We start from the raw sequence: 71,138 nt of genomic DNA on the forward strand, positions 1-71,138 counted from the left end.
GCCACAGGGGGATTTCATATTGACCTCTGAATGCAGCCAAAATATGCAAAGAAAGAACCTCCCTGGCAGTCCAGTGGTTAAGACTATGCGTTTCCACTGCAGGGGGCTTGGCTTCAATCCCTGGTCGGGGAACTAAGATCCCACAGGCCGTGTGGTGTGGCCAAAAAAACGCGAAAAAAACAAAAAACAAACAAACAAAAAAACCACCACAAACACCAAAATATGCAAAGAAAGATGTATGAAATCTGCATCCAAGGCCTAGGACCCAAACTTAGTCCTTTGTGGATTTTCCGTTTAGATCTTCAAAGATTCACACCTGAAGAATCTCTTACTGAACAATTATAACACGAGTGCCTGGTACAAGGCCGACTGGTCTGGAAGGAGCAGATGTGCTGAGACAGGGCAGGAGTTCCTGCCTAGGTTTGTGATTTAAGATGGGACAGTAGCAGGTGAAAAGCAGTATCGCATCACTATTTTCATCCATTGGCCACCGTTTTTCTAGTGCGTTGGCTCCTTATAAGTGCTCCACAGTTTTTGTTGCCCCATGTGATATACGTTCCCCAGTTCAGGAACACAAGACAGCCAAGGACAATGAAAGTCCACTAAAGTAATTGTCTCATTAGAACCTAGCTCTTCGTGTTTGTTCTGTGTCTTCCCTCGGGTACGTTTTTTTCTGGCTGTGTCGGGTCTCAGTTGCAGCACGCGGGATCTTCCGTTGTGGCGCGTGGGCTCCAGAGCACATGGGCTCTGTAGTTGCGGCACGCAGGCTCTATAATTAAAGCACGCACGCTCAGTAGTTGTGGCGCGTGGCTCAGCTGGTCCGTGGCATGTGGGATCTTAGTTCCCCGACTGGGGATCAAACCCAGGTCCCCTGCATTGGAAGGCGGATTCTTTACCACTGGACCACCGGGGAACTCCCCTCTCAGGTAGGTTTTCTATTTGAAATTGTAGAGTTTATTCTTATTCATCCATCAGACCTCAGCTAAAGTGTCATCTTCTCACTTTCCTCATCACATCAAGCCTCCCCAAAGTTCCTAAGGCAACAGGGTCCTGTCGCCTGGCCGTTCTGGCCGTGTCTGGGCTCTGGTCCTCCGTCCAGCTGTGTGCCCATGAGGGGAGAAGTGCCTCTCTGTCAGTCATCCTGTTCTGCCCTGAACCTCAGGGTCTGACTCCTCATTATTATTCAGGAAGAACACTAAATAAATCATCCACTCATCCATTTATCAGCCATTCAGCAAACATTTTCCGATAGGAGGGCAGGCACTCTGCCCACTGCCATTCTGCTGCCCAGCCCTCAGGCCCCTCCAATCTGCTGTGAAACTAAAGTTGTCAGGACCACTCACGAAATGAGAGACCTGGGAAGGGATGGGAGGAGGGCTCCTCCAAGCAGAGTTCAGTGCAGGCGTTGTTTCCAACAACAGCGCTGGTTTGCTTTCCTCACCGCCCCCTAACGAGGGTCTTACTGCCCTGGGTTATTGTGTCACCGGTGCCCCAGCTCGGGGAGGTGACCCAGGCATAGGGTCAGACTGCATTGGGTCCTCCATGCCCTCAGCCTCGCTGCCAACCCTGGGTAGCACCCACTGCTGCCAACTCAGAGGCTGTCACTAGGGCCTGGGGCCGCCCCCCAGCTGCTTGCTCGTCTTTCTCATGTGCACACTGACGCCCTCAGAATTTGTCTTTTCACTGCAGAATGCTGTGTACTTTGACAGGTGACTGACATCCTGCCGCCCATCAGATTGTCTCATTTGCCACCCGATGGCTCTCAGACCCATCCTAACTCTCCTGATGACCCATGCCAGTGTGAACAGCTGGCATCACCCTTTCCCCTAATTTTGCATCAATCACATTAGTTGCCAAGACTCAGCTAGGGCAAGGGCAGCGCGAGCAGATAAGCTCTGAAAAAGAGCCCAGGGTGAGGAGGAGGCTTGACAGGAGCCCCTCAGTCAAGTCAGCTCCTAATGAATTGCTTCCTGCAGCCCCAGAGGCGTGAGGGCCTGACGGGGCTGATCAATAGCCCTCCACGTGACCGACTTGTCGGGCCAGTTCTGGGGAAGCCCGCTGAAAAAAGGTCAACATGCCAACAAATCACTGGAAAGATCATTTCAAAGTTTCCCAGGTCCGAGGAGGGAGAGTCTGCACTTTCCTCCACCTCACAGGATCAGAAACGGCCTTCGGGTCCTCTTGGAAATCTGGGCACACGGGAAAGCCCTGTCGGGGCTTCTCATAAAGGAAACTGTTGTGTTTCCTGAGATCCACAGACAGCTCTTTGCATTTGTTTAAACGGTCATTGAAAAGCATAGAAAAAATGTTACCGAAAAACGTAACTCGATGTAAAAAATGTTACTCGATGTGTGCCAGAAATTATGCTGTGTGCACTGGGAGCCACAAAGATTCCTGCTCTGATGCTGGAGTCCACCTGTTCACCAAGGAGATATAGTTTACGCTTCCGAAGACATACAGCTCTTTGTGGACCCTGTTTCTGTTTCATCTTAGTAACCCCAATCCTCCTCTGTAACAAGTATTTGAAAGGAATTTAGGAAGGAGGAAGATGGGTAGGTAGGTAGGTTGTCAAACACTGAGTTGCCGGGCATTATGAAACCAATTTTTAACTTAAAAGAGCCTATAGTTTTAAATCTAGCACCTGGACTTAATACTTGGTTGTCAGTTAAAAGCACCAGGTAAGGGCTTCCCTGGTGGCGCAGTGGTTGGGAGTCCGCCTGCCGATGCAGGGGACACGGGTTCGTGCTCCGGTCCAGGAAGATCCCACATGCCGCGGAGCGGCTGGGCCCGTGAGCCATGGCCGCTGGGCCTGCGCGTCCGGAGCCTGTGCTCCACAACGGGAGAGGCCACAACAGTGAGAGGCCCGCATAGAGGGGAAAAAAAAAAGCACCAGGTAATTACTACCTGAGAACCTTGGCTCTCCAAGAAGGAAGAAGAAAAGTTGGGAAAGCTTCCTTTTTCCAAATAGTGTTGCCTCCTGTTTTTAATCCAAAGGCTCCTTCCTAATGGACTTGTTTCTCTAGGGATCTCATTGTCCTTCAGCCTGTGTTATGGGCTGCACTGTGTCCCCACAAAGAAGATAAGTGGAAGGCCTACCCGCAACACCTCAGAATGTGACCTTATTTGGAAAGAGTCTTTGAAGATTTAACCAAGTTAAGATGAGGTCACAAGGGTGGGCCCTGATGCAATAGGATTAGTGTCCTCCTCATAAGGGGAACCGTGGGGGAATTCCCAGGCATTCCAGTGGTTAGGACACGGAGCTTTTACTGCCAGGGCCTGGGTTCAATCCTTGGTCAGGGAACTAAGATCCTGCACACACACACACACACAACACCCCCCAAAAGGGAGAACCATGGACGCAGACAAAGTGAAGGCAGTGGGGAGGACTCCAGTAAGGACAGAGGGTTGGCCCCAAGGATGAGAGCCCTCGGGGGCCTTCAGAGGGAGTGTGGTCCTGCACACCCTGACTTGAGACCTGGCCTCCAGAACCGTAGACAATAAATCTCTCTCGCTTTGTTTCCTACGATTTTTCCTTCTCCAGGAGCACAAAAGGATGTTCTATGTATTCACCCATTTCGTCTGAACTTCTTGAGTTTCTTTTCCTGTACAGTATATTGAAATCTAATCCAAATTATCCATGCCATCCTAAGGTGGGATACCCATGCTGTATTACAGATAGTTGAAAATGACAGTAAATATTCACCATTGAATTCACTATGCTAGATTTCTGTTGTTTGTAAAATGCTCTTGTATGGACCCACTTTATTTCTCAGGGAGCCGGGGAGATGGGTGGAGGAATGCTGCTGGGCAAATCAAGTGGGAAACTAAGAGGCTCTGCTTAGTCAACAAGGAAAAGTGTGGTGGGTCTTTGTAAGCATAACTGGCTTAGATTAAAACCAGCACTAACCAGGTACAACTTCAACACCCAGTGTCAGGTTTTCCTGCTGAGAAGCCCAGTTAATCTCCTCTCTGCAACTGGCCCTTAGGGCAACTGACAGGCAAACAAATAAAATAGGGAAAGCAGAGACGCCCTCCCCTGGGGGCACCTCACCCCATGCTCCACCCAGGCTTGGCAGCCAAATCCCCTGTCCTACTGCCCTATAGTTCTCCCTTCCCGGGGCCCAAAGACACCCCAGCCGTAGAAATACATGGCTGGAATGCTCTTCTATTATTGGGAATATGATCACATTATAGAGGAATGTCTCAGGGATCGTCCACACCCTCCGCTTTCCCACCTCCCCTTCACAACTGAGGAGCTGACCGCCCAAGAGGAGACTGGACGAGCAGAGTCTGTGGGCACTGCAGCCCTGTGTCCAAGCCCAAGGTCATGGTAGCCCCATGTCCACCTCTCTGCTAACTCCCGGCTCCTGCATTCAGTCCAAGCAGCCCCATGTGCCCAAGCTGCTCCCCCTGCTGGTGAGCCCCAGCCCTGACCCCTGGGCCGGGCACTGCTCCTAGTGATCCCTGGCAGGCAGTGCAGCCAAGGGTGCAGGTGCTGCACTGTCTCTCCTTCCCCTGCACTGGGGCACCCTGTTGCCATAAAAGAGGTGGTGGGTATGCTTCCGTGCTCCCCTTGGGAGCACTGTGTGACCCAGTTCACATCACTGGGCCTCCCCCGGCAGCCCACGCCTCGTCCCAGACATGACCCCAGGGGCCGAAGCACTGACCTTACTGATGGCAGAAGCCTGTGCTTCTGGGGAGGCCCATGCACTTCCTGCCGCCCTCCTGGGCTCTGATAGGAGTCCCCCTAGTAAGTGTGAGCTGACATCTCACCATGGTTTTGATGTGCATTTCTCTGATTTTAGTGATGTTGAGCATATTTCCATATCCTTACTGGCTATTTGTATACCATCTTTAGAGAAATGTCTATTCAAGGCCTTTGCCCGTTTTTTAATCCAGTTAATTTTGTTGTCGAATTCTAGGAGTTCTTTATATACTCTGGGTATTATCCCCTTATCTGATATATTATTTGCAAGTATTTTTCCCATTCTTAGCTTGCCTTTTCACTCTTTTGATTGTGTTCTTTCATGTACAAAAGTTTTTAAGTTTGAGGTAGTCCTATCTGTCTGTTTTTTCTTTTGTTGCTGGTGTGTTTACCGTTGTGTTCGAGAAATCACTGCCAAGTCCAAAGCCATGAAGATTTTCCCCTGTGTTTTCTTCTAGAAGTTTTATAGTTTTGGGTCTTATGTTCAGGGCTGTAATCCATTCTGAGTTAATTTTTGTACATGGTGCTAAGATAATGGCCCAGCTTCATTCTTTTGCACGTGGATATCCAGTTTTCCCAGCACCATTTGTTGAAGAGCGAGTCCTTTCCCCATTGAGAGGTCTTAGCACCCTTGTTGGAGATCATTGACCATATACACAAGGGTTTATTTCTGGGCTCTCTAGTCTCTTCCATTTTCAATCTCTCTATCTTTATGCCATTACCACACTGTTTTGATTACTATAGCTTTGTAATATGTTTTGAAATCATAAAGTGTGAGTCCTCCAACTTTGTTCTTGTTTTTAAAAATTGTTTTGGCTATTTGGGGGTCCCTTGAGATTCCATTTGAATTTTAGGATTTTTTTTTCAATTTCTGTGAAAAAATGCCATTGGGATTTTGATAGAGATTGGGTTGAATCTGTAGATGACTGGATAGGATTGAGATCTTAACAATGTTAAGTCTTCCAATCTACGAACACAGGATGTTGAAAACTATGCTTTTTACTCAACAATGTATCATGAATATCTCTTCATGTCAACAACACAAATTCATTCATCTATTTATTCAATGAGTGTTTTTTTTTTTTAAGTCCCATGTTCTAGGCATTTTGATATACTGGTGAACAAAACAAAGATTCCTGCCTTCTTGAAGCCTCTTTTCTAGCCAGAGGACATGGACACTAAACACTAAAGAAATAAATGATGTAGTATTTTAGGAGATGACAAGTGCTGTGGGGGAAAACAGTAGAGCAGAGTCAGAAGAATCAGGAGGGAGGGTGGGCAGGTGGGTTGCAATTTTAAATAGGTTGGTTGAAGTGAAAACCTCACTAAGAAGGGGGCTCAGTCCCTGTTCCCTGGAAAACACAGCCTGAAGTGAGGTGTGGTGCTGATGCTTCTTCCTGGGCAGGAGCAATCCCAGGGCAACAAGGGTGAGGATGGGAAGTGAGGTGGGAAGGGCACAAAGCCAGGGGAGCTCAACAAGCTGACTCGGGGCTGACGCCGCTTTGTTTCAGACCGGGGAGCTGCACGTGGGGCTCCAGCCACGTGGGACACCTCCAGGCAGGTTGTATGGAAAAGCCATGCTTGGGGACAGTCCACTGGAGAGGGAGGGAGGAATCTAGCTGCCTGCTCTCTGCTACCTCTTTGAGCTGCAGTTGGCTCCATGGAGTTCTGTCCCCCATCTCCGTACTGTGTCACTTGGACGCTTTGGCAGCTTCCGTAGGAAGCCGACCCCTTGCCTCGGACTTGGTGCTTCATCTGGGACCCGAGAGGGTGGGAGGGACCAGAGACTCCCGGCGTGGCTGGCCAGCCTCAGACAGGGCCCCCTGGCCACACAGGTCGGTCTCCAAGTGGCAGAAACCAGGCAGGTGGGCTCAGGTCGAGATCAGGTGAGATGTGTCTGACTCAGACCATTTACTGCATTACTCTCAGGGCGATCGCTTCCTTTTAGTAGCCACACACTCTCTTACAGAGTAAATTTTAGACTATTTAAGTGGCCCCTGCTAGGGAGCAGCTGGGTCATCTCCGGTGATTCACCATCACTACCAACAGTCAGGCAGGCACACGTGTCTGCGCTCCCTCGCCACCTTGCCTGACTGCTTCAACTGCCAGCGCTCTAGAAGCAACACTTCTGGGTTTATAGCATATGCACGTCTGATTTTTGAATAGATACTGTGAATGTTCCCTTCAATGTGCTGTCCCTGTTTACACTCCCACGACTGGGAATCTCCCACCTGTGTTGACATGCGGAACCACTTTACCTTCAGTGTTTGCCAATCTACAGGTGAAAATGGTTCCTCCTTTTTACCTTGCAGTTCGCTGATCACTAGTAGACTGAGAATCTTTGAGTCTGTTTATTAACCATTTGTATTTCTCCTGCAAATTTTTTGATCAGCTTCTGGCCCATTTTTCTACAAGGTTGTTTGTTCTTTAGTTGTTACTGTTTCTCACTTCTAGGGCCTATTTGCGTATTAGGAGCGTTCACTCTGTCTTTCTGCACAGTGGACCGTATGTCCTGGCTTCCTGGGCCTGTTCCAGCTCCTGCCTGTTTTCTTAGCATAATTACTAATAGCTCTGCCTTTACACTCCAAAGTGCCTGAGCTGGAGTGATAAACAATATCTAACGTAACACCTTGGTTCCGTATGGCTCTCTCTAGGTTCCCGAGTCTTATTTACAAAGACCAAGTATAAGAACACATTAATAGACTGTCTATAAGTTGAGGAAGCTGCCACTGGAGGTAAACATTTCAATTCTCCTTTGGAGGAGCTCTTAGTTTTAAGAAAAATCACCAGATAGACCCTTCAGCCATCTATATACAATACATTGTTATATTACTTAGCATGGATAATCAGTAAACGTTTGCTGAATCGATGAACAAATGGATGGAGGAACCAAGCAATAGGATGTTTCTGTTGATTAAGTCTTTAGTTGAAGGTGAAATGGTGGGAACGGACCAAAGAAAAATCAGATCTGAATCAAGGGCTTGAACTAAGCAGAACGAAGCACCCCCTGACCTCCCCTCCTCCTACGTGTTCTGAAGAACAGAACCTTCTGCCGTGTACTGTACCAGCCACACGCTCTGTTACGCAATCAACAATCTCAGAGAACACGGAGAAGCAGCCACAGAGACATGAAAGGTTCGGTGGATGGGGAGCCAGGGCCTCCTCACCACTTAGCGCCCAGGAACACAGCGGTATTTGTTCTGGAGCCTGACGGATGGGCACGCTGAAGGTACTGATGATGAAGCCCTTGTTGAAAGCCACGGGTCACTCCAAGTGACCATGGAGTGGCCAGCACAGAGGCCACAGCACTGGAGCTGATCATGACCAGCATGCCCACAGAAGATCTACTGGGGCCTTGATGTGCACTGGCTCCTGCGTCAGGACTTTGTCTATATCATCTCGCTTAATCCTCATAATAACCTGGTGAAGTAGAGACTACTCCCAGTTTAAGATTAGGAAACAGGGCACAGAGAGGTCACATAACTTGTCCAAGGAAACACAGCAAACGGCAGAGCTGGGGTTAGTCGTAACTACAGGTCAGAATAAGAGTAGCTTGTGCACCTCAACAGTTTTTCAACACAGATGAAAACCTGGGGGCCAAGAACAAGTAGAGCAAAGAAGACAAACGAGTGCCTGGTCTAAAGGCTTTAAAGGACTGACTCACAGTCCAGTTTCATGGAAATGCCTCTACAGACTGCATCTTCTAAGTCATATTAACCTTAAAAACACCCTTTCAGGACCTACGCCAACCCAAGTAAAGGCATCCCTATGCCCTGGAGCTCAGGGACCAGTAATCAAGATCAACTTAACACTTATGTTAACAGAGAAAAGGTGTGTAACATGCAAGAACAAACCCTCATCAGCTGCCTGTGCCAGATTTGGGAGGACAGCTCAAGTTGTGCCCCCTGGCCGCCTAGGCCGGGAATTTCCAGCTACTTGGCTACAGTCAAGGAACTGAAGTCGACTGCATAATCCTTGATTCACTCAGAATTATATCCAGGGGTGGGTTTCGTTGCTTTTTTTTTTTTTAAGGTACATTATAGCAAGGTGAATTCTGTTCTTGTCTTGAAAACCTTGAAGGCCAAGTTCCTGAGAACTGGTATTGATGGAGCTGCATCTGTAACCGGGTTATGGGATTGGGGCTGTGACCACATGACCCTAATGACACAACATGCCATTCTCTCCCCTGGGTGCTGGCACCTGACTTCGAGCTCTGCTCAGGCCCGCAGACCATTAGACCAAATCTAAGCAAAGGCCTCCAAGCTACCAGGGAACAAATTCAAGATCAGGCCCTATGGAGGAGGGTTTTCCAAGGAAGGTGCCCACAGTCACTTGGATCTTAGCAACTCCTTAGACAAAACCGTCAAACACAGGCGCCTGCATAAGCCACCTTGGGGCATTCCTGAGGGGTGTCTGTGCCCCGCTCCCGCCTACACCCACCCACTTCTGTCCCACTTGTGGGGTGGGTGCAGAAACTTCACAGCAGACGTGAGCAGACACCCGGAACAGGGCCCCGTGATACCAAATTGTGAGAGAATAAACTTCTCTTGTTTTAAGCCACCAAGCTTTTGGCAAGTGGTTACAGCACCCACAAGACACTGACCTATTCCATGGTGACGCTGAGCCCCCAACCCGTTCCAGAACATCAGAATGCTTGTTACTGAGCCGAAAACAAAGCCACTGGGGAAAAATCGTAGAGAGAGAGAGAGCGCACATTTTATTTAACCAAAATACCTGATTTTGAGTCCAATCTCTGATTCTCACTACATTATGACCCATCATCTAATTCCTGAGATAAGTTTCTTCGTTTGTAAAATTGGGAGAAAAAAAAATATTCATGCTACTGTTACGAGATCAGTTAAGGTAACAGATTTTAGATTATTAAACAAACTGCAAATACTAACTAACGCACAGAGACAGTAAGCCATTAGCTGACATTAAATTTCAAAGACGATAATAACAGACTTACTCACTTTTTGAACCTCTAATGTATAATCATGAATATCAGTAGCAGTAGTATATCTTTTATCTCTAAAGTAGCACCAAAAGGAAAAGAAAAAAGATTCAATAGCTCTGCATAAAAATAACAGAAATGTGGGCATTCCCTGGTGGCCTAGTGGTTAGGATTCCGGGCTTTCACTGCCGTGGCCCGGCTTCAATCCCTGGTCGGGGAACTGAGATCCCACAAGCTGCTCGGCGCGGCAAAACAACAACAGAAATGTATTGAAGAAATAATTTCCGCACAGAAAATAAACTTTTTTAGAGGCCAAAGGTTCAAAATCATAAGGCACGAACTTCTGACTCTGAAGCTCTGCGCATCCTCACCCTGCCCCACTCCACAGCACACTCCACAGCACTCACCACGTGAGCGCTGCAAATAACTGCCCCGTTAAATTCTTCTGGCTACAAATTAACTTTGTTATACCGATGATCTTCATGAAAAGTCAGACTCTCATGAATCCCGGTGGACAACTGAAAAAACTAATTCCACCGTAAAGACGACGGTGACCCAGGGAGGGCACAGAGCAGGGACGCGGCCCACTGTGACGCCTCAGCTCTCAGCTTGAGAGCTGGTACCCAGGGGTGCACTCTTTGTGTTTTATTACTTATATGTTACATATATTTTTATGTACTAAAAGAGCTGAAATAAGTAGAAAAAGAAAACAAAGCTTCGTGTCAGGCACGTTTCTCGCGAGGCTCAAGATACTCCAGCAGTAGCCCTGTCACACGTTTCCTGTCTGGTGCTCTCCGGCCGGTGGGCTGACTTCCAAGATCACTGACCTCGGCCCCAAGAGATGGCTGGGGCGTCACTGCCCTCCCAGCGCACACAGCGGAGCAGGTAGTAGACTCAGTGCCCCTGAGCTGCACTTCCCCCGACGGCGTTTTCCCCCTTTTAATCTGCACCTTGTGTCCTCACTCGGCAAGAGGAGCCCCTCCAACAGGAGATCCAACAAAACGCGCATCACAGGACAAAGAAGGCACTTCTCGCCCAGGCACCGGGCAGAGGCGCTGGACAGCGCAGCTCGTGTGGTCACTCAGGGGCCGGCGCACAGGGCCTCTGCCATCTTGACCACGTGGCTTCTGAGGCTGCCTGAGTCGCTGCCGTTCCACCCGGTGGGAAGAGGCCACAGGGCACACTACTGTTACGAGATCAGTTAAGGTAACAGATCTTAGGCAAGGGAACAGAAGTTGGACCTATCTCGGTTGTGGGCTGAATTGTGGCTCCGCGAAAATTCATGTGTTGACGTTTTAACCCCCAGAGTCTCAGCATGGGGCTGTATTTGGAGATGGGGCCTTAAACAAAGTGATTAAGGTAAAGTGAGGTCATATGGTCATACCTCCTAAGAAAAGGAGATCAGGACACAGACACTCTCAGAGGGACGACCATGCGAGGACACAGTGAGAAGGTGCCTGTCTGCAAAACCAGGAGAGAAGCCTCAGGAGGAACCAGCCCTGCCAACACCTGGATTTTGGATTTCCAGCCTCTAGAACCGTGAGAAAATAAATTTCCGTTATTTCAGCCACCAGTCTGCAGTCCTTTGTTATGGCCACCCAAGCAGAGTTCTACCTACATTCCCAGGGAGAACTCAGCCATGTGCCACAATTAGCTACAAGTGAGGCTGGGAAATGCTGCAGCCATGACTCAGCTGCATTCCTGATGTTACAGAAGGAGAGAAGATGGATTTTAGTGGATAGCTACCCACCCTTGCCTCACCTAGAGACAGGTCCGGAACACTGGTCTGTTCAACTAAGGTGGCTACAACCACACCGTCACAGTCTGGCTGAGGAATCTCTTTAACAGGGGCGGTAGCAGCAGGAGCATCTGCCTGGCGTGGTGGTAAGAATATGAGAAAGTGTAGGACGTTTCTTAAGAAACTGGTGCCTTATGTAAAGAAACAACTAGGCAGTCAGTGAACACTCAACGGATCTGAATGCAGATGCGACGGGAACCAGAGAAGGAGACAGAGGCTGAGGTCAGAAGGCAGGATGGGCTGGACCCCAGTGACCCCGACAACTGGGGCAGAAAGGTGAATAGGAACGCAAGCCGGTGAAGGCATGCTGGTGGGAATGGGTGATGTGCCGCAGACGGACCCCCTTCTGTGTTCTGGGGTCTGGCGCTGACTCCCTGGCCTGGGTCTCTAGTCCTCCTGACGCCCCGCCCTGCCAGTACAGTCATTTTCTGCCTAAGCTAAGCAGAAGGGTTTCACTCCTGGCTACAAAACAGATCTGCTGACCTGGCCTGGGGCGGGGATGGATCTTCGAGATGAGCTGAGTCCAAGGCACTGCACTGGGCTTCAGGCGGCAGAAAGTGCACAGAGCTCTACAAGAACAGACTTCACACGCAGCATGACTCAAAACTCCAACTATACGTACCAAACATTTTTCTAAGTTTCAGCCTGAAAGGCAGGGAGAAGGCAGTCCACGGCCAGCAGTGCTGGTTTTAGAGTAGAAATAGGGGCTCAGGAGCAGGCGGGTTGAGGGATGGTGATGGGGGGATGAGACGGAGAGCGAGGTCTGGGCGGGGCTGCCGCCCTGGGACAGCGAGGCCTCGGGGACCAGACAAAGGAGGTCTTGGGAAGACCCTCAGCAGATGGAGGGGATGGGGAAGGCCGTCCGAGGAGACAGAGAAACAGCAATGAAGCAAGGAGAGATCCAGAGGGCACGACGTGCAAGCTCGGAGGTGATCACCTTGTACTGGAACCACTGGAACACCACATCAAACGTTCGCCACCACGCCGTACACGGACATCGGCTTTCAGGGAAAGACATTCACGACGGCGTTAGGTGCCCGGGCAAGAGTCGGGGGGGTCACACTGAGGACACAGAGCAGGACAGCGGCCGAGGAGGGCACGCGGGCTGGCGCTGGCAGCTGGAGCGGGACCCAGCCTTCCTCACCGGGGGCCTCCGGAGCAGCAGCCCGTGACGGGCCAGATGCCGCAGCAGGGGTGGGGGGCCCTGAGAGCGGGTGCCACGGCAGGGTCCGGGGGTCAAGGGAGAACGAGAAACCCTCCCACGTGGACCACTGCTGACCCCGCGTGCCCATGGGGTGTCACCTTGACGTGAGGCTGTGACACGCCCCCTCCAAGAGCCCTGCCCTCAGTGCCTACAGCCACGCGGCCCTCCCAGTCTACCCAGTCTGCACTGGTCTCTGAGGGTCAGTGAGCAGCGTGACTGTTCACCGTGCGGTTGGTTGATAAGTAATGACAGCAGCAAACGAGTTCGTATTTTGTTGAGAGACAAAGGGTCCCCGTAGAGGAAGGATCCAGGTCCCCCTCTGGTCCTCGGCGACCACAGACAAGGATAAAGGCTGGTACCCCGGCTGCCGCTCCCGCTGTCAGTGATGCACTGTCCTTTGTCTCTGACCAGATGTGGCTTCTGCCTGCGTCCCTGAAACTGGGGCAGGTGACTTGCTACCTTGCAAGAAGAAAACGATCTCAGAGCCTTCACAGTTCTGGGCACATTTATAGAAGTAAAAAAACGCAGAAAATGATACAAGCAAGAGTTACAATGTAACTAAAGGAGCTAGTGCCCCAGGGTTCCTACAAATGGACGCTGTCCTGTGCGACCCCCCTCCCTGTCCATCGCCCACCACAGAGCTGGGCAGGCCGTGGGTGCCCTGTGCAGCCTGGGGTGGACGGGGCTCCTGCCGCCCGTCTCCAAGGCGGCGGGGGTTGTCGAGGCAGCAGCTGTGTCAGTGGGAGTCCCGCCCTCCCAAGCCCTTTGGCCGCTGCACGTCCAGCACAGGCAGCAAGGCCGGCTCGGTGTTACTCTGACGGGGCGGTGGAGGCAGTCAGGCTGCGGAGAGCCGGCGCGTGTCACACACAGCCTGGGGCTTCGTCTTCTTTCCCAGATCGAGGTCACTTTGCTAGAAAGTGGCACGACTGGGTCTAAACTGAGCAGGACATCTGACCAGCGAGGGCCTGAGAACATCCTGTGCCCGAGGGGCGTGCTTGGGAGGGGACCGCAGAGGGTCCTGCTGCTGGGAGCTCCTGGCCGTCACGCCATGACCTGTTTGGACAAGACAGTCACTCGTGCGGCCTCGGGGCCACCTGGCTCCTGTTTGTTTGTGGCAAAGGTGACAATAAGGGTGCGGGGCTGTGTTTAGACGCACATGTGGCTCCCAGGGGCCACAGGTGGGGTCAGGGCAGCCGTGCCCCCTGCCCATCCTGCTCAGCCACATGGTGGGGGTGGGCGCCCCCCACAGGGTGGGACCCTAGAGCCGGACGTCTCCCCAGTCAGCCCAGAAAGCCCTTCACTGAGGTCTCACCCCCAGGGCATCCCTCTTCGCTCCCTGTCTCTTCCTTCCCTCTTCTCGCTCCTTCTCTTCTTTTCCTCCCTCTGCTGTGGGATGAATTACCCCCTAAACGATATGCTGGAGTCCTGACCTCGGGAACCACACAAAGTGAGCTAGTGTGGAAGCAGGGTCCTGCAGACACGGTTAGTTAAGACGAGGGCATCCTGGGGCAGGTGGGTCCTTCTGCGTGATGACTGGGGACCTTACGGGAAGAGAAGACCCACAGAGAGGGAGATGGCCACGCGGCAGTGGACGTGCCGCTGGAGGGATGCCGCTGCCGGCACGAACACCAAGGACCGTGAGCCACACCGGAAGCTGGCGGAAAAGATGCCACAGGCCCTCCCTGTGAGCCCCAACCCTGCTGGCGGCTTGATTTTTGGCTCCTGGCCTCCAGAACTGTGAGCTAACGCATTTCTGCTGTTTTGGCCACCCGGTGGGTGGTGGTGATTCACGATGACGGCCCTGGGAAACCGATCCTCCTTCCAATCCTTTCTTCTTTCTGCTGCTTTTTAACATCTTCTCTCTTCTCCCTTCTTCTTGCTCCTCTCTCCCTCTTCTCTCCACCTCTCTGTCTCCCTTGCTCTCGATCTCCAGGAAGTATATTATTTGTTGCTAAATCACAGCATCCAGGGGAATGTCCAGTTTGGGCCGCCCAGCTCGCTTTCCATTTCTGGGGACTCAGTGGTCCCCAAGCAGGGTCACGTGGTCCCTGCCATGCAGCCCTGCTGGCTGTGGCTTTGTTGGCTCAGTGACGGGGTGTCATGTGTTCAGCGTGGCCTGTGACCTCCCAGTGGCTGTCAAGGAAACGCTTACTTTACTAAAAGAAAACAGAACTTACTGAGGTCATGCTTTGGAAATCCCAGTGCTCGGTCAGATATGCGCAGCTGTTTTATCCATGTAAGCTTTTAAAATTTACATTTCAGAGGTAGAGCTTAAAGCAAGTTCTTTTTCCTCTCCTGAGTAGGCCTTGCTTTGTGCACATATCCATATGGAAAAGAGCACATGAACTTCAGCATCACCCCCAGCCTCCCAAGCTGTAGGAAGGGAGGGGCCGAGTTTGTAGAGAGGAGGTGAAGGCTGCTCTCTCCCACAGCAGGAGAGATGTGCATGGTTCCAATGCGCTTCAGGTCCTCGAGAAAAGGGGGCTTCTTCCAAAGGGGGAGACCTTGAGTGAGACCCCCTTCTGCCCCGCTGACCCCGGGAGGCCCTCTTCAGCCCCCACTCCCAGTGGGAGCCGCTGGTCCAGCCCTAACTCACACGGAGCGTGGCCGGCAACGGGGCCAGCCGGCCTGTGCCATCGGTGGCCAGGCATTCAGGGCCAGGCTGCCCAAGCTGGAGAGAGCGCCCATCCTGCCTTTCAGGACCTACAGCTGAGACCCTACACGCTGTGCTGGAGGCGACGCACAGACCCCTCTGTCCTGGTCGCTGCACTAGCCAGCTTTAGATTGACGGCCCAATAACTTCAACCTGTTTAGGGACAACATGGGGGGCCAGAGAAGGACCACCCCAAAGATGTGGTGTCTGCCGGGCATCCTCGTCCCAAGAGATGAGCGTTGGGGTTGAGCAGAGGACGGGACCTGGTGGGAGGGGGCAGTGGAGCAAGCGTGGGACAAGGGGAGGGACAGGCATGCTGACCACGAGGTTCTGACCCCTGGTTTCCAGGTCACGGGGACAGAGGCTCAGCCAGACCTTGTCCCAAACCCACACCCTGGGCTCCAACTTGAAACCCTGTCCACTTCCAGGGACCCTGGAGAGCTCCGAGACAAAGAGGCCAGTACAAGGCCGCAGGCCTTCTCTCCCCAGCCAGATGGCCACAGAGACAGGCCCAGGCCTGTGGCTGATTTGTCTGACTAGCCTGGCTTGAGGCCCTGCATGAGGACCCAGGAGTACGGACCCAGCAAAGTTCAGAGTCAGAGGCACCTTGGGAGGTCTGTGTCCAACAGCTCAACTGTGCAGAATCCCCTGAGTTTCTGATAGGGACAGGGACCCACTGCCCTTCTCACTGCCCCTCTGTCTTCAGACACTGGCGAGTAACACCCTCTCACCAGCACTTTCTTTACTGTTTTTTTTTTAATTGTAGTAGAATAGAGGTAACATCAAAATTTACCAGTTTAACCACCTTGAAGTGCACGGTTTAGTGATAGCCGGTACATCCGTACTGTTGAGCGACCATCACTGCCATCCTCTCCAGAACTTTCTCATCTTCCCCAACCGAAACTCTGTCCCCATTAAACACCAACTCCCCATCCCCAGTCCCCAGGACCCCAGCACCCACCCTTCTCCTTTCTGTGTCTGTAAATTTGATTATGTAAGTGGAATTCCATGTAAGTGGAATCACACAGATTTGTCCTTCTGTGTCTCACTTATTTCACTGAGCATAACATCCTCAAGGTTCATCCACGTCGTAGGATGTGTCAGGATCTGCTTCCTTTTCCGGGCTGCATAATATTCCAGTGTAGGGCTGGATCACACTTATCTCACCAGTAACTAGGCTCTTGCTGTCTATTTGCAGCCTATGAATATGTTCAAGTCTCTCCCATTCATCCACACACACAAATCCACAAAATAAAACAAAAGCCCAAGACAACCCCCCTCTGACTTGTGAATCATTCACTAGGGCTGTTGTAACAAAGCACCACAGACTGGGCAGCTTAAGCTACAGAAACGGATAGTCTCATGGTTCCGGGGGTCAGATGTGGTTCTGGGAGTCAGATGTCCGAGATCAAGGTGCGGGCAGGGTGGATTCCTCCCAAGGGATCTCTCCGTGGCTCCCAGATGGCCATCTTCATCTTCACATGGGGTCTCCCTGTGTGTGTGTCCACGTCTAAGCTTCCCCTTTACACAAGGACAACAGAAACAGTGGACGAGACCCAAGCCAATGACCTCACTTTATCTCCATGACCTCTGTACACACCCTACCTCCAAATCAGATGACATTCTGAGCTACTGGGGGTCAGGACTCGAACAAATGAATGTGGAGGGTCCGGATCAACCCTAACGTCTCAGAACCCCCCTCCCACCCAAGTCAGTCATCTCTCTTCCTTCTCTGGAAGTTCAGTTTTGTTTTTAATGTTTATTTGTAATGCAGTTTAAAAATACAAAGATGTCTCTGAATAGGCAAATTCTAACACAAATGCAAACAAACCGTTTACATGGATGTTCGCTTCCCACCGTCTTGCCCACACTGTCTCTGCTTCATGCAGGTTCCTTTGCATGAGGCCTGCTGCCCTGAGGGCTCGTTATGGACAGATGTCTGTGTCCCCAAATTCATACGTCGAAGCCCTGCCCCCAGCGCAGCTGTATCTGGAGACGGGCGCTCTCGGGAAGTAATTAGGGTTAAATGAGGTCATGGGGGGGTCAGACCCGGGAGGATCACTGGGAGAGGCTGTCCCCAAAACCCACCCCAGCCGGCACCGGACCTCGGACCTGGGAGAGACTCATGCCCATCTGCCGCGTATGTTATGGCCCCGAGGGGCTAATGCAGCTGTGGCTACCAAGGGCAAGAAAGAATCACACTGGAGGCCCCACGCAGACAGTGCACGTGCCCTCGCTCCCACTCCCGATTTCCTGGTGCGGTGAAGAGTTTACGAAATCACATGTCTTCTCTCCTGGAATACTTCTTACCTTCTGCACTCGGTGCACACGCTTCTCCCCATTGCTACTCCCTTGTCTTCGAACAATGGTAACTGTCCAGGCCCCATACTGGTCACCAACTCAGCACAGTCGTGGGCAGCTTTGGGGTCCTCCCCCTGCGTAACTCCCCTGCCGGGAGAGACACCCCATCTCTCTCCCCTCACCCCTGCCTGGCACAGAGCAGGTGCCCTGTAGACACGCGTTGGGTGATGGTGGGTGGAGTCCAGGTGGTGCAAGAAAGGGGCAAATCCAGTGCCCAGAGCCAAGGGGAGAGGGAGCCGTGCCCCCTGCCCAGGGGAGGCGTCTGGAATGTGACCCTTGTGCTCACCCAGCCCTGGGGACCCACTGTCAGGGCGACCCCTCTAGACTGGGGCTCCCCAGCCTAGCACTGGATGTGTGGACCAGATAACTGTTAGCCCAGCTGTGCTGGGCCCTTCGGGGTGTTGCAGCAACTCTGGCCTCTCCCCACCGCCTCTCTCCAGACGCAAGATGTCCCCAGACGTGCTCAATGTCCCTTGGGGGTAAAGTCTCAGGGACTGAAGCACAGACACTGTCTGCCTGTGGCATGGCCGACCCCACAGCCAGTGCCCTGACCCTAGCCCTAGGCCTCACCTACCTGCGCCCCATCGCACAGCTGGGGAAGCGAAGGGGGGCCTGCTTGACCCAGGGCTCCTCAGACGCAGCACTCCAGAAGGACCCGCCCCTCCCCTGTCTCCCAGCGAGCACAGAGCACACGTGGATCTCTGAGGACTCAGGACCCGCCTCCCGGAAGCCACTTCCCACTGCTGTGAGCCCATCAGAGCGGCCTCCCTCTGCTTCTAAAACGTGCCCGCTGCCGCCACAGGCTGTCCCCGGTTTGTTTTTGGTCAGTGTGTTCTGTGCAACTGAGGCTTTCCTGGAATACCCAGTGGCTGCGTTTGAGGAGAAGGGGGTTCCTGTCCAAGAACCCCCTCCATCACTTCACGCCCCCGCAGCCCACCTAGAACCAGGCCAAGGCCCCGTGGACACGCGACCCTCCATAGTTCCTGCTGAAGCAGGACGCCGGCGGGAAGGCCTCGGTGGAAGGATGGGGCTCATCCTGGGATGAGCTTCGAGATTCCCCCTGAGTGGTGCCCGCGCCCCCTGGTGGCCACTGAAGCACCTGCGTCCTCCCCCCCACACACCCCCGCCCGCCGCCCAGCCTACTCCCTCATCAGAGACCAACTGGGGGCTCATAGGTATTTTTTAAAAGGCAAATCTCAACGGGAATTTGATGCTGAAAATATGTTGTATGTATTCTATTCTACTTCTTAAGCAGCATGTGAACTGGACGGAGCTTTTGGCAATTTATTCACTGAGGCTATGGGGGACTAGGACTTGGGGCTTGCTTTCCAGATTGATGAAAATGAAAGTTTGAGAAAGGGAGGACACATAAGTGGCCAAAACCACCAGAAGGCTGAGTTAATAATCCAGTAGAAAGAGCCACCGGCTCCCCCCAGACCCCAGCCCCAGCCACCTTCCGGCCTGTTGTTTTTTAACCAGCCGCCTACCGCGTTGTAAACTGACTCCCTTCGGTGGGTTTCCAGGGACTGCAGGAGCCCCGTGGGGAGCGCCCGGGCGCCCCCGGTGTCCCAGGAGGAAAGTGCATTCTCTCCAAAGCCCCCAGTTGAGGGCTTGACCCGGAGGAATCAATGCGGTGGGCATTGTCAGGATTCAGATACGAAGGGAAGGCGTGTCAGGGCTCCAGCCAGGTGTGCACACCTGCCTTCAGGTGTCTCTGGCTGCCAATTCTGTTTGACCTGGTGGGGAACTGGGGCCTCCATAAATTCCCAGCTGCTCCTGCCTGCTGTCGAAACCCGGGAAGGGAAAGAAGATGTTTATGCACCATCATCTGAAGCCAGCAAAGTAAGAACCTCCGCCCTCGGGGCCCAGGTAAAAATGGTAACAGATGCTGCAGCCTCTGCCAGAATGAATTTTAAATGAGTCGCTGTGGAAGCAGGCACATTAATGAAGGGAACTGTACTTCTTTTTCATTCATGGGGGCAAACAGCTGGAACTCATATTAGTAAGGGGAAAACAGAGAAAACGCTAAGAATTCTCCTCGCGCACCAACAACTGGGAGGGGTCCCTCAGCGCCGGAGGGGGAGGGTAACGCCCGCTCGGTCCCTCCAGGCTTCAGGTTGGCTTTCCCCTCACGTCGCTGCCGTGTCACTGCACAGCTTTGCCCTTTGCAGCCAAGGACAGACCCGTGAGCTGGAGGAGCGACAGAGCCCGGCCAAGCCTGCCGCGAAAGGGTGGCTCTTAGCCATCTGGGTGCCATAGAAGCCGCTGAGAACAGAAACAGAGTTCTCTGAGAAAAGGCACAGGGTCCCCAAATGCTGCCTGCAGGCCCCCGGGCCACAGAGGCCAGCCTGAGGAATCCGCAAGCCATGTCACCTCAGGCCGCCCTGCTGTCCCCCTGCGTGCTCGCCACAGGCGTAACTGGGTACCATAGAGACTGTCGCTGCAGATATACAGATCCCGAAGGGTCCAGGGTAGGGTTCTGGCCAGAGGCACGGCCCTCGGGGCAGCTCCGAGAGGCCCAGGGCTAGGATGCAAAAGATGGGATGATGCTCTTGGGGTGTGCCTTCAGGGTACCTCCCCACCCCAAACTCCTCCCTTCCAGTCCCACCAGGGTCCCCAAGCTGGGCCTCCCCAGGGAACACACTGCCAGCCGAACCAGGGTCTCAAGCACAGGCGAGGGGTCCGCAGGGACCCTGGGTCTTGACTGTCCTGACTGCGGACGTGCGGCTGGCATCTGTTGGCCACCCTCCCACACGCCCTGGACAGATCTCTCTCACCGCAGAGAATGACCCAGGCCCCGCGGCGCTCGTGCGTGGCCCGGGAACCATCCCTCGGAGTCTGAGTCCTCGGGGCTCCCCGCCAGGTGCACCCATGGCGTCACATTCTGATACATCCACCTTTTAAAAAATGTCAAATGATCCAAGGATTTTATCTCTGTTTCATTTTATCAAAACAATAATAGTGGGCTTGGGGCTTCCCTGGTGGCACAGTGGTTGAGAGTCCGCCTGCCGATTCAGGGGACACGGGTTCATACCCCGGTCTGGGAAGATCCCACATGCCGCGGAGTGGCTGGGCCCGTGAACCATGGCCGCTGAGCCTGAGCGTCCGGAGCCTGTGCTCTGCAATGGGAGAGGCCACAACAATGAGAGGCCCGCGTTAAAAAAAAATAATAATAATAATAGTGGGCTTTTCTGGTGGCGCAGTGGTTGAGAATCTGCCTGCCAATGCAGGGGACACGGGTTCGAGCCCTGGTCTGGGAGGATCCCATATGCCGCGGAGCAACTAGGCCCGTGAGCCACAACTACTGAGCCTGCGCGTCTGGAGCCTGTGCTCCGCAACAAGAGAGGCCGCGATAGTGAGAGGCCCGCGCACCGCGATGAAGAGTGGCCCCCGCTTGCCGCAACTAGAGAAAGCCCTCGCACAGAAACGAAGACCCAACACAGCAAAAATAAATCAATTAATTAATAAGCTCCTACCCCCAACATCTTCTAAAAAAAAAAAAACAAAACAATAATAGTTTTCAAAGTAACACAGTTCGGCCGACTTTCGATGCAAACGAGCAGCCCGCTTGCCCCGCTTCCCGGCACCTCTGCCCCGGGGACCAGCGACAGGCTCTCTGTAGCCTCTCTCCCCCTCGCTTTCTCCACTGCTTCCTTCCAACACATCACATCACAGCTTCTTATTCAACTGATATTGGGTGCATATAACTGTGTGAATACTGCTCACAGCTCGGCCCCCCCGTGTATTATGATGACGTTTGTTTCCTTGTGTGTACTTCTGGCCCCCAGACAATGAATTTCTGTTTCCCTCGCTCAGCTGTGGAGCCTGGTTCCGGCAGCCCCGGGCCACCGCTGCCCTCCGCGAGCTGGGCGCTCAGCCCTGGCCCATGAACTCCTCACTCAGGGCTCTTCCCAAGGACCTGGGCCGCCGGTGTCCATACAGCCTCGGGCCTGGGGAGCCTGTCCGGGGTACATCTCCTCCCACCCGGCAGAGGGTCAGCCGCCCACGGGGCAAGGAAGAGCTCTCTCCAGCCCTTTCTGATGTGGGACCCTGGTCTGAGGGGCGCTCGGGGAAGCTTGGTGCTGGGGTGTGACCGAGAGGCAGGCACGTCCCCTCGGGGGCGGCTGGCGGACAGCAGTGGCTCTGCTGAGTATAACTGCCCACACCTTGGGGGCTGTGGCAGAGACCACTCCTTGCTCCCAGAGGCCTTTCTTCCTCTCAGAACCTTCTAGAACAGGGGCTGCACCTGGGGCACACTCGGAAGGCCTCACTCTCCAGCTCCCCAGCAGCCAGGCGGACGCTGTGAGTGCCCCTGAGCCAGCGGGTGACCCGAGCTTCTGGGCAAGTATTTACAGGAGGCAGCTTCCGTGCTCTGTCCTCTGCAGGGACACAGACGCCACGGCCAGACCCGGTGAGCATGGTGCCAGCGCCCTGAACCTGGGGGGCGCCTTCTAAAGGGGCCCCGCACCGCAAAGCCCGGGGAGGATGCAGATGGGGGGCGTTTCTCTTTAACCTGAACCACCGTGAGGAGAGCTTCCAACACGGCAGAAAACGAAGCCATTCATTGTTTTTTCATTAAGAGAGTCTAAATTACAGATCGGAGCAGGTGCGATATCATTTAATTTGTCTCTGTTCCATTTTTCAGGCTGCAAGGGCTCTCCTGGGCCCTGGGAGGTACCAGTCATTTCAGTGCTTTTAACAATTTCAAAGCAATGAAATAGCAGAGACTCCCACCACCAAAATATCAATGCAGAGAACCCGCTGTACAAGACATCACAGAATATTACTTAAAGCTTTATTTAGACGCAAATGCAGGTTCCGTCTCAAAAGGACGCTACAAAATTGATTTTCTCCAGAGCACATGCAGTCTTGCCCAGAGATGGGAGAAGTCCAGCTGCAAATCTGAGTGCTCACCTTTGGAAAGGACCCCTGGGGGTGTCCCTGCTGTGCTTCTGCATGGGGTCCAGGCCGTGGGCTCGCAGCCGGGCTGGGCCCAGTGGGCTCCAGGGACCACTAGCTGCACCCCTCCCCCTAACCAAACTGCCTGGTGAATGTGATCCCGTCAGCTGCTCACTGGGCAGATGGGGGTGGGGGGCTGTGGAGCCCCAGGAAACGGGACCCCCATCATGGGAGCTGCTGTAGACCTCCCCAGTGAAGGGATGTGCCACAGGCATCCTGCACTCGAGGGACGGAAGCGTGGGCGTACTGCTCTGAGGAGATGAGCAGGAGGACCCCCGTGGCATGCCCCACCTCGGGTTACAGGGCGCGTATTGTATGTGGAAGGCGACCCCCCACCCCCGTTTATTAGATTTTAATCAAGAATGACCCTGTTAAATATTTCAGATTGCCTGGTGAGGATGCTATTTTTAAAGCACTGTGCGATGAAGAGAATAATACGGGAAGCGTTAAGTTTTTAAAATTCATTCCTTCCACATAATAATCCACGGGGCCTTCGCGGCCGCTCAGCTACACGCAGAACCAATCACAACCATGTTGCATGTGGCCAATTACTCCCGTCCCTCTGGCCCAGGTCCACCCGTCCACCCCACCCCCCGCCCCCGCCCAGCTCTGCTGGCATTCACGAAAGAACACGGAGATTTTTTTTTTTCAAAGGCCTGACTCTTTGCATCCCCGCCAAACACACGGGTTCTCTTGCAGAACGAAACAGATTCTCTCTGCTGGCACAGGAAGGCCCGGTCAGAGCACACGCACACGTGTGCGCACATCAACACGCGCACACGCACCCTCCCCTCACCGGCTTCGTCTTGCACCCATGCAGCTCCTGCGACGCTAAGTGTCACCAGCAAACCCCGTCAACGATTCCCGGAAAATGAAAACAGAATCTGGGTAATAAGTCTAACCTTTTCTTCCTTTGCGCTTAGTCTTCACTTGCTCACAGGGGGTCGCGTCCAGAGGCCTCGCCCGCTCAGACTAGAGTTTCTGACGTAAAAAGGCTGCGCCCGACACTGCGATTCAAGATGGCGGCAGCGGGCCGTGCGCAGAACCGCTGCGCCCGGCACTTTGCGATCTGGAGCATGAGCGGCGCGGCTGCCCCGCCCCCGAGAACCCCGCCCCCTCCGCCGACCAGACCCTATAAAGCAGCCCCGCCCCGGCCTAGCGGGAGAGCGCGTGCTCTAGAGCCCAAGCTCTTCTTCGCTCAGAGAACAAAGCTTCCCTCTGCCTCTGAACTGCCTCTGAACTGAGCTCCGTCCCCTTCTGCTGGCTCCAGCGACACCGGGCAGGAGACCCTTGGTTGGGGACTGACTCGGGAGGGGCGGTAACAAGAGTAGGACAGAAGGGCAAGATTCACAAAGGGTCATTTGCTCCTGTCCGGGTGCCCGAGCCGGGACCCACGGCAGCCCCCAGCTTCCTCTCCTGCTGGGAAGGCAGGGCCTCTGACACCCCCTTCTCTACCACGCACGTCCACAGAGGTACAGAAGCAAAGATAGGCCATGGGAATTCGGGGACACCTGGGATAGGCACCCCACCTGCCCCCCACCTTTCCTGACCGGCTCTTCCTGCACCGTCGCTCTCCCCCTGCAAACACCGCTGCTCCAGACCCCATTTTGCCCCCAGCTGAACAGCCCTGAGTCCCCACTGAGGTGTGATGGACACCTAGGACGCCAGCGATGCTGATTCACGGCAGCGTTCCCGAGGCAGCTCTCCAGACGGTTTAGGTGAAGATGTATTTGTCTCCCAGGTGTGGTGACTGGGGGCTGGTGGCTGTGCTCCCCAAGGCGCCCTGTGCCCAGGTGTCTCCCGCGTGCCACCCTGCTGTGTCCTAGGGTCACCAGTGCAAGTGGCGCACTACCGGCCACAGGAGGGTGGAAAGGATCCCTCCCACCTACTGCCCACCTGCCATGTGGCCCCCTGGCCTTGCCCAGTTGAGAGGGGATTGGGAATGGGCCCCTGTCAGGAGCCAAGCCCATGGCAAACATGAGGGCATGTCTACCATGAGAGGGAGAGAGGCTGCGTGCGTCCAGAGGGACGGTTCCTGTCCCTGCTGCACTGAATGAGAACTTACGTGGGCCTTCTGGTTGATCACCCCACCACGGGACACAGTGGAGAAAAGAAAAACGAAGGCCCATCTGCCCTTGAACTTGGGACTCAGAAAGGGGAAGCCTTCCTGTTCCCAAACACCAGATGGTGGGGTCAGGGAGCTGCCTTGTAGACCTCAAGGACAGCCAGGGAGAGGGATGAGAGCTTGTGGGCGGACACACGGGAGCCCCAGAGGCATGTGGTCCTGAGACCCAAGGCGTGTGGTCCTGAGACCCAGGCTGTGCTGCTGGGCTGGGCCAGACAAACTTTGGTGGCCGAGGACCAGGGGGCAGGGAAGAGAAGAACGGAGGGGAAATAGGGGGTGGTCCTCTGCTGAAAGGCAAACTTCCCAGGGCCTGTGGGTGGTGTGCACAAAGCCTCCTGCCCATGCTGAATTTAAGCAATATCAGCGGGCTAGTCATTGACACATTAGTATAAACAAGCTTTCCATTCTGGTCATGAAAGATATAATTTCAGGGAGATGAAAGATGGGCAGAATCACAACACCGGGCAGCGGAGCAGGTCGAGGAGAGGGGACGCTGAAGGGAAAGAAGTGGATGAGGACAGAAGTCCACAGCAGTGGAGACAAGCTGTCTCTACTCTGTCATCTCCCTCAGGATCGGCCCAGATAACAGCCTTACAAACCCTTCAGTGGGCAAAGCTGCTTGGTTCCTAGGTCACAAAAACAGAAATGATATGCACCGCTGATTTGCTCCCAGACCATTTCCCCTCAATGTCGTGAAACAGGGTTCTCCCAGAGGGTTCCAGATGCAGAGGTGTCAATAGGTGCTACCTGGAGAAAGATTCTGGGGAAGATTCCTGGTTAAATAAAACCAGAGTCTTTTTTTTTTTTTTTTTGGCCGTACCACGCAGCATGCGGGATCCTAATTCCCCAACCAAGGATCAAACCCGTGCCCCCTGCAGTGGAAGCACAGAGCCTTAACCACAGGATGGCCAGGGAAGTCCCTCGGAGCCTTTAATATGCATACAGAAGGAGGCCCTGGATGGTGGGAAACCCTGATTACTTCTTCCATGGAAACTTCCCCTGCCTTTCTGCAGGACAAACAACATTAATCCCTGGAGAAACCAGTATTCTGAGGAACACCGCCTGGGAAACACTGAGCGGATTCATACTCAGCAGAAAGTTCCTGGGGCCCCGAGGAGGTGGTAACTAGCGACAGGGAGGCCTAAGTGGACGTTGGCTCCAAGCGACAGTTTCAGTCATTTTGATGAAGATGCTGCAGGCTCCGAGGTGCATGGCACACTTTGCAAAACACAGAGCAGATAGCAAGTCGTGAAGCAGCGGAAGAAAGGAAGGAGGCTGCGGGGTGAGGCCGGGGCCCGTCCTGCACCCGTCCTGCCCCTCTGCACGGACCGGACCCCTCCTCCAGTCCTCGGCCTCCCATCCCCCTGCAGCCCAGCGGCCAGGCCGTGGGGGGCCAGGCCCGCTTCCCCTGCCCCCAGCTGCGCTGTCACTGCCCGGACAGCACCTCTTTTCATCCACATATTTCCAGACAGATGTGCAGCCAGACCCTGCCTGCCCCCCAGAAGGGAGCCTGGCATGTCGCAAAGCTGTGTCCCCCTTTCAAGGTCACGCGGCCCCCTCCCTGCTCTAAGCAAGTGCCCACAGACACGGGGGGAGGAGGGCGAGCAGCGGGCAGCAGCAGATGGGCAGCAATGTCATGTCCTCAGGCACCAGGGTGACACGCAAGGACACCCGTGGCCTCTGAACCGTGGGTATGGAGCGCTCCCATGAAGCTGTGACACTGGCCTGCAAAGCAAGCAGAGCTTTGCAAATAAAACAAATGCCCCCAACACATCTCACACTCCCGGCCGCTTTCCCAGGAGCCCTTACCCTGTCCTCGGATCCCCCTCAGAGCCAGCACTTCTGAGCCCTGCACTCTCTCCTTCCCTCCACCAGGAAACAGTTCTGCAAGTCCAGGGCACTGCCTGTGATGCTGGGTGTCCTGACTGCAGTCCGGGTCAAATGCCGGTCTGAGCAAGCTAATAACAGACGTTCAACAACTGTTTCTCTCTCTCTCTCTCTCTCTCTATATATATATATATATATATATATGATTTTGTCTATGCTATGATATTTGACATCTTGAAACCCTTTCTGGCTGGGGAGAGACTGCCCCTCCTGGTGAGAGGGCTAAGGGCCCAGTGGGGTCCTGCAGAGGACGGCCGTCCAGAGCCACCCCTCCGCTCTCTGCCCAGGCGCCCCACGGGCAGCAGCCCTCTGCCTTTATTACCCTGGCCCAGGTGCCAGGCAGCTCAGGACCACCCCTAGAGCTTGGAGCCCCCAGAGCGTGCAGACCTGCCACCCCTAAGCTGCTCAGCCCGCCGCCTCTCTGCCAGGCACCTAGGCTCCCCCCTCGCAGCCGCCCCTCCACCTCCCAACCACACTGTGGCCTCCTGTGACTCTGTGGGGGGGCCGGGACCCCTCTCGCCTGGGAGCATAAGAAACGCCCTCCTTCCGGGCCTCATTATGGTCTCCTCCTGTGGGCTCTACCACACCGTGGCTGCATGGCCACTGCTGTGACACAGAGACAGGACAGGGAAGGAGACTCAGGTGGGGGGTGGAGGGCAGAGGGAGCTCCCAGCACCCTCAAATCACACCCTCTCGCCCCGGGGGCCTTGGGCTGACACTTCATGGGGGCAGACAGGGCATCGCGGAGACCACAGCGACATCACGGCCAGTGGGAGGGACCCCTGAGCCCCTGGCCTCACTGCCGCCCGCTAGCCTCGCCCCTGGTCCTCTCCTGCAGGGCATTTCAGCATCGCACGGGGTTTGCTGTAGCAAAGCCCCGCAGACTCGGTGCCTTAAACAGCAGAAATGTGTTCTCCTCGGCTGGGGCCTGGAAGTCCAAGATCAAGGTGTGGGAGGGCTACCCGCCCTCTGAAACCTGTCAAGCCCCTCCCGGCTTCTGGTGGTTCCGCCACCCTCGGCTTCCTCGGCTTATAGATGAGACACCCCAATCTCTGCCTCCGCCGTCCATGGCTGCGTCCTCTGGGGGTCTCCCCGTGTCCTCTTTTCTTCTTATAAAAATACCAGTTCATGTATTTAGGGCCCACCTAACTAGTGGCATCTGCAAAGACCCTACTTCCAGATGAGGGTCCCATTCTGAGGTTCTGGGGAGGACATGACCGGGGAAGGGGAGAGAGCATCCCCCCCAGTACAAGCACGTTCTGTTCAAGACCCCCACCCTGCCAGTAGGCCTCTCCACCACCTCCGTGGGACGGACGGTTAGAATCCACCAAGTGGGGCCTGAGAAAAGCTGTGTCCTCTTGAACCAGAGGGGGGCCCAAAACACAGGAGCCTGGATTGCACAGCTGGCTCTCTTCTCTGGCCTCTGGAAAAAGAAAAGTTGCAGCAAGTGATAATCTCTCCCTTTCCCTCCAGACCCAGAGTTCTCACTGCATCACCCCAGGGAGGCAGGAGGAGGCCATGTTACAGAAGTTACTGGCCTGCCCGAGGTCACGGTTGACGGCGACAGGGCAGGGGTAAAACTGGCACCTGGTCCCGGCACGGCCTTGCTGTGTGGGACACCTTCCCTCCCGGCGCCCCCAGAGCCCGTCCCAGGTTCCCAGTGGTCATCTCTCCTGTGATCGTCCACCTCCGATGTGTTTCTAGCCTCTGGGAGTGGCAGGCAACTCAGTTCCTGCCAGCGAGCGTTTGCAAATGAAGACACAGACAGGGAAGGAGTGAACTGGCGACTGAAGGGCACCTGGGGGTCCTCCCCTGGCAGCTCCCGAGCTCCAGATGTCAGGGCCCCGCCGAATCACAGCTGTCCACGGACACCGTGGGGAAGCTGCCCGGTGCCCACTCAGAGGACTACCCGACAGGACAGAATTACCCGGAACGGCATGCACCATCCCCCCCACCGACCCACAGCATCACTGCGGGAGAAAGAGCCCCCGCTTCAGGAACAAGGGAAAGCAGCAAATGCCCCGTTTCTCCCACCCTCTCTCTTCTTGTCTTTGCCAGTTAATCCTCATTGTCTGTTTCCTCCGAGCAGCTCAGAATGGATTCAGCACGTAAATCAGCGAGAGGTGCGTGTTAATCATCAAAGCTTCCGGCAGGCGCAGATGCCCACGAGTCCTGCGGAGACGGACCCCCATAGCCCTTCAGCAGCTCCAGATGCCAAAATGAGAGGAGGCGCGAGAGTCCCCAGGTAAGGCCGAGTCCACCTGAGTTGTCACCACTGGTTAAAACAAAGCAATTCACATGCGGACAGCACAGGTGGTGACAGAAGTCAGGTGTGCTTCCTCCAGGGATGTGGGAGCTTCCTGCCTCATTGGCCGATTGTCAGATGTGACTGAGAGGGGCCCTGCCCTCAGGAGGCACAGTTTCCTGGGAATCAGCGGGCATGTGTGGGCTGCGTGCGGGAGCCTCTCCAGGAGCCATGGAGACCCCAAGGGGCACCTCCAGGACCTCAGGAAACACCCTGCATTTACACACCACGTTTGGATTTAAACACCCTCATGGGATGCTGAAGGGAAGGTGGAGTCATCAAGTTCCTGCTGCAGAGCCGCCCCCCTGGCCTTCTATCATGGGGACGTCCCTGGAGGGGAGGGACAGAGGGGACATGGGGACATCCCTGGAGGGGATGGAGGGGAGGTGGGGACATCCCTGGAGGGGATGGAGGGGAGGTGGGGACATCCCTGGAGGGGAGGGACGGAGGGGAGGTGGGGACATCCCTGGAGGGGATGGAGGGGAGGTGGGGACATCCCTGGAGGGGAGGGACGGAGGGGAGGTGGGGACATCCCTGGAGGGGACGGAGGGGAGGTGGGGACGTCCCTGGAGGGGAGGGACGGAGGGGCAGGGCGCCTGGGCGCTCAGGCTGGGGGGATCTGACAACACTGCCCCGTCTGACTGGGCCTCGGTGGCACATCAATACCTGGAAGCTGTTTCACCTGTGGCTCAATGACCAGGCTTCAGTGTCTGCCCCAGCTTCTCACGTTAGGCACCCTCTTAGGGGATTTGATTTCCTCTGAATGAAAATCCATTTGCCATCTGCAAGGTGAGAAGGCGCGCCCCCTCCCCAGCCCGGAGCCCTGCACGGCTTTCCCCTTCACAGCAAGGGCTCGGCCCTTTTTAATTTAAACTGTGATTCCCCACCTCTAGATGCAGTCACTGTTGAGGGGGTTTGTTCCAGGAAAGGTCATGGGAGGCGGGTATGACCCCAGAAGCAGGAAGACTGGGGGGAGACACCCAAGGGTTTTCATCTCTTTTAGATGAAGTGAGTCAACACAGGTCCCAAAGGCAGGAAGCAGGCGAGTCAGAGCTGTTCCCTGGGGGCCGTGTGATCCTGGGGACTAGAGGCCCCCAGCCCTGGCTGCACCCAGGATGCTGTGCTGTTCACCAGCACCCCCTCCAGGGTGTCCACAAAGAAAGCTGCGAAGGGGAAGTCCAAACCTGCCTGATTCCCCTCCTGTCAAGAGGGTCCAGATTCAAACCCAGCTGCATCCATTCATGGGGCTTCGGATAAAGGAGGGCTCGTCCATCTCCGTGGGCCAGGGTGAGGGAGAACTCGCCTGAAGCAGGTTCTCTCCCTAAGCCCCATCAAGGTTATTTCCATCCCGGGCAGTCTCTGGAGCTTTGGAACCTGGAACCCTAATATAAGTGCAGTTGTTTTACAGGCAACTGGGGTGCAGCTTTCCAGCCATCAAGTAAGAGGGGTACCCTCAGGGCTTGGTTGCTGGGAAAAGGGCTGGACCTTTGTTCCACATCGACAACACAAACGCACGGATGAGCCGGCACTCTCAGCAGAGATCCAGATCGCGTACCCTGACCTCCCGGGCTCCGCAGGAGAGGAGAGATACACAGTGAAGCAATGCTCACGGGGCAGGTGAAACATGGCACAGATTCTATCATATCCAGAGGAGACAGGCAGCAGTGGACGCCCGCGGCCTGAGCATCTAGCTGAGAGGGGGCTTGGAGAAGACCAGCAGCGCAGTCTTTTCCCAGGCCGAGTACTTTGTTTGTCCTCGGCACTGTCCACCTCCTGCTTGCCCCTCTCCTGCCCTACCTGTGCCTGGCCCCCGGCCTCCGGACCTGTGGTGCATGCATAGGCTCTGCTGGGCCCAGGACCTGATGGAGCATGGAGAGAGGCCGAGAGGAAAGTGCTAGCAACAGGTTTCTAGCCCCAAGCATGTCACTTCCATTCACGCAACCCCCTGATTACTGTTTCTGCCCTACTTGAAGGTGGAAGACAAGGCTCAGAGAGGGTGGGAGATTTACACAAAGCCACACAGCTAGTGAGGAGAAGGGTGGGGCTCTAAACCAGATCTGCTTGGCCCCAGAAGCCATGCTGGTTGCCACAGTCCCGGAAGCCTCCTAAGTCCTCGCCGGTGTCATTTGGGTTGAAAAGCCTTGAAATCAACTACAGAAAAACCCTTTGTTTTCTTGGGGAGCTAAGTTTTCTAGACGTCTCATAAGAAAGCATCTCAACTTTGAATAGTTTACCCACTTTGGAGGAAATCATCTAATCTGTTATTAAACACACCTGACTTTTCTCTGCTGTGTATTAAATATGCTTGACTTTTTCTTGATCATTTAAGGGACATTTACTTGGGGGGGGTGCAGTGTTTGTGCCACCCTGTGGGAAGGCGGGAGGTTTGGGGAACAAGGTCGCTGGTGGGAACAGGTGTTCAGGCCAAAGAATCCCAAAGAGGCTGGCGCTGCTGCCTAGAGAGTGGACGGAAACAGATGAACAGAGGCCAGGTCATCAGTGGGGATTAAGACTCATTAGATCAAAGCTAAGGATGAGGGGGAGTGGGAACCGGGGTCAGCATGTGGAACCTCTCTCAGCAGGGGTGACTGGGGCATGTGAGGCCAGCTGTGCCCTTTTATCTGGGAAAATTCAAGGCGTGCTTCATCAGGTCCACCCTCCTGGAGGGACCAGGAGGCTCTGGGGATGACAGGCGGGCACCCAGGGGCCAGGGGGGCGGCTGGACCTTCCCCTGCACCTTCTCTTGTCCCTGCTCATCTGTCCACAGTGGACGGTGGGGCTCCTCCTGGGGACAGGCATCTCTTTGTGAGACGTGACGCTGTGCAGGGCAGCACAGTGTGGTGACAAACCAAGCCTCCACCACTTATCAGGCGGTGTGATCTTGGGCAAGTCACCAAACCTCGCGGCGCCTCAGTTTCCTCATCTGTAAAATGGGAAGAATGAGACTAGAACCTATCTTCCAGGCTCGTTGGGGGGCTGCATCCATAAAGGGCAAAGAGGATGAGGCGTATAGGGAATGCTATCCAAGTATGAGTTATTATTAGCTGACAGGGCTCCCCTCTTCCAGGCCCTTGGTTGGCCTCCTCATCGTTGATCCTTTGATCTTTCCAGGATCTCATTTCTCCATCTATAAAATGGACATGGGGGTACAGGCTTGCTTCTGTCTAAAGCAAGGCCCTGGGAGAGCAAGGCCTCCAATTCTGCTCTGCTGCCCATTTCTCCACCGCATCCGCCCTGCCAGCTTTTTACATCCATGGATGACGCACCTGCCTGCTTGGAGTGGTGAGAGGAGGGGACATTCTTGTTTCCAGGCCAGAGACGGGCTCTGCTGGTCAGTGGATGTGGTCCTGGGGCGGGGGGTGGGGGGTGGCGTGGGGGGTGGGGGAGGGGTGGAGGTAACTCTGCACTGGGAACCAGAGGGACTGCTCTAGGTAGCGCTGCGCTCAGACCCCGCGGGGATGTAAAGGGTCTGTCTTCCAAGGAAGGTCACAGAGCGTGACTGTTTCGTGCACATACATCACACACATCTCCCAGAGGGACCATCCCCTCACCTGCCCCTCGCTCACTCCTATGTACAGGAAACGCTGCAGCCAGAGAGGTGCCGCCCAGCCTAGCCCACAAGGACTGAGCTCTCCTCATGTGCCAGGCACTGGACCAGACAGGAAGAGAGGGAAGCCGCCAATGTGAGACACAGGCTGGTCTGTTTGGTATAGTGTGAAAGGTTCCAGACAGGCTGGTGGGAGCTCCGTTTGTGTCCAGCTGTGACTAGAAGGCTATGCTCCGGGACCCCTCCTCTGGGTAGAGAACACAGAGGCTGGAGCGAGCTTGGGGGCTGCCCGTCCAACACCCTGCATCTCCCCAGTGCACCAAGTGCAGTGTTGGACCCACAGCAGGTGCTTAATCAAGCCTGTTGATCACGGATACAGGAAACCTGGGGGTCCAGCATGGCTTCTCCCTCAGGACCCCAGCGCACCCTCCCTCTCGCCGTCCCAGCTCCGAGACTCCCCAGACGGACGGGGGAGCTCCGTTCTCTCATCACTTCCACAGTTTCAAGTCATCAAGGTGCAAAGTGCTGTCTGCCAGGGCCCCACTGCTCCGAGGGGGAGGGCCATGGCCACACCCACACCCTGTCTGACCCCCTGGGAGCACACCTCATCAGCTAAGATAGTTCTCCTCCTCAGAATCTGGGCTTCACTCCACCATGAAGTCAGCAGGGTGGATGGATCATCATCATTTTACAGGTCAGGTGCCTGAGGCCCAAGGCCCAGAGCAGGCTCCACGTGGGGGTCACAGAGGGCGTCAGCAGAGCAGCAGTTCTAAAGGCAAGTCTTGCTCAAATTCAGCTATTTACTAGCTGCGCCGGCCTGGTTCCTCAGCGGTGCCATGGAGATAGTAATGTACCTGTCTCAGTGAGTGCCTGGAAAGATTTAATAAAACACCTCACGTGGCGAGGAGGAAAGCCACCTGGTGAGCACGGATGAATCCTGGGGATTGCTGTAAACGCGGCCGCGGCTCCCCCGTTCCCCAGCCACTGCCCGCCTCCGCCTGGCGACTGGGAGGCAGTGTCCTCCTGCCGTCACGGGGGTGATTCTCAGACCCCCTCAAGCCCCATGGAAGGCCCTGTGTGGGGCGCGCTAGGTAGTTCTGCCAGGATTCTGCAAGGGCTCCGGCAGGCTCAAGGGAACAGTTCGGCTCCCAAGAGAACACAGTCGGGATCTGAGGAGGTGTCCAGCAGCGCAGCAGCCCCGAAACCTGCAGCGGGGCGCGGGGAGCCCATCCAACCTGGGCCACCCGACCGGCCGGCGAGCTTCCCGGTCTTTGTCGGCGGAACAAAGGCTTCTCCCGCTCCCTGCGCCCGGGAACGCGGAGCTGCAGGAAGTAAATGAGACGTAACTGAGCGGCGGTTGTCGGCGGAGAGTTGAACAAACTCTCCTTTGCGTCTTCTGGCTCCGTGTTCAAGGATGAGAGAGCGAGACCCGAGGACAGGAAAACAACTCCCCGCCTCCCCTCACGCCTTTTTCCGGGGCTTGCGGGAGAAGCCGCGCGGGGTTCGGGCTGCGCGCGCTCCTTTCCCCGGGGGCACCGAGGCCGGGGGAGGGGGCGGTTACAGCCCAGGGCCCGGGGCGCAACCCGGGCGCCCCGCCCACCCTTTCCGGGGAGCCGTCGGAGGCGCCAAGGCCTCGCCCAGCACTATGCCAAGGGCTTCATGGTCCTGCAGGGGTTCTGGAAAAGTCTGCGTGCGCCCCTGCGTCCCGGCCTGCCCAAGCTGGAGGCACCCTCTCTGTGGGGCCCGCCCAACCTTTGAACAGGTTCAGGAGGGCAAGGAAGGTCAGATTCGGTGGGACGGCGGCGCCAGCGCCACGCAGGATCCACTGGGCACCAGGTGCCCGCCCCGCCTCTCACCGTCCCCATCACCCCACCCCCGGCCTTCCTGACTCTGGTGTTACTCGCGGGAGGCCCGGGCTCAGGTGGAATCAGACTAGTTCAGGATTTATTCGAGAACATTCTAGGGAGGAGGCATGTCCTCCTCTGGATTTGGCCCGAGAGTTTAGGGCAGGGGCGGCGGCGGGGGTGGGAGGGTACCAAAGGACGTGCGTCTGTAAAGAATTAGGGTGCGCGTCTTGGCGGCGGCCAGTGGAACCTAGCGCACTTTCTTCCGATCCTGGGACAGCACGGGCACTGGAGCCCGGCCACACTGCGCGCGTCGCCAGCTCGGTGCCAACGGCTGGTCCTGCCCGCGGCTCAGGCCGACCCGCCCTCCTCGCCGGGGCGCGCACCACCCCTCGCCCCAGTTCCGGGAAGTGCCCCACGGGACAGGAGCCCACGCGGTCGGGTAGAAGACCCCCGGCGCGGGCCAACTTGCGGGGAAAGAAGCTCGAGGCTCCCCACCCCCACGGGTGGCCGGCGGGGCTGGCGCCTGGCGCGGGGGAGGCGTCCCAGCGCGCCCCCTGCTGATCGCACGCGGTGGGGCAACGTCACCTGCCCTGGTGCCGGCTGCAGAGAGAAGCAAAGCGTGTGTCCGTTACCAAAGAACCTTTTCTTTGAAACAAAATCTCCCGAAACCAACCAGTTGGGAGCGAGGCATGGTCAGTGTTTGCCTCTAAGTGACGTTTGGCCAAGGGGGGAAGAGAACTCCTGCCCAGTCCGCCTCCCCCCGCAAAGCGGGAATCCTCTTTTGCTCACCCACCGCGACCCAGCGCATCCCCCATAAATCAAGCCTCCCACTGAGTCTACTGCCCACACAAAACTTTAGGACTCTGGGCGTCTGTAATGCATAAAACTTCATTGATTGAGAAAGCAAAAACTGGGTTTGAAAGGCCGCTCAGCTCCACACACCCACCCCACAGGCCAGACGAATGGCCTGCTCCCGAAAAAGGCCCGCCTGCCCCTGCAGACCGACTGGAAACAGGAATTTGGCTAAAGGCACGTCCACTGCCAAATGCAGCACGGAACTCACCAGCACCTCACTCCTTACACTCTAGGGGCCAAACGAGAATCGCCACCACCTAATCCGTTTTGCAAATCATTTTTGCTGCATTTCCCGGCTCTCCTTCTGAAGAGCCCTCTCCCCTAGACCGCTCCTGGGCGCCCGCACCTCTTCCCCCGCACAGCCCCTTCCTAGGGAATCATTTAGATGGTCAGAATGCTTGCGCTCGGGGGCCTCCTTCCCCGCCCTAAGTCCCCTGAAAGAACTCTACAGCGCACACTGCCTCTATCTGGTCCCCTGGAGGACTGTGCCAATTGGGCGACCGCCGCACTCCCGGCGCAAGCCCTGACTGGCAAGGAGCGAGGCCTGAGTTCAGCTGCTCAGGCTTCCTCGCGGCCGTCTCAACCCTCCGAACACAGATTCATTTATTTATGTTTTTTTAATGTAGTAAATGGGCAGCTAAATGAATTGCAATTTGTAATTTTTATGGTTAATTTGAAATCTCGCTCTTGTTGGCTAATCCTGTTAGTTGGTGGCAAAACAAGGAGAAACTCGTGTAGCAGTAGCAGTAATTCTAATAGGCATTTTACGTTACATTACGGCCACCGGCCAGAACAAAAAGCGCGGCCGGACTTCCCGGCGGAGCAGTCTTGGCGGGTTCGCGCGGCCAGAGGGAGACCAGAGCGAAGCGTTTGGTGCGCGGGGGCGGGCCCGCGCGCTCCAGCCACACCGCCCGCCCCGACTTCGAAATTAAGAAGCCCAGTTCGGCACCTCGATTATGTTTGTGAATGTCCTAAGCGCCCCAGATCCGCGCCGCGCGGCCTCGGAGCCTTCCCAATCTCGGCTAAGCGCGGGGCGTTTGGGGCGCTGAGGCCCGAGGGCGGGACGCACGCCAAGGCCCTTCTCCCCTCCCTCGTCTCCTCTCTCTTGTCCTTTTTCTCCTCCCTTTCTGCATCTCGGTCCACTATTCGCTCCGGTCCCCGCAGGAACCGAACTGGGAGCGCGGCGATTAGGGGGCGACGTGTCCTCATCCCCCTCCCGGGCATCCCAGCCCCGGGCTCGCCAAGGGCAAGCGCCCGCCCAGTTCGTTCCGGAGACTGAAGCGAGGGGCACGGGACCCGGGAGGGTCCCTGAGTCCCGGGGGCGACCCTGCGGGCCCCAGCTCTTTCGGCGATCCGGCCGGGCCGGGTGGGGCCCCCGCGAGCAGCGCGCGCGTGGTTGGGGGCGCTGGGTCGCGCGGCTCGGCGTGTTCGCGCGTTGTCGCTCGCGCCCTGTTTCTTGTCCCTGGCGCCTGCTCGGTACCATCCCAGTGAGTCTGATTGAAGCGCGGCGGCGAGAAGGTGTCGAGCAGGGAACGCGGCTCGCAAGGCGGGAGGGGCGAGTAAGGGGGCCCGGAGAGGCTCTGGAGGGCGGTGGCCGGTCACCGCCGCGCGGCGCTGCTCGAGGACTGCTATTTTGAAATCGGGCTGCTGTCCCCTCCGGGGCGCAGGATGCAAGGGTCAAGTGTCACTTCCTCTGGCAGTCAATCTCCAATATTCCTTGTAATGTTTCTAAATGGACGAATTCATTACGCGCGGACATGTGAATGGGAGAGGCCGCCAGCGCGCACGGTCAATAGCGTCCACTGATGGTTCATTTTGCACAGCGGAGCGCGGCCCCGTGGAACCGAAGGAAGAACCTAATCAATATTGTTTACTTCCTCGCCGCCGCGGGCGTAAAGGTCACTTCGAGAAGGCGGGAAAGTGCAGGCACCCCGGCAGGCCCTAATTGTCTCTGGTCTTTCGCCTGGACCAGTTTCCCCTTCGACCTCCTCCACCCTCGGTCCGCTTTGCCAACGCAGTCCGCGGCTGCTGCTGCGCTGCGCCCGTAGGAACGGGTCTGGACGACAGCCGCCGCACGCCGTCCCCGTGCACACGCGTCCCCGTGCGCGCAAAACGCGCCCACGCCCGGACCCACGTGCCGGCAGCAAACGCAGCTCGATTCAGCCAAATCTCACAGCCGCGTTTCAAACAGTGTGGGGAAGGGGTGGGGGGAGGTTGCATTTTAAAGTACAGGGGCTCTCCTAGCTGAGGGGAAGGCAGCCGGGGTGGAAACCTAATAGACGAGCTTGCTGTCTACCCTCCCCGCTGTCTTTAAGAGGAAGCATTAAGCAAAAGTGAAAGGGAAATACCCCCTTGTCCCTTCCTGTCCCACCCCTTTCAGCCTCCAACCCCACCAGGACAGGAGCAGGACAGGAGTGGGAGCACACGAGATTTGATGAGTCTCCAATACAGCAGCCTACAGATCCCGGGGAGGAGGTTCAAAATGATCCAGGAAAGGCAGTGCCGGGGGGATGTCTGCCTTAGCTGCGTGGCTGGGAGGGCTTCCCCAAGGCAGTCCTAGATCTCAGAGACAGGGAAGCGTCTCCTGGTAAATTAAAAATGGTGTTGGCTACAGAGCACACGGCTGAACGAATTACCTGGTGACCTGCTAAATCCCTGAATTTGGTGGAAAGAAATGATTTGCCCCCTAGAAGCCCCTCCATCCCTGCCCACCTCGAAAACCAGAAAGCTGTGCCTCCTTTTCCTTTCCTTCCCTGGGTTCCCACAGGAAGGAGGTGGAGGCGGAGGGAGTTTCCTGGACTCAGGCTGCCAGGGGACCAAGAACGGTCGTACTCGACCCACTAAAACCTACCTAGCTCTGGTTATACATGGCCACCTTCTACACGTGTGTGTGTCATGCAGGAGACCTGTGGATGCCGTAAAGGGCAGACTTCAGATGAACCCTGCTTGGCTGAAAAGAGATGTGAGCGGTTCGGGTCACTCTAGGAGGTGCAGCGGGCCTTACTCATGGGATTTAACACCAGCTCTAGGGGAAGAGAGGGTCCCTGGTGTGCCTTCCACAAGAAACGGAAGCGAGCTTCCCCTAGCAGAGGTAGGTAGGCGGCATCTTTGTTTCCTTGAGACATTGGAGGATAAAGCAGAGAGCAAGTAAATGGCACCCCAGTTAAGACAGTTACTACGCGGTTGTTGTGGAGGTTATGTGTACCTCAACTCCCTAAGCCTTAGAGGCGTCTATCCCCGCAAAGGGCCCTTTTTAAAAAGTCACATGTGAGGATGTGCGAATACTGATTCTTTATGAGGGATGCCGTCTTGGTTTATGGTCACATGGTACCTTTTCCATCAGACGCAAGTGTTAGTTTGAGCAGGGTATTTTAAACTGTTTGCAATTTGATTTGCCTGGAAATACACCTCCCCAGAGAAGATAGTCTTCTCTGGTTCCGTTCCCAACGATGCGCGGGTCATGTGTGAGGTTATTTCCAAACCTGTTCGTATTCTCTGTCATTTAGTTGCACTCAGTAAAGAAAAGAGCAATGTGCTTAATTTAAGAAAGTGACATGTATAAATAGGTAAATGAAAAAATGCAACAAAGCTAAAATATTCGGCAAATTAAACCTTGAAATTCTTTATAAAATTCCAAATTTAAGTTATTTTTTCAGTCTTCAGTTATAATATTGAAAAGGACAACCATTAAGGGCACTTTGGTGCCAATGTTTTCTGTAAAGCAAGCCCTTTTACAATTTCCCACAAAATACATTCTTTTACTTAAACTGGTCTATAATCAAGCTACTCAAATAATAATACGAATGCTGTTTCCTCATTGTCCTGCCTCTTGTACCAAAGCACCCTAAGGTCAAGCACTTGCTTTTTATTTGTACATATTAAAATTTCTTCTAAGAATGGAGTTTCCAAACACAATGCGTGAGGACAGGAAGCAAATGTTGTTTTAGGGGAAGGTTCTAATAACAACCCCATTTATGCAAGCACATTAGAGCAGAAAGAATCATTTCTGTTAGTTAACATTTTTGAGCCAGAAAATTAAAAACAAATATTTAACTTCCCAATTTGGAATTCAGGCTGGCATTTGACTGTGAAACTTTTACAATGCATACTCGATGGGTTAAACAGTCTTTACAAGCCAAATAAAACTGCCTTCACGTGGTTCCAGAATAAGTTTGAAAAAACTGAAGAATAAATAAAATGCATGGAGATGCCCAGGGAGAGAGCTGATGTGTGCGAACTTGGCCAATAGACAGCTTTTGGACTCTGCTCAATTCAGGGGTTTAAGACACTCAATAAAGCTATATTTACAGAAGACAAATATGAAATATATACATATACTTACAAACATTTTTGCTTTGTTCTCTCCAAACCTACTTTACAGCAGTCCAGTGGCAATAAATTTGCCCTTCTCCGTCCCTCATCACTAGAGTGGTGGGTTTCCAAAGCTTCCCATTTCTCCTTTTTGAATTGGGGTTCCCTACCTGATAAAGGGGTTTGTGATTGTGCATGGATTTGATCACATTTCCCCCTCACAGGCCAGCAGTGGGAAGCAGGGCTCACTGGACTGCCCGAGCCTCTTGTGTGTGCAATGCCCATCCTCCAAGCTTGCAGAGGAAGGAGGTTCCTAATGGGGGGTGGGGGGCCCCCAAAGTGTCAACCCTGCAGGCCTAACAGGGTGTCTCTCTACTCCCCACCTTCCCGGCTGGGCTTCCCTAAAGTCTGGCCTAGATGACTGACCTCCTCGGATCTGGGGCTGAATTCTTGTCAGCTTTCTCCAAATATTTCCCCTACGCTCTGCAAGCACTTCCTGTCTCCAAACCCTCTCTCCCAACAAAAACAACCCCCCTAGGAGCTCAGGCTCAGGCCTGATCCACGGCTTGGCCCCTGGAGGGGCCTCGCCACCGAGAACCCCCAGCCCCTCAGCAATCAACAAGCCCCCAGCGCCCAGAAGCAGCCGGCGTTTCCCCACCGTGGTGCAGCCGGCAGCCCAGGCCCCAGATCATTGGAGCCTGGGTCCACGGGTGCAGACCACCACTGTGCAAGCTGGAGGCTGCCAGTCCCAAGGCCAACAAAGGCACACACACAGTGGCCAAGGGCCTGCCCGCCTCTGAGCTGCTGGTTGTTATTACTGGCAGTATCTGTGGGTTGGTGATGGGAGGCAGGGAGTGCAGACTAAACGGCCTCAAGGAAAAGGCCAGGGTCTGGGCTTCTCCACCAAGGCCTGGATCTACTACAGGGACCACCACTCACGGAGAGTTGCTGCCAGTTTCGTTTCTGTCCAGGGAGTTCCGGCCATCCCCTTTCACCTGGGAGGATGCTTCACCTTTACTTTTAATTTCTAGGTGAGCGAACAATGCTATCAGTGGGAATAAGGACAGTATCCCTCTAATAAATACATCTGCTAGTTACGAACAAGCCCAGGGAAACCGGCAGAGGGATACACAACCCAGGCACAAAGCAAGGTGTGCGAATGAGCGTACCTTTTGATGTTTTCTACACATTTGGTCAACTCACAGCTGCTTTAGAACTCTTCTTCCCCACGGCCAGCTCGTCCGTCGTTCTAGTCTACGGGGGACGTTTGTTCAACGTGCCCCAGTCCGGGGACCCCTCCATGTCACATTAAGCTCAAGGTTCCCGCAAAATGAGGCAGAGGAGAAGGACGGGTGCGGGAGGGGAGCAGCCGGGTGCGCTGGACCCCACTTCCTCCTGCCACAGAGCACCTGGACTCAGGTACTGGTGCTGACATCTGGGGAAATGGGAACCTCAGTTATAGATATGGGCTCAAGCAAAGGAAAACCCCTGGAAGATTTTAGAGCCTAAAGATAATGAGAGGAGGAGGGGGGCAAAAAGGGTCAGACTCTCCACGCCTTTAGAACTGTCAGGCATCAGATGGAAATAAATAACTTGAAAAGTGTATGTACTGGGTAACCAGAACAGAGTTTAGACCCAAAAGGTCGTGAGTCTTAACCCACCAAAGAGAAAACGACAGGCCCTGGAGCTCTGCGGCCTCCGCAATGAGCTAGGTTATTGATTAGTTGTAAAAGAGGCATTCGTGCATGAATCCGCAGACCAAGCCATTAAAACAAGGAACCGGTGAGATCTGGCCTTGCAAAAGTCCATTCCTCTTATATACACACATATCTGCATTAAATCCAGAAAAGAGGAAGAAATCTTTAAAAACAAACAAAACCTGGACCCTCGTTTCGCTAGAGTAATCAAAATGGAATTACAGACTTCTTGAGTTTACTAAACGCATCACCCAGAGAACACGATAGAAACGCACCATCAGGAATTCTTCAGCTTCTCTGTGGGAGGCTCACAGGTAGCAAGGGAAGCAGACCCAAGGCTCAGATGGAGAAAACTTCTCTGTCCAATTCCACAGAGCTGACAGGAGTGCCGGAAGGGACATCCACCACAACCTTCCCAGAGTTCTGACCCTGCCCAGTCTCCCTGGGACTCCACCTCTATCTATGGAGATTCACATTCCAAATCCATGCCCTATCACCTACTACATGCAGAGTCTGAAATGGAAGCAGAAACCCCATGGCTGTCCTCTCTCTGAGACCTCCCCCAAAGGGGAAGGCTCTGATCAAGCAGAACTGTCTTTTCCTTTGGCCTTAAGCTTTTGCAAACACGTGTTTCCCTCTCAGTCAGAACCTCAAAAACCTTTTGGGTTGATCCTTTCCACTCTGGCTTTCTGTCTGCAGTTCATCCTGGAAAGGACCTTCAGAAATGCCACGGACAGTCAGATGCAATGGCTCCCCGACAGTCCATGAACCAGCCTTGGCTACACAGGGAACTGCAGCCCTCTGCCCCCAAAGTTTATTGCTAAACGATTTATAAACTGAAACTATTATAAATGCTCCCTTGCCTTGCCCCAAAGAAACTGTATTAATTTATGACACACAGAGGAGGCTGATTAACAAATGAAGACTAAATTTGCATGTGGCAAAATGCAATACAGATATATATATATATTTCAATAGTATGAAAAAGATTTTGCCATCAAACTCTTTGCTCCCAAGGCTTAGTGATCTCCAGTCCCTGTTCATAAGTGTTTAAACACCGACTTTGGGTATTTAAAAAATGACTCGGCTAGCAGGCATCTCCCTGGTTGCCTGTGGGGAAGGAGCCGGTTGGCAGATACTCCGCAGCAGTGCGTGGGAGTGTCCTTCCATCAAAGCGACGCCAGGGGGCAAGAGGCGTTAACAAAGAACGGGCGTCTGCGCTCTGCCTTTATCTGCCGGTGCGTGTCACGCTTTTACAGGGCGAAATGTCATTTTGCAAGGTTATACGTTGCCAATTCCGCACAGAGCCTTACCACTCTTGGGCACAAACAAACAGCCTCTTTAAATAAAACCAGGGAAGGGAAACATATACCTTTGTAGAATTAAAAATTGCACAAGAATGCCAACATGTTTTGAACCTTGCTGTTAATCCGACTTACCTTGCTGATACTTTTGCCTAATCCTATTTTCTCCTCGCGTTAGCATGATTCTGCAAGGCCTGTTTTGTTCTTCCAGAGGGATGGCTTACCTGGCCAGAGGGCTGAGGGGTGCGGAGGCCCTCGCCTGCCGGCCTGGCAAAGCCTGCTGGAGGTCCGAGAGCAGAGCCTGCTCGGCGAGACAGAAAGCAAACGAAATCACTCAAGGGAAACTTGGCTGGAGACAAAACACATTCAATTTCCTGACTGCTCCGCTTTCTCTCCCGAATTATTTGCTTTTGCAGAGAGGCACATTAAACAAATTAAACACATTTTTAAATGGAAGCTTCTTTGCTCCCTGGCTCAGAAAATAATGTTTTTTTTAAAGGATATGGTAATAACAGTAATAAAAATGAAAGAAAACAATAACACTCTAGCTCTTTAAAATAAACTCATTTTGTCACCTAAAGTCCTTTTGGCAAAGTCTCATCTTGCGGGGCAGTGCAGACAATGGGAGCTTGTGCTTCTGGCTGTGGGGCTTTGCTAATAGTCCTAGAAGCTTCCACAGTGCTTATTTGGGCATCTTTTCACACCTTCACCTTGCAAACGGCAGCCCCTGGCGATCCTGACTCTATCTGCCTGGCTCCCCATCCAGATGTGTCCTGAGAAAGGGACTTGGTCTGAATGGGTATGAAGAGGGCTGCCCAGGAGTCCCGTGGTCAAGGAGTCAAATTTTGTTACCTCCTAGGGTTTTGTTTCTCCGGCCCACCCTTCCCACCCCACCTCCAGTATCATTTCTCTTTGAAATGTCATGAACTTGGCGCTTTCAGACCAAACCGCTGGGCTCAGGCCCCAGACAATGGGACTGTCAGAGGGCCAGCGCTGAGCTTTTTCTGCGTGTTCACCGAGCGTTAAGCCTTTATCCCACAAAACGGCTGTCTGACCGGGTCAGACAAAAGCCAACTTCCATCTTCCGCCTCCTCCGAGGGGATCTAGGCGAAGCCGGGCGTACAGTACTGCGCTGCCACGGGCAAGGCTGGCGGGGGAGGGGGAGTGCGCGGGTCCCAGCCCCTCCCCACCCCGGCCCCATCTCCGCCCTGCGCCCCGCGGGAAAAGGCCAGCCTCGGTCAGTCCCACCACCCCCTCGTCTCCGAGGGCACCGACATTTCCTGACCCCCACCCCCCCGCCGCCGCAGCTCCGGGGTGGCCTCCGGGCTGCCCTCTTGGGCTCCAGGGTCTTCAACCTCGGCCCGCACCTTCGTCCCTACGCGAGACTGGAAATGGTTCACTCCCCGGTGCGACCGGGGAGACCTGCAGACCCTCCCTCCGCGCCCCCCAGGGCTAGTCCCTGCGGTCCGGGGCCGGGCCTCCGGGAGCCTGTGCGATGCGCAGGGCGCGTGTGCAAGTGTGTGCCTGTGTGTTGGCGTGTGTGCAAGGGCCGGGCGGGGCGAGCCCGGCGGAAGGCTGACTCCTGACACCTGCTCCCAGAGGAAAAAAGCCGCTCCGGTTCCAGAAAGACCCATCTGAATTCCGGCGCGCCCTGGCACCTGCGGTGAGTGTCTGGGCACTTCTCCCCGGCAGCCCTTGCCCGTGGCCGCCGCTGCTGGCGGGTCTTCTGCGAGTCCGGGGTCGGCGCGGGACTGGGGGCCGACGCCCTCCTCCAGCCCCGAGCGCGCCCAGGGACCGCCTGCCGGACCAGAGGGGACCGAGCTCTCGGCTGCTGGGAGTTGCTCTGGTCCCGCTTCGTGGTCAAATGGGGAAGGCGGCCGAGGGGAGTGGACGGGACCGGACCGGGACCGGGGTCGGGGGAAGGGGCGCGCCCCGGGAGCCCGCGGCCCACCTCCCCGGGGCCCCGGCCACGCGCCTCCGGGCTCGAGCGCTGCTGAGCCGGCGGGAACCGCAGGCGGAGGGCGGAACCGCAGGCGGAGGGCCCCGCGGGCGGCGGGCCGGAGGCTCAGGGTCAGCTTCGGAGGACAGTGTCGTCCTCAGCAAGGAGACAGGGACTGGCCTCTTCCTCCCTCCTCCCCTTGGAATTGAGTCTCGGTGATGGGCCGAGGCGGGATGGGGGGAGGAAGAGGGGTGAGCTAAGAAGACCTGGCCCCACCTGCCGCAGAAAGTTGGCCGGTTCAGGTTCGCGTCCAAAAGCGGACTCTGTAGCGCCAAGTCTGGGAAGGAGCGGTGGGCGCCCTGGAGGCCGCGGTCGGAGGGGCGGCGCTCTTGGGAGGGACGCGTGTTTTCATTCCATGGAGAGGCCCAGGCTAGAGAGGGAGGTTGGGTGCGAGGATGCGCCAGGGAACTTGACTGGGGTGGGGGCGGGGGGGGGCTGTGAAGTAGGTGGAGAAAGAAAGGGGAAGAAGAGGGGGAGGGAGGGACACCGCTCACGGTGCGCCCGGCAGTCACTAACTACCTTGTGACCTTGAGTGTGACCTTGAGCAAGTCCTCTCAGCTCTTTAGGCCTCAGTGGCCTCATCTGTAAAAAAAAACCTGAGTCGGGGGCCACTTCTCAAGTTGCTTCTGGCGGGAACATTTTATTTTCCGTGCAAAGTCAACCCACTCTTTCTTGGTGCAAACATTGTGTTTAAATCCCCGTTGTCCAGTGGCGACTGGAATGTTCCCAGGGACCTTAGATCCTCACGTGGGGGACGGACAACCTAGCAAATGACCTGGGCCATGGGGCTTATGTAAGAAATGACCAAATGAAGCTAAATTAAAACAAAAAAAAATTCCTCCAAGTGAAACAACTCAGGGAGAGCCGGTGGCGGGCTGCAGAGGAGGCTGTAAGGGCTCCCGGCGCTGTCCCGTCCGTGGAGTGCTCCTGGCAGGGTCGGGCCGGGCAGATGAGCTGTAAGGCTGCATGATAATAGAAATATACTTTGTCCTGAGCTGCTCCTGCTCCACCTCCAGAGGCCAAGGTCCTCCCTCCGTCTGGCTGAGAAGTTGATTGCATTCTGGGAGGGAGCACCCTGGCGCTGTTCTCAAATCTCTCAGGCTTCAGTGTTCCCAGGCTAGGGGTGGGAAGAGGGTGTCGTGTGGGTGCTGGCCGACCTAGAGACAGCAAACAGCCACCAAATTATTCTGAGCCTCTTCTGTGTCCCAGACACCAGTCGGGGCTGCAGAGGCCAAGATGCCAAGGCACATCTTCTGAGGGCTGACAACCCCCCTGCTTCCCAGGAAAGAACCCCCAGGTGTGGGCTCTGGCTCAGCCCCCTTCTACCCTGATGCCCTCTCTGTGCCCTGTGTGTCGAATGGGGTATAGACTAGCTCACCTCTAAGGGTCCCTCTACCTCGGTCCATCTTCCTGTGCAGCCCCCTCACAAGCTCTGGGGTGGCTGGAGGTGGACTAGACAGTCTTCCCCAGCCTCCTGAGCCCTCCTCCTGGCACGGCTTGACATGCAGTTGTCATTTTACCTATCTCTGTCAGTTTCCTGGGGCTGCCATAATAAAACACCACAGATTGGGGGCCTTACGATCACAGAAATCTTTTGTCTCCCAGTTCTGGAGGCTGGAAGTCTGAGGTCAGGGTGTGGGCAGCCCCTTCCTTGCCTTTTCCAGCCCCCGGTGGTGGCTGTCAGCCGCCAGCATTCCTTGGCTTGTGGATGCAGCATCCCAAGACCTACCTCCATCGTCACACAGATGTCTTCTCCCTTCGAGTCTCCACGAATCGTTTTCCCTCCGTGTGCGTCTGTGCCTCTGCTCCTCTCAGGCCTGACGATGGCCTTGGGTGGCCCTGAGAGATGACCGTGGGTCCCAGAAGGCCATGAGGTTGCCATGGGACAGCAGTAGTAGAAGAGCAACGCAGAGTCAGGGGTCCGGGCGTGCCCCTCCCTGCTCCTGAGGAGCAAGGGCTCGGCAGCCAGATGGGGCTCTTCCTTGGCTTCCTTTCCTCCCTGGCAGATCCCGGAGGCTCTCAGGGCCTTGGCCCCTGCGGACCTGGCCCCAGCCTCTTGTCCCACGTGAGCTAGAGTCCAGGTGGAGCCAGGACTAAGCGTGACAGCTCAGCCTAGCCGTTCCCAATGAGGGTTCGCGATAAAACAGCTCAGCCTGAGGAGCCTCGGCTCTGTGGCCCTCTCACAAGCGAGCGGTTCCAGGGAACTTGAAAAATGTGCCCTTCACAGCAGTTCCACTGGGTGCCTGGCTGTGAGTGGGTCAGCGCAAGGCCAGGACCTCCGGCCAGTGCAGAAGCAGGCACTGGGCTTGCAAACTCGACTCCATGCCTCTCTTGCCACATCTGTGACATTTGACAAGCCACCTGGCCCTCACGAATCTGCTTCCTCTATGAAATGGGAAAAACCATCCTCTATCCCTAGTACCCAGCAGGCTGCACATCGAACAAGATACAGGAGATAAACAACAAAGTCCTACTGTATAGCACAGAGAACTATATTCAGTATCCTATGATAAACCATAATGGAAAAGAATATACAAGAAAAGAATGTCTGTATATGTGTGTGTGTGTGTGTGTGTATAAAACCAAATCACTCTGCTGTACAGCAGAAATTAACACAACATTGTAAGTCAACTGTACTTCAATAAAAATTATTAGAAGTGAAAAAACAAACAAACAAGACACAGGATATAGGGTTCTGTGCACCAAGCTTAGTGCCTCTGGATTCCAATAGCACCTGTCTGCACGTGGGGAGTGAGTTAAAGCTCTTTGGCTGATTCTAACCAGCATCAAGGTGGAGACCCTCTGGCTTACCTTTGGGGTCTCTGCCACCTAAACCTGCCCCTGCTAGCTAGTTCCTGGCAGGGAGACCTGGGTGACCAGCTTCCCTCAAAGCCCTTGGAATGGGAGCCCCCCTGATAGGGCCAGGCTCGTGGGGACCAGGAGGGAGAGAGCCGCCTGTGAGTCGCTCCTCTGACTTCTTCTGGAATCCCTGTTAGTTTTTTTTTTAACTGTCAAAAAGTCCTGAGCACAAAGGTTTCTTTCAGCTCAAAGACGCTCAGAATCTGCATTGTAAACCGAAGCTAGCCGCCTCCCCAGGAATGCCTCCTCCTGGCTCCGTTCCCAACCTCTTCCTCAGCCAGGCTGGAAAGCATCCCTCCACTGGCTTCCCAAGGCACCCAGGACTGAGGTCTGTCACGGCATGCACCCCACGGTGCCACAACACTGTGTTTCTTGGTCTGTCCTGTTGCTGTACCTTGTTCCTGTATCCGCAGGTTGACAGGGCCTCTCATAGGCATGCATGCAGTAGATGCCTAATTAATGCAAGTGCATGCATCTCTGCCACCTCTCCCTGGACTGGGATAGAGGGGGCACTCTACTGATTTAAGCCCCTTTGCCTGGAAGTTGTGTCCCAAGAAGACATGACTTAATGGTAGCATCAATTCAAACATCTTTTTTTCCAATCTAAACTCCGTATACAGGGAAAAGAAAAGTCTTGTTGCAATATGGAAGGAGGAGATGTGGATTAAAACGTGGACAAGTGACACCGCAAAACAGAAAATTCAGGATTCCAGCCTCTCTGCACTGGAGTTCATATCCTGCCTGGGCAGGGTGGTGTTGTGGATGAGAAGCAGGTAGACCAGATCTGTGACATGTCTGCAGGTAGCGCTTCTGCACCCCTGGTAAATGACCCACGAGGTCAGTGGCTGGAGTTAACCTGTGACTCAGCCCCAGACCACAGGCTGATGCCTCAGGCCGTGGACGTGTTCTGACCTCAGATGGGGCACCTTCACCTCCCAAGGAGTCTGGTGCTTCTTCCAGCCTGGGGAGGAAGCAGGTGCTCATCCCTTCCCTGCTACCTCACCCTTTCCCTGACCTTGAGCCCTGGTTTAATTGTAGGAGCAGTGAGGCTTGTACGTACACAGTGTAATGCTGAGTGACTGCTTATCCGAAGCGATGAGATGATGCCATCCCAATGCTCAGGCAGCAGGTACTGGGACCAGACACTGTTCTACATGTGCTCCGTATACCAGCTCACTTGATCCTCATGACAAGTGTGTGAGGGTGACATTTTCATTATTCCCCACTTTCTAGAGCCGCAAGCAGGTGTGGCGGTGGGTCAGGCAGCATCAGGTCAACATCTTCTGGACGGTTGGCTCTGCTATTAGGGATGAGGGGCTACCATGAGCCAAAGCTTTGATGCTTGGGTGGACCACTCACCTCTGTGGCCACCCCTGCCTCATCCTCCGCTCCCTGAGACCGGGCACTGGAGGTTTGGGGGACTCTGTGCACGGAGTGCGTGGGTCAAGGCGAATCCGCACCGCCAGCACAGGGCGTCCTGCAGAACTCGGGTGCTGTGCCAGAAGGAGCCGGGACTGGGCGACTCTGCCCACATCCAGGTAGGGAAGGCTTGGGGCGCTTCCTCTCCGCATGCAGTCTCTCAGGCAGGCTGTTCCGTCATCCGAAGAACGAGGCTGCAAAAGCCAGCTCCGTGGGGTTGTTGAGACGATTCAATGGGAAAATGGAAGGAACTTTGGAGAGTGTAAAGCGGTGTCCAAAGGCAGCTGTGTGCCATCATTAAAGGGAGCCATCTTGGAGGCATCCTCGCGAAAGAGTGAACGAGCTGGGGCAGAAGGTTCTGGTCGCTTAGGCGAGAACACTCAGCCTTTCATCCCGGTGTGGACTGGGAGTCAGACCACTTGCGTTTTAGTCTGTCAAAGCCTTTTAAGTTTTCTGGTTTGTCAACGGGTGTTTTAAATTAGCATACTTTAAGGTAGCTTTTAGGTCAAAATATTTGGCATTTTTATTTTATTTTATGTATTTATTTTTTCTTCTTGTGGTACACGGGCCTCTCACTGTTGTGGCCTCTCCTGTTGCGGAGCACAGGCTCTGGACGCGCAGGCTCAGCGGCCATGGCTCACGGGCCCAGCCGCTCCGCGGCACGTGGGATCTTCCCGGACCGGGGCACAAACCCGTGTCCCCTGCATCGGCAGGCGGACTCTCAACAACTGCGCCACCAGGGAAGCCCTATTTGGCATTTTTAATTTGAAGATGGGGTTGCGGATGTGCCTTCATCAGAGTGTGAGTTCCACGGGGTTGTGATAAAGGTGGTCACTTAAACTCTGATTCATCTGCTCTCTTTCCTTCAGTCCTCCTGTGGCTAAAAAGCAATGCATTCTTATTGAGGACACAGTTGTGGTCATGGAGAAGCCTTTGGTCTGTGGTTCCTGGGGCCATGTGGCCATTGGATGAAGGAGTGCTAGGGGGAGCCTATGTGAACTGTAAGCCAGAACAAGATAAAAAAAAGGACCACTAGCCCTGGTGAGGGAGAAATTCACATCAAAGGGAAGCATAAGGTCCAGCACCAGGGGGTGCCTCCTTTGTTGCCCTGGGAATAAAAAGTCAGACAGTCCTCCCACCCCACAGTTTCTAAAAGAAGAAACTGAGGTTCTTAGAGGCCCAGTGGTACCTGGAACTATTCCTATCAGCATCTTTTTCACTCCTGCTGATTTCACCAACCCTTTGTGTTTGTGTTAATGCGTCCAGCCCACAAATTTGATAGTCTGGTAGGGAAACAAAGCCAACCTGCAGGAAACAATGAGGGAAGGATAAGGTCTGGTGCAGAGCTTTGAACTGTGCTGGGGGGAGGGGGAGGCGGACTCCAGGAGGTGGAGGAACGCTGCGGAGAGGCAGGGCCCTCCCGGAGGCTTGCAGGACGGCCAGGCCAGATCGCTGGGCCAGGTCCCCAGCCACGAAGGCACGGAGCCAGAATTTAAATCCAGTTCCTCGATGCCAAAGCCTGCCAACCCTCCACGTTTATGCCGTGTCAACCTTCAGTCCAGGTTCAGCCCCCAGCACAGGAGGCTCGTGGTGCCACCCTTCTGAATAGAAGGGGCCAGCCCCCACATAGGAGGGCCTCCAGAAGCCAGCCAGCCAGCGCAAGGTGTCCCCCCCAGCAGGGTGACCTTAAGCTGTATGTGCTGAGGGAGAAGGAAGGAGGTTGCCTTCCAGGAATGTGAACTTGACACTCCTGCCTGGTGTGAGATCATGAAGGATTCCGGCCAGAAGGGATGTGAGAGCCAAGCCCCGGGTCAGTACAGGGGCTACCTAGGGTGATCCAGGCTGAGACAGGCAGTTCTGGCAAAGAAGCAGCCTCGGGGAGGCTGAGGGGGGCCTGTGGGTGCAGCTGGAGGAGGTCCATCCTGGCTGAGGCCAGTGTGGACAGGTGACCGGTGAGGAGGGTGTGGAGAGGGCCTGTGAAAGAGCGGGCTTCACCCCAAAGCTGATGAGCTGCCTATGAACGACTTCAAGTTAATGATCACATGGCAGAAGCACCAGCCTCGTTCCTAAGGGGGAAACTTGGAAGAAGGGTGTTGAGTTGTGGGTCCAGTGCAGGGAACCCAGGTGAAAGTGTAGACTTCCGGGCTGGTCATGGCAGGTCACCGCCCTGTGGCCCGAGGGGCTGGAGGCGGGGGCAGTTGCTTGAACCTATAGAGGGAGAGGGCGGTGGAACAGGCAGGGCCCACGGTGACCCCACAGGCAAGGAGCAGGGAAGTGTCCACCTTGCTCTCCTCCCGCCTCGGATTTCCAGTTGGTCCTCCTACTGCCCTAACCCACCTGGAGCCAAAGGCAAGGGAGCCCATTGGTTGTGTCCAGATAGTCCCTCCCGGGGCTGAGGGCAGGTGCAGCAGGGCGGGGAGTGCAGGGGCAGAGTGGGTGGCGCTGCTCAGCGCCCCGCCCGACCCCGCGCCCGCGATGGGCGAGCTTTCCACGCCTTGGTCCCCCTTATGGAAATAGAGGAAAGTCCTGGGGTCCCCTCCTTACGGGCTGTGAGAGTGACCGTTCTACCAAAACAACCCTTCGATGACTTAGTCAAAGACGGCAATCCAGGAGCCCGGCCCTGTCCACTGCGTTCCCACCCCCTTTCCATTGGCACGGTTGCCACCCTCACTACCTCTGTCACCGCGGTGCCGGCTGACAGGCAGGCTGCGGGGGTCCTTTCCACACGGTCCCGCCACCCGTGCTGGGGAAACTCTGGGATGTGCTTGACTTCTTCCTTCCTCAGCGCTGGGGCATGAAGTAGAGGGGCCATGAAGAGAGAAGGAAGGGAGCGCGCGTGTCCTGGGACTGTCACACCGAAGTCGTCACCCCTCACCACGTCAGCATGCTCTCCGAGCCAAGCAAGGGAGACCCAGACCCTCATTTCTCCCTGTGAAGTTCCTTCCGCTGTGTTTCACCTGTGAAATAAGAAGGGAAAGCTCTGAGGGTGTGATGGGCTTCCCTGGCGGCGCAGTGGTTGAGAGTCCGCCTGCCGATGCAGGGGACGCAGGTTCATGCCCTGGTCCTGGAAGATCCCACATGCCGCGGAGCGGCTGGGCCCGTGAGCCATGGCCGCTGAGCCTGCGCTCCGCAACGGGAGAGGCCACAACAGTGAGAGGCCCGCGTACCGCAAAAAAAAAAAAAAAAAAAAAAAGAAGGGAAATCTCTGCAGAAACCCCTTGGCTAACGCTTAGGAATCTGGTCGTGGAGCACACGATGCTCACTCCCTGTTAACTGGCTGCGTGACATGGACAGAGATACACAGGAGGATGGACGGACAGGTGCCAGTCAGCCTCACTTGGGTCAGGAGTCCACACTGTGACTGAGCCCCAAGGCAGTGGGTGCAGGGGTCCCCCTCCACGGCAGTGACTTCCAAATCAAAACGGATTCGACGGTATTTCTTGAGAGCAGCGAGTCTCTTCACAAATCGCGTACGTCTGAGCGGGAAAATCATTAACTATAAAAACTCACAGTACAGTATCTCTCGGAAAACATGGCAGAATGAAGAGCATAAAGCATATATTTTTCCAAGTTTATTAACAAACGACTGTGACACCCCCTGTGTGAGAGGACAGTGTCGGCTGGGCTGAGTGTTCACAGTCCCCCTCCGGAGCTTATCCACAAGGGCCCACGGCTGCCGGAGTTTTTAATATGTTGGAGAGTGACTTTCAACATGCGTGGCCTGAGATGCAAGATTAATAATACATCTTCCTTCACCGCCACAGGTTCTAAAGCTGCAGACAGTATTGCAGAGAAAACTAGCCAGTGAGGCCCAAGAAAGCAGCTTGACTGGGGTCAGGCGCTTACGGACTGAGGGGTGGGGGGCTGGGGAATTTGCAAGTCATCCAGAAACCAAATGTCAATCTGCACCTCCATCCCCGTATTAGGCCTGGTGGCAAATGGCTATAGGACCAAAACATCTGTGAGCATGTTGGAGTCTGGAAAGCCACGGGGCCCCATCCCCAAACGCCTCCCTGGACAGTGGCTGAATTGGTGCCACTGGGAACCCATCCCTGGGGAAGGGATGGTTTCTCCCTGAAGTCCTTGGTGTGGGTCTGGGTGATTAAGATGAGGACACCGTGACAGAGGGCAGGGGTCCTCCAGAGAGAGGAAGGGGGCGGGATGCCAGGATTCTCAAGGGTGAAAAGGAGGTCAGAGCAGAATGCTGGTGCATTGCAGGCTGTGGAAACAGGAAATGAGGGCACTGTGGAATTCTGCAAGGTTTTTGGAACTTTCATCCTATATGTTGGAAAGAAGTGTAAAAAGAGAAAAATATTCAAAAAATAAACAAATGTTAAAAAAAAAAGGACCATCCACCTCTACCTAGAAGAAAGGGTATAAGATAAATGCATTTGTTTTCTGTAGAAAGAATGAAAAATACAGTTCTGGGTTTTTCTCTTTGTTTTTTGTTTTTGCTTCAGAAATTGGGCTGGACTTTGAAAGCTGGAAAAAAATTAAAATCCGATTTTAAATGAGTGGTGCTTTCCGTAGAATCTCCATTCTGTGCCCATTGCCCTAGCAGCACAAGAGCATATTTTCCTTCGATATCGAGTTAATTGCTTTACTCAGAAAATCAGGAGTCGCCCTCAGAGTGATCAGGGCCTCTCCCCTACAACGTCCACCAGTGACAGCAGAGGGCAGCCAGTCTGCAGTGTATCTGGGACAATGGGGGAAACACGATTTTCTACAGACTGGGTTTGAAATACGTTTTCCAGGCTTTTGGAAAGGCCTCGTTTCGTCTTCGGATGCTCTCGGGGTGACCTGAGATTGCGGACTTGAAGGCATCCCCGGTGGTTCTTTCAGCCACGGAAGTCCTGGCAGCTCAGGAGGGCGGCCGCCTGGCTCTCCCTGCCCTGGTGATGGAGCCCGGCTGGCGGCCAAGATGCTAACTCTGGCCACTGAGACTCACGGCATGCAGACCGGCCGGGCTCTGCGTCAGCCGCTCCGCCGTCTGCCCGCAGGCTGGACGCCCACCCGGCGTGGCCCCCACGCTGTGGCTCTTTCTCAGCTGTCTTCTGGGCACAGCGGCCGGGCTGGGATGGCAGGTCTGGGGAGGCTCGGTGGGTTCCAGGGGCAGGCGTTGCCCTGGCAAATGCTCTTTTCTACCGAGAGTGTTTTGCTCTAGTAAATCAGGGGTGTGAGGGTTCGCTGCTCGCCCCGCCCCCGAAAGCCAGCAGCGGACAGAGAGGACGGTCCCGCAGCCCGGCCGAGGACACGGCTGCTCACCCGGGCTCTCCTTTCTCTGCACACACTGCGCAGCCGCCCCTCTGAACCCTTTGTTCCTCTGACTGCTGTTCCGAATTTACACTATTTGATTTTAGCTTGACGAGAAAAGTGATCCCTGCTTAAGAACGGTTCACAATGGCCTGCCCCGGAGCCGGTGGTAATCAAGCAGCAAGGGGGTGTTTCGTGACAGTTGGACCAGGCAGAGGGCCGGGGGCAGCCGCTCAGGGTCCCTGCTGCCCCGGGACCAGCACGATAGGTGAAAACTCTCCTGGAAGGGAGTCCCGCTCGGCTGTGCTTTTAATATCCATCTTTACACGGTGATGCTTTTAATATACGTCTTAACACGGAGATGAGCACTGGGGTTGGGTACCGACGGCTTCCTGGGCTTCATCCACAGCTGCAGGTTGTCCAGCTGCCAAAAGGCCAGCAGGCGTTATCATCACGTAGCCCCCCTCCCCAAACGAGGTCTTCAGTGAGGCACTTAGCAACATTACCAAATGCAGAACCAGGGGAGGAATAGACCCCTTACCCAGCCCTTCCGACACCTCACTCCATCCCAACCCCTAGTCCTGCCGTTTAAGAAAAAGTCAGTCTTTACCGTGGGGACAGGGATGTTGGCTGTGATGGAGGGTTCTTGTATACTCATTCTTCAGCTTTCTTTGAGCCAGGGAATCTGCTCCATAAAAGGAACCAGCAGTTCCTAAGAGAGCCAAGGGCAAGGTGAACCAGCCTAGGACAGATGAATATGCATGGGGTCTGGAGTCAGACAAACTGAGTCTGAATCCTGTCACTTGGTAGCTGTGACATAAGCAACTTGTTTAATGTTTCTGAGCTTCCATTTCCTTATCTGTGCAATACGGTTAAACATAGCGGGTCTCTGTAACGACTAGACAAGATATTGGATCTCACTCAAGTTCACAAAATGGCAGACACACTCAGCAAGTGTTCACTTTCCCTGTTGCCCCCTCTGATCATTCTTGTATCAAGTTTCCGCTCCGGGCTCTCACTCAGGGTGCTGCATGTTGACGGAGCACCTGCTAAGAGCTGGCGGCCATGCGCAGAGAAACTCCTCCCTGGAGGAGCTCACAGATCACACGGATGTGAAGACAAACAGGTGACAAGGCTGTGTGACGAGCGCCGGCATAGTACGTGGTGCCCGAGGGGGGCGGGTGGGAAGCCTGCGTGAGGAGCTGCCGTCCTTCCAGCCGGATCTTTAGGGATGAGCCGGAGCTGAGAGAAGTGGATACGGAAGGAGGGCCACGTGGTCAGGAGGATCAGCGATTACAGGTTCGCGAGGCTGCTGGGAGGTCAGAGGATGGGCAGGGCTTGGTGGGAGATGGGTGGCCATGGGCTGGCATCTTCTCTGTGAGCATGAGGACACCAGACAGGTTTCCAGTTAGGGAAATGATATTGTCTGCATTTTGCTTGGGGACGATAATTCTGCCAAGAATATCTGCGTGGATGCAGGTGGAAGCCAGCCTGGTGGACTGTGGCTGCTGAAGTAATCCAGAGGAGGGTGGGAAGGGGTGGCATGAGGGGTGCGGGAGGCTGCAGGCCAGGTCCAGAGGCAGACCTGGGGAGGAGGGAGAGCGGTGACCGCGCCAGGCAGAGCTGCGGGGCTCAGGAGGCTGGGTGGGGCCTTGGGCCAAGACGGCCCTTCTTACTAGGTTCAGTTGTTTTCACAGGACATTGTCTGGTCTCATCATAGCAGCCCTGTGGGATCGGCTGGTCGACTGACTGGACCTGTTTTACAGATGTGGCTACTGAGACTTGGACAAATTTAGCAGTTTGGCCAAGATCGTGTTGTGAAAATGAAGTGCTGAAACCAGAATGCAGCTTCCGGCTCCAAATGCAGTGCTGTGCTGAGTCCTCGAGGTTTGCTTCCCAGGACCCCAAGGATTTGAAAACAGTGATGCAGGGAATGTGTCCCCACCCACTGCATTTGGGACCAGCTTCTTCTGTCTCCTGGAGACAAGGGCACAGGGCCAGGTGAGGCCTCCGTCAGGACTGGCCGGTGGGCCAGCACCACCGTGTGCACTCAGAGCTCCTCTGCCAGCCCCCCGGGCCCCGGGGTCCTGCACCCGCGTGGCCCACAAACAGCCTGCGTCCTTGACTGTAGTGAAAACGATGTCAGCTCAGTGTGGTGAGGCGGGTTATCTCAGGCTGCCCAGAGGTCTCATGGAAGCTGGGAGAAGTCATTTCTACTTAAGTAACGCAGTCTCTTGTGAGATAAACTATTTCAACAATGGAGAGCGCCTGGGAGATATTTTTAACGGGGGTCAGTGGTGAGAGGATGGAGAACAACTGTTTCTTTATTCCTCTCCATCCGCTGTGGTTCCCCGAGTCCCGCCCCAGCGGCGCCTTCCCGGCCCCTTCTCAGCTCTTCTCACTTTACTGCTGTAACCTCATGTCAGCACCTACCGTACCTGCCTGGAGTTGTCACCTGAGCAGGACCCAGGCTTTTTCTAGCCCGTGGACACACCTCCGGAGGCGCAGGCCTTTCTTCCTCGACTGTGGCTGTTGTCTTTCCCTGTCCCGACAGCCCTGTGTGCCTGGTGCCTCTGACTCCATAGTAGCTCCTTAAACACAAGCAGGGGTCTCACCTGAGGAGGAGTAGGCGGGGCCAAGGCAGCCGGATGGGAATCACCTGGGTGGTTCTTTACGCCAACACCCAGCCCGCGGGGCACTGGCCCAGGAGGGAGGGGCTTGAGGGCAAACGCGGTGGCGCCCCTCTGCTCGGGAGGTTAGGACCCCAGAAAGACCCGGGGGTGGGGTGGGAGGGTAGCCCAGAGGGGGCGCTTCTCCGTGCATCTCTTTGTAGCTCCTCGTTCAGTCTTCAGTCTTCTTTCTTTTAATTAATTAATATCTTTATATTGGAGGATAGTTGGTCTACAGCATCGTGTCAGTTGCAGGTGTACAGCAAAGTGACTCAGTTATACATATACATGTATCCATTCTTTTTCAGATGCTTTTCCCCTATAGGTGGTCGTCAGTCTTGAGGTTTGAATTGGCCTCGGTGGAAGCATTTCAGCCACGGAGACCAGCAAACAGCACAAATCCCGGGCGACCCCCCGCCCCGCGTCCCACCCCCCAACAAGCGGCAGAGGTTTCCCAGCCCAGCCTGCTGAGGACTCTCTGCTTCCAGGGCAGGCACATCCTCAAGGAGTTATTGGGCCGCCTTGGAAACGAGTTTGCTTTTTTTTTTTTTAACCCCGGACACCTGACGAGAGCTCGGTCCACATTTAAGCAGGAAATCCTGGTCTCCACGGCCTGACACTGACCGTTTCTCCAGTCCTGCCCTCCTTATTCATTCAACGCAGAATCTCATAAAACCTTCATCAAATGACAGTCTGTACTAAAAGGTAGTGTTCATTTAGCACTTACCACGGACCAGGCCCTGCGGCAGAGGAGCTCATGTCCACTGATTGTTTTATCCTCTCCAGAACCCTATGAGACCGATAACAGGCTGATATTAGGAGTTGAATTGTGTCTCCAAAGGATATGCTGCAGTCCTAACCGCCAGTACCTAAGAATGTGACCTTGCTTAGAAATAGGGTCATTGCAGATAAGATTATCCAGACGAGGTCATCCTGGAGGGGGTGGACTCAGTCCAATATGATTGGTGTCCTTTTAATATTTATTTATTTATTTATTTTGGCTGTGTTGGGTCTTAGTTGTGGCACGCAGGATCATTCGCTGCAGTGCACAGACTCTTCATTGCGGTGCACAGGCTTCTCTCTAGTTGTGGTGCGTGGGCTCTGTAGTTGGCGGCACGTGGGCTTAGTTGCCCTGCTGCATGTGGGGTCTTAGTTCCCCAACCAGGGATCGAACCAGCGTCCCCTGCATTGTAAGACGGATTCTTTCCCACTGGACCACCAGGGAAGTCCCTGGTGTCCTTTTAAAAAGAGGGAAATTTGGACACAGATGCACAGGGAGAAGGCCACGTGATGATGAAGGGAGAGATTGCATTGGCGTGTCTACAAGCCAGGGAAGCCAAGGATGGCTGGCCACACCAGAAGCCAGGAGAGGGGCCTGGCACAGAGTCTCCTTCTAAGCCTCAGAAGGAACCAACCCTGCTGACACCTTGAGCTTGAGCTTCTGGCCTCCAGAGCTGAAAGAATAAATGTCTGTTGTTCTCAGCAACCCAGTTTGTGGTGCGTCGTTACTGGGAACTGAGTACACTGAGCCTTAGGGAAGTTAGGAGACTGGAAAGCCATCCAAAGGTGCTGGGAAATGTCCATCGACAGAGGAATGGATAAAGAAGTTGTGGTACATATATGCAGTGGAATATTACTCAGCCATAAAAAGGAATGAAATAATGCCATTTGCAGCAACATGGATGGACCCATACATGATCATACTAACTGAAGTTAAGTCAAAGACAAATATCATATGATACTGCTTATATGCAGAATCTTAAAAAAATGATACAAGTGAACTTATTTACAAAACAGAAACAGACTCACAGACTTAGAAAACAAACTTATGGTTACCAAAGGGGGGAAGGTGGGGAAGAGGTTTAGATTGGGAGTTTGGGGTTGACATATGCACACTACTATATATAAAATAGATAACCAACAAGGACCTACTGTATAGCACAGGGAGCTCTGCTCGATACCCTGTACTAACCTAAATGGGAAAATAGTTTGAAAAAGAATAGGTACATGTATATGTATAACTGCATCACTTTGCTGTACACCTGAAACTAACACAACACTGTTAATCAACTAGACTCCAATATAAAATAAAAATTAAATATAAATAAATAAACAAAAACAAGACAAAGCAAGACAAAAAAAAAAACAAAAAAAACAAAGGTGCTGGGAGGTGAGGAGAGAATGGCAGGGGATCAGCCCTCATACTCACACAAGCCTGAGGAGACAGAATTGCAAAGTGTGAGAACTCCAGCAGGGACCTTGCAGAGTGAAAGACCCAGCCGCCGAGCATCCCATGTGGCTGCTGGGCCCGGCCAGGACAGCATCTTAGGACTCCAGATCTACCCTGTAGGGCTCCGCTCACTGTGGCCCTACCTCTGGGCTGCTCCGCCCCGAGTCCCAGCCACTCTCCCAGGCTGCAGCGTCATCAGATGGTAACCATGCTTCCCAGGACCCCAAGGATTTTAAACCCAAACGTTTCTACCACTGCTGCCGAATGCCACCTGTTCCTCCCTTGCCCCCCTACCCCGCAGACCCCAGCATCCTTGAACCCTTTAGCTCCTTGCAGGTGGGTCTGAAGGCTCTAGGGTTTTCCAAGAAGAGATAAACACACGCTTTCTCCATGTTGCAGATGCCTTTCTCCCCACAACTCTCTATTCAGTTCTCTGCACACCAGGAAGAAGCCTCAGTTTTTTTTATACCTTTGTATATTTATTCTATTTTTTAATTTATTTTGTATTTTATGTTGGAGTATAGTTGATTTACAATGTTGTGTTAGTTTCCGGTGTTCAGCCAGCAAAGTGATTTAGTTATATACATACACATATATCTATACTTTTTTTCAGGTTCTTTTCCCATGTACGTTATTACCGAGTATTGAGTAGAGTTCCCTGTGCTATACAGTAGGTCCTTGTTGATTGTCTATTTTATATACAGTCGTGTGTGTATGTCAGTCCCAACCTCCTAGTTTATCCCTCCCCCGCCGTCCCCTTTGGTAACCATAAGTTTGTTTTCTGCGTCTGTGAGTCTAATTCTGTTTTGTGAGTACATTCCCTTGTGTCATTTTTTTTGCTTCCACATGTAAGTGATATCATACAGTATTTCTCTTTGTCTGACTTACTTCACTTCATATAATCATGTCTAGGTCCATCCATGTTGCTGCAAATGGCCTTATTTCATTCTTTTTTATGGCTGAGTAATATTCCATTGTAGATATGTACCACATTTTCTTTATCCATTCATCTGTCGATGGACATCTAGGTTGAAGAAGCCTCAACTTTAACTTCCAGCTGACATCTGGCAATTTCCCTTTCATGCAGTGGAGCCCAGGCGGCCACCAGAAAAGTCTCAGGTGCGACAGAGTGACGGCCGAGACATACCCTCAGGTGGGGATTCTGAGGGGCACCAGCACCTCCAAAAGGCTGGCAAGCCCCTGCTTCTCCCTCGGAGGTTCCCTAGCCTCCCCCCGGGCCACATTCACTGCTGGCTCTAACACTGGCCTCACCGGCTTGCTGGGACAGCCTGGGGGGCCAGAGCTGCAGGACCTCATCTTTGAATTCTGAGCCTCACACAGTACCTGGATCTCCTAGAAGCTTCGTGAAGATTAGCCTAGTGGCTGGGAGCCACGCGGCCTGGGCTCCAGTCTGATTCTGCCACGTGCCTGCTGCGTCCTTTGAGAGATGTGTCACCCACATGTGCCTCAGCTGCCTCATGTATAGAGGTCATGATAGCACTGACCTCATACGGCCGCTGTGAGGGGGGAAGGGTTCATATTTGCAAAGTGCCTGGAAGGGAGGAAGCATCAGGTCACCGTGCATTCAGGAGCAGGTGACTGCAGGTGCACTGGGACTTCCCGAGGATGCGTGCTGGTCCAGGGCTGGGCAGCGGGTGCGGGCCCACCTCCCTCCCCGCCCCTGCAGCCCACATGGGGCAGGGGGTCCACGGGAGGTGCAGCTGCACCCCACAGGTCTCGAAGGGTCCAGGCCCCTTTTCTGCCCAGTTGTTCTGCATGCTGTGTCCTGGGGTGTCACCCGCACACACGTGGCACTTGTTCTGGCTCCGGGTAGGGGGAGGGGGAGAGGAAAGTCCAGGACAAGGGGCTGCCTTTGTGAGGACGTGTCCCGGAGGTGACAGCGTCTGCTTGTCCAACGGGCCAGATCCCCCTCCCCGGCCGCCTGGCTTCCGCCTCTCTCAGGTCAGTTGTCCAGCTGACACTCCTTGGCGAGGTTCTGTTGCTAAAAGGAAGAAGGGGAGACTGGATGCTGGGGGACAACTAGCAGGCTCGGCCCCAGAGTGTAAAGCACGGGGTCATCATCTTGAAAGCAAGGTTTGGTTTGCAGGTGAAGCAGCGCTGAAGGGAGTGAGGGCTGGGCTCCCCCCACCTCGAGGACTTCCCATTAACCGATGCATTTCCTGGTTTTGTTTGTTTGTTTGGTTTTTGGTTTTTTTGACCACGCTGCACGGCGTGCGGGATCTTAGTTCCCCGACCAGGGATCGAACCTGCACCCCCCTGCAGTGGAAGTGTGGAGTCCTAACCACTGGACCGCCAGAGAAGTCCCAATGCATTTCCTGTTTAGATTCATTTCATAAACGAGGTCCATTCACCAGTCGACTCATCCATCACAATTGCCGCTGCACCTGATGTCCCCACAAGTTCATGTCACAAACGCCAGGGAGGCTGAGCTCGTCCCATTTTCCAGGTGAGTCTCACAGAGGAGTGATTTGTTTGTTCACGGTCACACAGTCTGCACCTCATGGACTCAAGATTCGAACCCAGGACCACCTCCCGCCTCCCTCAAGTCTGCTTTGTGCGCAAGAATCAGCATAAACACAATTCACTGATTTATGGAAAAGGGGCATGATTTGATTGGACTTGAGCTGAGACTTTTAGGAGGAGTGGGTGATGCTCATTTCAGATACCCCTGGAACTTCAAATCGCGCCATTAGCTCCTAATCCTAGGAGCCGGGATCTAACAGGACTTCCACACCAGCCCCTTTCAAAAATGCAAGTCACATGGGAGAGTCGGTGAAATGCTGAAGGCTTCCGCTGAGCAAGCTGCAAGAAATCAAAGTTTCCCGACTTTGCCAGCCTGGTAACGCTGCCAGGTGCCAGCCTGTGGCATTTCTGTCAGAAACCCAGCTGGCATGAAAGTGGCTTTTTAATCCAGCCTGGAGTAGCCTCCCGCATTCAGAAATTCTTTGCCTCACTACAGAAGTCTAAACCAGACCTCACTCTCCCTGTAGCTACAGGAGGAGGGACGGGACGTCTCTGAAAAAGTCGGCCCCATTCTGGGAACCAGATTAACGCACCTCAAGACGGGGTACAGAGGCGGGGCCAGCCCAGCTCTGCAGCCTCCCCCCAGGACCCCAGCCCCTCCTGGCTGAAAATGATAGCTTTGGGTGGGGAAGATTATTCAACTTGGGTTTTAACACAGTATTGAAACCAAAGAGGAAAATTCTTTGAAGAGATGGGATGCAACTGAATTTAAGAGAAATAATCAAATCTGTGGCCAGGTTCTTCTGCCTCTGTTACCCTCCCCCCTGACTCCCGTATCTAGCCTACAGCCCTGGCAAAGTAATTCCCCCGCAAATGTCATGATGTGACCTCCTGCCTAGGAGCCTTCAGCTCTTCCCCGCTGCAGGCAGAATCAAGCCCAAACAACCTCGCTTGATGCTTCCTTCTTTTCTTCCTCAAAAACAAAACATTTGAAAAACTGATAATGATGGTACGGTTATCCCAGCCTGGGTCCTGTACCACTTCCACCCCTGGGCCGGGCACTGGGCTCAAGCACTGGCAGCCTCTGCCGGGCTCATCCATCAGGCAGGGACAGCAGCCTGCAGCCCCGGCCCGGCCAGTGTCCTTGAAGGACTGTTGACCGCTGGTCACGTTCTCTAACCCAGATCTGCTACCAAGGACCCAACATGGCAAGAGGCTAAATCATGAGTTTCTCTGCTTGGGCCCCCATGGCCTAAAGCATACAGTTCTGACCTGGCACCCAGAGCCCTGTAAGACCCGCCTTGGACAAACACCCCGCCCTCCCTGGCTCCCCTGGCCCTCAGCTCCCTGGATACCAGAAGATATTCAAACCTTGCACCTTCACACAAGCAATTCCCTTGGATCGCAGCATCCCTGCTCCTACCTGCACAAATTTGCGCCCTTCAAGGTCCAGAACAAGTGCCCCTTCTTTCGAGAAGACTTCCTGCTCCCCAGCCACAAAATCCAATACACCGCTGCCTTCTCTCTGGGTACAGCCAAAGACAGCATTGTTTTTACCTTTCCTGGGGCTTCGTACTATGGGTGTACGTAATTGCCTAATAGATTGTAAGTCCCTAAAAGAGAAAGACCATGCATTGGTCATCTGTGTCCCTCCTGCCTGGTGCCATGGACGTAACCTAATCAGCTTTACAGGCTGGACAAAGAACATAGAGGATGTGTAGAGGTTGAGTTGTGCCTGCGCCCCCAATTCCTATGTTGAACCCTAGCTCCCAGGACCTTAGGATGTGACAGTATTTGGAGATGGGCCTTTAAGGGGGTGGTTAAGATAAACTGAGGTCATTAGGGTTGGCCCTGATCCAACGTGACCGGTGTCCTTATAAGAAGAGGAGGTCAGGACACACACACACAGAGGGACGGCCGCGTGAGGACACGGGAGAAGACGGCGTCTACACGCCAAGGAGAGAGGCCTCAGGAGGAAGCAGCCCTGAGATCCTCACCTGGATCTCGACTTCTGTCGCCGTGAGTCTTTCCTCCTCGTTCGGAAGACCAGCAGACTGTGGACAGCTGTCCTTGCCCTCCCTTGTATTCTCAAGGACACAGGGGAAACCCCTGAAGGGCATGGCCCTCTCCAGCCACTTGGGTCCCTAAGGAGCCCCTGACCATCACTTACGCCCAGTAGGCACCGCGGTCCTGAGGCTGAGTCACTGGCACCCAGAATGGGGCGGGTGGGGGCCTGGAGGAGGGGGAGACGCAGGGAGGGAGCAGCTGAGAGGCGAGGGGACCCTGTCTCCACCTCCGGAGGCCCCCGAGCCTCCCTGCCAGGGGAGCGCCCCGCTGTGACAGACAGCGCCCGGCCTGGCCCTCACGCGCTTACACCCTGGCATTGACGCCCCTGCCCAACCCCTGCAGGAGAGCTGCCACCACCAACTAAGGGAACGGGAGAGCCAAAAGCCCGTTCTGTTTTGAAGATGTCAGCATACAGGCGGATCAAAAGTTGAGCCCGGAGGCTGCTGTCAGCTCCTCAAGCACATAACTTCATACAGTTCCCGAGATCCCCGGCGCAGGACCCACGGCAGGGGTGGCAGGGAGGGAGGGGCGGAGGGAGGGGTCAGTGGGGGGACCTGATGTCTCAGCGAGGTCTCCAGGCCCTGCAGGATGGCTGGTGTGACGGACGGGGCGGGGCGTCACCCCTGCCCCGTTCCTCCCTGGGGGCGCCCAGCAGCAACACTGAGACGCTGCACCAGCATCACCTGCCAGGGCCTCATGCTCCTCCGGGGCTTCCCCAGAGCATTCCCGAGAAAGCAGCTGTTACTTTCTTCACTGGGCAGTTGAGAAAACAGGTCCAGAACTCACCCAGGGAAGGGCCAGGACCAGAAGGGTGGCTCTTTCCCCGCCCACCCTGGGAGCTAGGGACAGCGGGGCTGGGAGCTGGGCTGGGTGCCGCCCATCAGGGCAAACCCAGGATTGAAGTCAGGGAGAGCTAGGTCGGAGGTGTGTGTGCGTGTGTGTGTGTGTGTGTCCCTTAGCACCCCGAGAGCCTGCGTCCTGCTAGGGGTCATTTGTGCGGGTGTTCACATAGGCTGTCAGGGCACATGCCCACTGACGTGCCCCCCTCTGTCCTCTTTCCATTCCCGAGCTTTGTTCAGTCCCTCACATCCTCAGCAGGCTCTGAGCTCCAGGCTGCGATTCCTGCCGCCTCTCATTGCACGACTAGAAAACAAACATCAGAGGGGAATGCATCAAGTTGAGTATGTTACGATATTGGCATTTATTTTATCTTCTTTAACAAATTTGTACGTGGTATTTACCACGTGCCAGGCACTGTGCTAAATGATTTACAAATATTAACTCATTTTATTTAATCCGCAAAATAAACCTAAGAGGCAGGTACTATCCCCATTTGAAAGACAAGGAAAGTGAGGCACAGAGAGGTGAAGACACTCACTCAAGGTCACACAGCTAATAAGTAGCAGAGGTGGATTAAAATCCAAGTGGTCTGGGTCCAGAATCTATCATTTTAAGTGTTCTTTGCTACAGAAAGAATTCTTCATTTTCAAAACGTTTCTAACTGTAAATACCTGTATAGGAAAGTGTTACCACAATGTCTGTGTATTGCTGTAGAGCAGAGACCCCGCCCAGCTTGCGGTGGATGGCTTGGGGTCGACACCATGAGGGTGGAGGTGGGTTGGTCTGGAGCTGGGCTGGTTGGCTTTCGGCTCCCCACCTCTCCTCTCAGCCCACCCAGCTTCTCCCACCCTAGGCCCAGCTCTACTCAGGATCCCAAAGCTGTTAAACCCTTAGTGGAGATGCTCTTGGTCAGCTAAACCTCCTGGGAGTGAAGGAAAGTCCGCCCCAAAGGAATGAGCCTCTCGTGGTGAAACTCCAGGCACTGTGGCGCCAGGACAGGCAATTGTTTGGGATGGGGGAAGGACTTCCCCATTTCCCTACCCTCAAACCCCTGGCAGGCTGCTTCCGGCTGCCTTTGAGGACAGCTCAGCCCCAGTGGTCTGGGTGCATCAGGTCATCATGACCTCGAAGGCCGAGGGGCGTGTGCCCTGCTGGGGGCAACCACGTCTTGCCCGCCATCTTGCCCTTGCCTGTGTCTGAACAGGCGCACGTGCAAAGTCCCTGCAGTTGTGCACCCGGGTTTGCGTGAGTTATTGCATCCCGTCCTTCCTCCCCGCCAGCCTCACCCCGGACTCTGCCGGACATGGGTGTGCTCACACCTGACCCAGGGCCCCAGGAGCCGGTGGGAAATCAGAGTCCTAACAGTGCAGGTGCTTGATTTGAAAAGATCAAGAAAGAAACCCAGGCTGACTCTGCCACTCACAGCCTTTGGGTCACAGCTCCCGAGAGAAGGTCCTGGCCGCCCAGCGGTTCTAGATGGTTTGGGGGTGTGTGGGAACATGTGCGAGAGTGCGTCTGTGTGTGTAAGTGTGTGCACACGTGCGTGTGGGTGAGTCCTTGTCTTGTGACCAGCCCCCTCTGATGAGGATTTCCTGTCTCCCAGTCGAATCCTGTAAGCCTGGTGCTCTTGGGAGCTGGTCTTTCGGAGAAACTAGCCACTGAGATTTGCTCTGTTCTGCTGGTCTCCAGGACCCCAGATCTCTCTAAGTCTCGGCCTGGATGAGGCACGTTTGATTTGGCTGCACTTGCAGCTCCCCCTCACCTGCATCCGGTCAGCCTTGACCGCACAAGGGCGCCCTTGGAGGTGGATGGGGCTCTGACATGCCAAGTCTACTCCACCGCCCTGCAGAGCTCCCCGGGGCCACACTGGGGCCTCCTTACAGCCCCGTGAACTCCGGATGGTGGTTCCAGTTCCAGAGGCCCAGAGAGAACTGCCGGCAGTCCCAGAGCACCGACCCTCACCTGCCCCATCCCCTGCCCAAGGAGTCACCAGAAGTGCACGTGCAGAGGAAATTGCTCCGATAGCATCTCCCCTTGAACTCACGCCTGGAACCGGGGCCTGGAGAGACTCGAATGGGTAACCCACCCGCCTGTGCCCCGAGTTCCGGACGAGGGCTAGTAAATACTGGAGTTTGCATTGCCTGGGGAGAGATGAAATTTCTCACCTGGTCCAGTTCCTCTCTTTGTAATTATCATGAACAGTAGCGCAGCCCCTCCTTCTCCAGACCTTGGTGACCTGGGGGAAGGCACAAAGGAAACAGTTCCGGGCTTTATGTGCTGTTCCATATTATATTAGCTCCTGTTTCTGCTGTAACAAATTACCGCAAACGTAGTGGCTTTTGAAACAACACACATTTTTCATCTTACAGTTCTGCAGGTCAAGCTCAACACGGGTCTCACTGGGCTGGTCCGGTGTGGGCCAGGCCGGTTCCTGCTGGGCACTCCCGGGAGAAGCCGTGTCCTGCCTTTTCCAGCTTTAGGGTCCCACGCTCCATGGCTTGTGGCCTTTCCTCTGTCTTCAAAGCCAGCAGCATGGCATCCCTGAGACCTTCCTCCTAAGTCACATCTCTCTCCATCTGCAGCCAGGCAAGGCTCTGCACTTCCAGGGACTGGGGGCCTAGATGGGACTTGACCAAGTCACTTGTTCCTCTGGACCCTCCTCACCTGCCAGGTGGGGTGACAATGCCTTCCTGTGTCACAGGAGGGGTGAGAACCAGACACGCTGGGTTGGACAAGGTTTGAAAAGCTGTGAGTGTTGTGAACGGCACGGCGACGAGCACTTTCTGGGACGCGGCGGGGCATCGAGCAGAGGCCACTGGAAGCACTGATGCCTCTCGGGTCCTCACAGCCTGGAAGCCCCAATCCCTCCCCTCCTTGGACACTTAGAATCACCCCTCATGTGGCCTCGGGAGACCAGGGCACGTGGCAGGGTGGGTGTCTCCTCGGGGAGCTGCGTGCAGAGCTGTGTCCCCACGTCACTGGGTCACACCTGGAAGATACCCGCCTCCCCGGGCTGCAGAGAGGCATGGTTCAGAAGAGGAGGCTCCACCCCGGGCTGGAACGTGCCAGGCTGGCTCAACACTGGCCCCACGCTGGAGAAGCTCAGGGGACAGTGCTCAGGGAGTAGATGCCTGCTGGGGGATGGAAGGCCCTGACGGGGCGCACACCCCGTGCCGCTGATCCAGAGGCGCAGGAAGCCCCCAGGGGAGGGCGTTAGAGTCAAGTCGGAGGAGGTGAGACAGGGCTTTGGGCGGAGGGCTGTCCCCAGAAGCAGTCACGGAGGGTGAGGGCGTGGGTGCTCCGGAGCTGACCCCCCTCCCAAAGCAGCCTCACCTCCAGGCAAGGCTGTGAGAAAGAAGCCCCAGGTGTGGTCTGGACACCTTGAACCTCTGTATCTTCTTCAGGATGCTGGGGATGACCCCAGGGCTACAGTCAGCTGAGATCAGGGACCGTGACTTTGATTTAGGATGTTTGTTCATTCAGCAGATATTAGGTGAGTGCCTGCCTTCTGCCAGCACTGAGCTAGATGCTGGGGCGCAGTCTCCCCTCGCAGGCTGGACGCGTGAGCAACAGGCATCGCGCAGTCCATAAAGAACTCAGTGTGGCGAACGCATTTGTTGTTCATTCTTCATTCTCTCGTTCACACGACAACGTCCCTGGAGTCCTCCTGTGTCCCAGGCCCGGTGAACACACCAGTGAACAAGACACACAAGTCCACCCGGAGCTCGGCTCCCGTGATGATGATGGCTAACAATGACCAGCGTTCTCTTGGCGATTTCTTTTCACGGCAACCACAGGTTAATCTATGCCTGACTTGGAAATAAAAAACCTGGGACCAACTTAACTGCCTATTTAGTTCTGGAGGATAACCGACCAATCACAGGTGAGGCTGAGTCCAAAACTAGATACGAACGCTTAGAAATAAAGAAAAATATAGCATCTTCCCCCTCACCTGAAATGTTCGCGCTTCTGAAGACGTGGAAACATTTTGAACGATACGGTGCTGATTTCAGTGTTTATCACGTGTTGGTTCTACATTACGTCTGGGTCTTTAATTGTCCTAAAATGATTATTTTTTGTAATGAAAAGTCAGAGTGTCCTATGACAGTGTGTGAACAAAGAGGGAAGGAAGGGTAGGCGTCACAAAGGCCGGTGCATGTGGGCCGGCCCCCCTCCCCTGGGGACCGCCTGGGGACAGGCCAGGCACGTGTGGCTGGATTCATCCCAGCGGGAGAGGAAGCGAGACTTCCATGCGGCGTCCAGGCCAAGAGGCTTGAGGCTAGAACGGCATTCCTCTCAAGTCCGAGACCTTGAGATTCTCCGAGGATCTGCCAGGAAGTGTCCTTCTTTACTGAAAGACAAAAGATGGTAATTTTATGACCACCTTATAAATAACAGTGTCACCATCTTAGCGTGAGGGACATAGATTCACTCTGTCTGAAAGAAGCATCAACAGAAGAAGTGGAACATTTGACCTTTTTCTCCAAATTTCTACTTTCCAAACCCAACTAAATTGGTTATTTATTTGTTTGTTTGTTTGTTTGTTTGTTTATTTATTTATTTATTTATTTATTTTGCGGTACGCGGGCCTCTCACTATGGCGGCCTCTCTTGCTGCGGAGCACAGGCTCCGGACGTGCAGGCTCAGCGGCCATGACTCACGGGCCCAGCTGCTCTGCGGCATACAGAATCCTCCCAGACCAGGACTCGAACCCGTGTCCCCTGTACTAGCAGGCAGACTCTCAACCACTGCGCCACCAGGGAAGCCCTAAAGGCAGTTTTATGCAGAATTTCTGGAAATTTACAATCTCAGTTGAAGCTGGTGGTCCTGATACATGGTCCAGACTCTTTTTTCTTTATGGCTCTCTCTCTCTCTCAAAATTTTTTTTTTTTTGATTCTCAGACAATACTATTGTTATTTGCTTTTTCAACAGCAAAGGTAATGCATGGTTGGTATGAGGAAATGCACAAAACGCAAAGACAAGCTGACACTCTCCCTTAAGCCCCACCCTCCCAGGAACTGGCGTTAGGAGCCTGGTTTGTAGCCTGCCATACGCTCTCCACATGTAGGGGGGATTTTTGCTGTTATTTATTTTTATAAAAATGGCGTTAGCGTATCAGTTTGCTAGGGCTGCCATAACAAAGTCCTGGGTGGCTTAAACAACAGCTGTGTGTTTTCTCCCAGTCCTGGAGGCTGGAAGTCCCAGATCAAGGTGTCAGCAGGGCTGCTTCCTCCTGAGGCCTCTGTCCTTGGTGTGTAGACGCCGTCTTCTCCCCGTGTCCTCACATGGTTGTCCCTCTGTGTGTGTCTGTGTCCTGACCTCTTGGTATAAAGACACCCTTCGTAGTGGATTTCGGTCCATTCTGAAGACCTCACTGTAACTTAATTACGCCTTTAAAGGCCCTCCTTCTAAATACAGTCACATTCTGAGGTGCTGGGTTGTGGGGACCAATGTCTGGACTGGGGGGACAATTCAGCCCACAGCAGCTCACCATCTGCCAAACCTCAGACCACATCTCCCGCCAGTTCAACCGCATCCGCCCCGTCTGCCCTTGGATGGGCCGTATGTCTGCAGCCCCGTCCACCTCCTTGTGTGCGTGTCCTCAGGTGGGACACCTGTTTCCATAGGATAAGCGACCTGCAGTGAGATTCTGCCTCCATTGGTACATGTGTTTTTACTCATGTTGTTAAAATTGCCAGATCACTTGCCCCAAACCTTGAGTCACGTGCCTTAGACTGTATGAGAGAACCCGGTCCCCACATTGTCACCAGACATGCATGAGGTTCTTTTTTTCTTTTTTTTTTTTTGCGGTACGCAGGCCTCTCACTGTTGTGGCCTCTCCCGTTGCGGAGCACAGGCTCCGGACGTGCAGGCTCAGCGGCCATGGCTCACGGGCCCAGCTGCTCCGCGGCATGTGGGATCTTCCCGGACCGGGGCACGAACCCGCGTCCCCTGCATAGGCAGGCGGACTCCCAACCACTGCGCCACCAGGGAAGCCCCTTTTATTCTTTTTTAAACTCTCATTAAGGAAAATCTCAAACATACAGCAAAGTCCAGAGAATACAACAGTGAACTGAAATATGCTCGTTCCCCCAGCTTAAAGGACCATCCACTCCTTCCTGGTTGTGCTCCGTCCGCCTCCCCTGCCATATTGTGGAATATATTTAACACAAATTCCAGACATCAAGGCATCTTACCCAAATACGTCCGTATGCATTTCTAATAGATAAAGGTTTCTCAGCAACGTAACTACTATCCTGTTCTGGTGTCTAACAAACTAACGTTAATGCCTTCTTACCAGCGAGTGCAGGCTGGCTCTCCTTAGCGGATGACCATCAGTCAGCTGGGCGAAAAACGGTGTCTCCTCACGTTTCTCAAAGTCAGAAAGTCCTCTTGTGAGGTTGACGGGCACCCAGTTGAGTGCTGCCCGGGAATCAAGAATTAAAACTGCCCCCACTGCTTCTGGAAACTCAACCCCCAACCCACCCTCTCCCTGCTTTTCATTGTTCGGCTGAGAAACCAGCCCCTCAGTCTGCCCAGGGCCCCTGGGTACTGACCCCACCACGCCCCCCGCTGCCCCCGCGAGCCTGCCTGCCCAGCTCCCACCCCGGGCATTTCCCATCTGTCTTTGCACTCACTGCCCCGCACCTCACCCCGCCATCTCCCCCAGTATTTGCCCTTTGCAATCTGACCTCTTCTTTATGGCCCGAGTCCTGACCCTGGCTTTGATGCCGAGATGGAGTTTGCAGTGCAGGATACTTATTAGGGTCCAGCCTAGGGAATGGGGTGGGAGGGAGGGGCTTTG

The sequence above is a fragment of the Hyperoodon ampullatus genome, assembly GCF_949752795.1.
Source record: "Hyperoodon ampullatus genome assembly, chromosome: 9".
In the NCBI taxonomy this organism is placed as follows: domain Eukaryota; kingdom Metazoa; phylum Chordata; class Mammalia; order Artiodactyla; family Ziphiidae; genus Hyperoodon; species Hyperoodon ampullatus.